Source organism: Stegastes partitus, unplaced genomic scaffold (genome assembly GCF_000690725.1).
Source record: "Stegastes partitus isolate 25-593 unplaced genomic scaffold, Stegastes_partitus-1.0.2 Scaffold445, whole genome shotgun sequence".
Classification (NCBI taxonomy): Eukaryota; Metazoa; Chordata; class Actinopteri; family Pomacentridae; genus Stegastes; species Stegastes partitus.
In genome coordinates, this window is record NW_007578176.1 from 1 (window position 1) to 59917 (window position 59917).

Consider the following 59917-nt stretch of genomic DNA (forward strand, 5'->3'; position numbering starts at 1 on the left):
AATAATAATAATCACAACGGTTACAATAGGGTCCTTGCACTGGAGTGCTCGGACCCTAATAAAAAATCTTACCATAATACCTTTAGAACATGGTTGGTTGTTGTACTCATTGTGTGATTTGTACTTTAATGACCTCATACTGGCAAAGACTTGTACTAGTCCTTGAATTCTGAAATGCCATTAGCGCATCCTATTGTTCCGATTCTTGCAGAACTCGAGTCGTTTATTTCGAGCGAGAGGAAAACACACTCGTAAACCTTCAGCTTCAGCTCCTTGAAGACACGTGGAAGCGTTGGCGTGTTGAAAAGAGAAAGACGTTCACTTCAAAGTCGAGCAGTGATTTTGGGCTGTGTCAAAGCGTCAGCAAGACTTCCAGGAAGAGACAAAAAAATAAATAAATAAAAAATGCAGCCAACAAGAATTGCACATACTTGTTCTTGACACTTTGTGGCAAGTCATCACTTGACACTTACAGAAAACGCAGATCGGGTTTATTTATTTATTTTAAAATCCACACAAGTGAAGGAGTAACATTACAAAAAAACATCTCAGCCTCAGTCTCAAGAAACTCCAGTGCAAAGCTCGGTAGCAGCTCTGTGTTTTTTTTTTTCTTTTTCTGTTTTTCTGAACAATATTTATTTACTGAGGAGTTCAGAAAGGTGCTCGTAAACTCTCTGCTGAGCACTGAACACGTCCTCCTGTGAATGATTACAGGCTGATCTCACTTCATCAGCTCCTCTTAACATGAAAACGGATCATTGTCCAAAGTGCACAGCCCTCGATAGAGACCGCAGCAAGCATGCTGTTGTGTTTTTTTTCTTAACTGACTTGCTTCCGCATTGTCAATCGACCGGTTTTAATAATTCAGCAGTCAAACAACTTTGATGCCGTAAGACACAAAGGCTGACAATTCTAGTGGAGCTCATTGTAAGTCCCAGTTATGTCACCAAACATTACTAATCCTCTTACATTTTGAGCCCATGTAGTGCAACTTGTCATGCATTTCAGATTGATTCTTTGTTGCCTGCATATAGCTATAAAACGTCTCTGCCAACCGCAAGCCATTAAGCTGTGCCCATTTCACAGGCTGAGAGAACAGATGAGCCTTGTTACGGCTTCTACCTTTTTTCTCCCAGATTTCCGGCGTTTGCGTGATGTCGTTCGGACTAAAATCACCGCACTTCTGCACAAACAGGAAATCTGATGCAAAATGGGTGATTTGCCTCTAATTTACCAAGCGCCGTGTTGTTGGAAATGTGCATTAACGCACCGTTTTCAGCTCTTTGCGCGCCATTTTAAAGTAAAATAAGACATAAATACAGATAGTTGTAGTTTTCTCACATGAAAATCATCCGACGTCACCGAATGGTTATCAAATCGATAGCTGTGTTGTGATCAGAAGTGCAGCACGGTGGAACATTCCGGCAAGTTATCAAGATGCATGAATTCATTCATTCAAAAAAAAAAAAAAACTGTTAAAACCAAACACTGAATAATTTATGTTCCATCTTTAGAAGCAGCTCAGTGGAACTATGTTGACGGCTCAGAAAATATCACTAATTTCACTTCACTCTTTAAGTTCTCTCTCTTGATAACATCGGGAGCACTGTAACACGCTCCACAGTGAACTTAAATGAGTGTTAACTTCCCAACTTCAACCGCTTCAAAAATCAAAATTAAAAGCTCTGTCCGTGCCGCGGATTGATTCATTTTCTTTACTGCGTTTATTAAATCTCAGACTGGAAGAAGGATGCTCAGACTGTACTATGACTTTTTTTTTTTTTTTTTTACGATTCCCTCGTCTGCACTACTTAAATTTAATTTCATACGTTATTTATTTATTTATCATCTCCGTGTCTGTGATGTTGATGCGTATTTGAGTCTATGAAGGATTCAGGGCTCCGTCATGTTTTAAAATTCCATTGATGTGAGCTTATCTTGTATAACTGTAACTTCCAGGGTTTGTCTTTTTTTTTTTGCGGTCTTGATTTGAGGTTAGTTTTTTTGGAAATGCACCCGTTCGTTTTCTTATAGACTGTTAAACGGGGAGATCGATACTGCTTTCATACCTGAGTGTTACAAACCTGCAAACAGATAATGTAGCTCTACCAAAAGAAAATAAATAAAAATAAAAACCTCACTAGAAGCTCTTCTGAAGCAAAACCGAAGACTAGTTCTTGTCTGAATCTCTACGATTGTTCGATCAAATGTGTGGCAATTCCCATATTTGCTGTTCAGTTTGTGCTTTTTAAATAAATTACATTCATATAATGCTGTGGCTGTCTGTCCACCTACTCCCAGTATTTATGCTAAGCTAAACTAAATGGCTGCCTGCTGTAGCATTTCCTTTAACAGAATGCATCTACCCCTCTGCCAGAAACTGAATAAGCATATTTCCCTACAAACTACAAACTACTAATAAACTTGTTATCGCTTGGATTTTATGACTGTAGTGGACTCACATTGCTGAAGTAAAGTGTGCAGCAGATGTCCGCTGCTTTCTCTCTTCTTTTTTTTTTTTCATTCTAAAAAGCAGTGCATGCATGCATACAGATGCTCCTTCTTCAAATGAAGAAATATACCCCAGACTCATACAATAAAACTCTATGAGGAAGAGTAATCAGAGCAGAGAGCTGGCTGGAGTTGGCGGCAAATATCTTAAAATATTTAATTTATGGGTTGGGGGGGGTTGAGAGTCGCTGAAAGGGGAGACAGTAAAAGATAAGAGAAGGTGTCGGACTGATACTGACTGAATGAGCCCATTTTCTCTGAAAGCATGGAAGTAATGACACAACGGAAATGCTTTAATAAGTCACATTAGACTAAAGCAGAGCCACTGTGATTGCAAAAAGCTTTGCTACGATCTATGATAATATCCCTCTGAGATTCCATCCCAGGCAGGCGGAGGCAATCTCAGTGGCTTTGCATTTGCTCTGATTATTGTCTCCTGTTCTCCAAAGTAAGGCCATTAGATTCACAATTACAGAGAGTTATATTCAAGAATGATTCGCCATTTTTTTCCAAAATGCCTACACATTAAGGGTCAATGAGGCATTATATCAACAGAGCACGTCCACCATCCATGTTTACGACGCCGACGGCGCTTTACTCACACCCTGGAAACAATGGTGACAGCTTTACGGTTCCATTTCATTAGAGATACCCTCATAAATCTCCACCTTACATTAATAATTACATCTAAACAAGCAACACAAATGCGCAGTATTGATCAACAAGTCAAATGGAAGCATAATTCTTGCGATACATAACGGCAACACAGAGATTAGAGCGGTTTAAATACTGTACAAGTGTGCAAACCTTTTCTTTATCGTACGTCCAGAGCACGGAACAGATGTGAGATCATTTTTAATGTTTCACAGATTTCAGAAGTATGACACGCAAAACAGGCAAAGAAAAACCAATAGATACACAAAGGAAAGCAAAAAAGCCTCTCATTGCACAGATATCAGTTTCATACATTAAATGCACGAAATAAACAGTAAATATATTCCACCTGTATCTGAAACCTGAACAAAAGGTGCCACTAACAGCATCTTACTTGCTTAAAGTTGCTTTTTTCAGATATTAATAGTCAAGTAAATGGTTTTAGGACTGAATTACTAATCATTTTCACCACCTGCTGGGTCTTTATACGTTTCAGGAGCTGTGTGCTGGAGCTACTCATATTTGAGGCTCTGGGATTTGGCAAGAAAGACAAAAGTGGTGAAAGTTTGGGTAAGTGGTGGTCATTTGGCAGAGCTCCCTATTGTGCTGAGCACTCCTGAACACGCTGCCAGGCACATTCGCTCAGCTGAATAAGGACTTAATTATCGAAGTTACAGACTCAGACTGACTGCATTTATCAGGCATCTTGGAGAGCATGTCTGTTATCATTGCGCACCCCTTCTTCTCCTTTGGGGGGTCCCTTGGGCGCAGTCCTTTACACTGAATTGACTTCCTCTGTGATCCCACATTTAAATGGAAGGCAGCGAGCGAAGCACAGTCCTCTGCCAACACTGAGCAGTTGTTTTACTTGCAAAGCTTGCAGCCTCCGTAACGCTTTGCATGTTATCATTTGTCTTCCAGATTGATTTTTGTCCAACAAAAGACCATTTAAATATAATGCTGTTTAGCAAATGACTTGGTAGTTTGGAATATTGCTGCAGGGGGGGAAGCTGTTGTGGTAACAAAAATCATCTACTGACATAAACCGCAAATCACCGCCAAAGGACCATTTACCACATCTGTTCATAATTCAGCACTCAAATACTTTAACATTATGGGAAGCATGTTTATTCGCTTTTTTGCCAAGAATTAGATGAAGAGAAGATGCCCTTCTTATAACTGTGTGTTAAAATTAAAGCTGTAGTCAGCAGATGGCTAACTAGCTTAGCACAAATACTGCTAACCTGACTCTATATGAAAGTGACATAAAGCAGCACTACCATAGCTCGTAAATGAACATGTTATGTCATATCTGATGAAATGAAAAACCTTTGTGTAAAAATGAACATTCACCTTTGTGCTGGGGGGTTACGCACCCAACTGTCTCATGGACCAGTGACATCGTGGAGTCTCCTCTAGTTGCTTGGCAACCGATCCTGGATAGGAAATACAGTATTTTGGCGCTTGACACAGTAACGTAAGTGGCATCAACAACCTGTGTTCTAGAAATGACAGTTTATATGTAACTAAATTGCTTTCCCGTGATGTGACGCTGCAATGTTGAAGTGGGCTTTGCCTTCCAAGCTAACCAAGTGTTAACATGTGACCAACCAAAACCATCAACCACCGATGAAAATGAAAAATGCTGTAGTCACTAAACTGGATATTGTGCTGCAAGACTGGATATTTTGGCAGAAGAAAAAAAAAAAACTCAAACTATATATGTATATATCAGTAATAATGCATCATAACTTGCATTCAGTGGCCACATATTGGTGACTAAGCAAATACAGTAATAAAACATGTAATACTGAATAATGCTTTGTGCAACGTTATTTGTCTGTTGCATTGTAGTTGCATAGAAATGCAATTTCTTGGAGACCGGGTTAATGACAGTCTTTGTCGAAAGCTTCTCCTTTAATGAGATCACAACTAACAGAGATATTTTAAGCCTTATGTGTATTCCAGATTTTGCAGTCCTATTCTCTACCTGTATTTCCTGATTACAGCACCACAATGCAAAGAAGCTTTTTTATGTTTTCATGAATAACAACGCTTTAAATGACTTGTTCTTGCAAACAGGAATAGCAAGTAGAAAGACTCAATGGTACATTGATACTTTTTTTTTTCTCTTCTTTTCCCACCATGTGGTTGCTTTATTTCCTGGCATAGAATAGTAGTCTTTTATATTTTGCCTGAGAACAATGCAATGCAAATCCCTACCTTGCTTGCATGTGAAACAATATATTCGTTACCCCTGAGGGTGGCTACCGACCGCAGCGGTATCCCAGGAGCTGGTACGCATCTTCCACCACCACTGCTTAATTAGTTGACTGTGTGCCTGGAGACCCGTTCTGCACTTGACCTTTCTGAAGGTAAGGCAAGCAGCACATGTTCAACAGACCAGAGGAAATGAGGTGAGGGGGAAAGGTTTTCACTTTGGTTACTGGTGTGTGTGTACATACAGCAGGCATGCTGCACGTGTGGCTCTGTTCTCCCTTTTTTTTTTTCTCCCCCTAAGAATGCATGGCTTCTTTAATGGGAAACTTTTCATTAGTGTGGCACGGAGCTTGCCAGTTGTGTTACATCAAGCATGAAGGAACTGCAGAGACGCCGATACATCCTGAGAAAACACCAACATGCATCTGCAGTGGAAATAGATCGATTTTTTTGTACATCTTTTAATTTCGAAGGAACAGCTCGAAGTACTTGAAGATGCACCGTGATAGAACATGTTCCCGGAAAAACCTTGGGGAATGATGACATATTCAAAAGGTGCATTGATGCAGGTAGAGGTTGGCTCGCATACCATTTTAGTATTTAATGAGATTTCCTCTGGAGGGGTTCCTGGCTGCCAAGTTTCAAATCATCTAAAAGGAAGTCTGCTCATCTCATTGTCCATTGGAGAAAAGGAACATCCTCATTATCCTTCATGGCTTTGGCTCATTAAAGGGGACGAGGAGTTGTCTCGATATAAATACTTCAACACCGTCCCCCCACCCCAAACAGAAGAAGTCTTCTTGGAGAAACTGCACATTCCAGCAAAAAAAAGCAAGGTGGAAATCAGCCTGCATTACATCTGGAAATGTCAAGTGGCTTCAGGAACATAATAGAAAACATGGTGCATTACACACAAGAATCCTATAAATATTCTAACATATTTTTAGCTTTTTTTTTTTTCTAAGATTGACTTTTTGTTACTGATGCTTTTTTTTTTTTTTTTGAGGCAGCCTATAGTTACTGTGCTTTCTGGGACACAGCACCATTGCAGATGTTTTTCTTTAGATGTCTTCCCCACAATGCAGATATTACACACACAAGCTTGTAAAGTGTGTGAAGTTTCAAGGTTGGAGTCTCGGTAGAACTTCAATAGGCTTTCAAAGCAGGCACTATAAAAGCCCTCCGACGCTTTGGAATCCACAACAGGTGACTGCAAAACACATATTTGAATACTGCTTCATTATTTCCATTTATTTATAAAAATGGAAAGCGCTCGGTTGTAATGGATTTCAGCACGCGCTGTTAGATATTTCTGATGAGCAGCAGAGGTGTGTTTTACCTCTGAGTCTCGCAAAGTTCATGACATTTACAACAGCTTCTTTGGTATTTACTTTGAAGGTTAGAATGGTCAGTCAGACAGCATTTAGTTACCCAGTGAACCTTTGTTTTTTCATAATGAGGAGTTAATACAATATATGCGATCGATGAACTGTGTGTTTGGATTGCCACGACTGCATCTGTGACTTTGCAGGCGGAGGTTGCCTTTGATACTGTCAGAAAGTATGAATAGTAAATGAGCACAAGTGCTGCCATTTTCCTGTGTGCAACGAGCTGTATTCTGCTAAGGAGGCATGGGTATTCCAAAAAAAAAAAAAAAGTTCCGCGAATATTTTCTTTTTTTTTTTCACTTGGAAACGCGCCATATGTTGAGCCGATAACGCATCAAAGTGTTCATCGGGCATCGTATGGTGGCAACGGTGTGGGAGTTTTCTCTCGGTGCCATGTCATCCAGCCCTAAGCATTCTTGGGGAAAAGTTATAATTAACTGAGCTGAGATAAAGTTGAGCTTATTGCTAAACTGGCGTGTCTGCTGATGGCTCAGTAAGTAGCAGGCAGCGGCAGACAGCATTGGCAGGTTAATCAAAAATTAATGGCGAATATCACAAATGACAGTTTAAATACTGCTGCTGGCCGACGGACATGTGCTGCAGGAGCACAGTCAGAATGCAAGTGAATATCTAATTTCCTTAATATGGAAGGTCACATTGTCACATTTGCACATTAGTCTAAGTGTGACTAGATAGGGCTGCTTTTCACAGCCCTGCAGCAGGGGGATTAAACAAAGAAAGAGAAACACCTATGAAAGAAGTCACAAAGATTTTTCAATCTCCAAATATACGCAGTCGGCGTGGCCACTAACACAGCAGCTTAACTTGTTTTTGTCTCTGTGCATTCTTTTATCAAATCGAATGTAAAGATATATATTGCAATACCATTTAATTGCTTTACATATACAGGATAGTCACTGTGAAACATGAAACATTTAAGAGAGCAATGCATATTTCTTTAATGGCAAGTTTGCAATGATTTTAAACAGAAACAGATGATACTTTTTTTTTTCTTTCGTTCTGTGTCTAATCTGTAATTGTGCTGTCATGTTTCCCTGGATAATATATTGTGCTGTAAATTTGCATACTAACTGTCTGGTTTGTATTTGTGTGGCGTCCATCATTCTTTTTTTTGCAAAGATTGATTCCTTGTTTTTCTTCCCATTCGGTGGAAATTATTAATGACAGCTCTGATTGGCTTTAGGGTGGAAATCCAGGAGGTTAATGTGGCTGCTTAGCATAAAGTCCTATTCAGAGCAAGAAGCACAATCAAGTATATCAAAAAAAGGAATCTTGAAATTAATGAGATTAATGACATGTGTGGCACCACTTGGGAAGAAATATCTTTCAAGAGGCACAACTTCTCAGTACAACTATCTTATATTTTAATGTGGTTAGTTAGGTGGATATACTGCTTAAATGTGCCCCTAAAGTGGTTTTGTGGGATCACAGCTTTTGAAAAACATCAACATGAGTCATCAAATAAGAAGCTAAAATGCCTGCATGTCCCTTTGACACCGGGTTTGATTAGAGTGTTCGTAATGGAATCCCTTATTTACTCTCATTTACATTTTTTCTGTAAATTTGTCGCTGTTTCCTATAAACTTTTGTCAACAATAAGGAGATAAATTTCATTGCGGAATAATTGACAGACTGGTTTTATTATTCATTTGACATTTCGCTGCGACTTCACGTTGAGTGCTCATTTTCACAGTAAAGACAGTGGATCATTTTCAGCGGAAATAGTGAATAAATAAGCAATCTAGGTGATGAATATTCAAGCAGTGTCATTATTCTATGTCTGGTGTGGCTAAATGACAGGAAAGCAATGTGATGGCTGCTTGTTAGTGAATTGGTTAATGAATTAGAACCGGTTGCCTGTTGATAAAGTTGTATATATTGCAAGGAAACTGGGTTTTTGTAGTTTTTTTTTTGTCACCAGAATGACCCAGCATGATGTGAAATCATTTCTATTATTAGATTTTTAAACTCTGAATGAAATATTATTTTATATTAATCTTGTCACTTTACAGTACACATAGCTCAATAAACTTATCTTTTAAACATTTTGTTAAAAATACCCTTATTTATATCTTAGCATGTTTCCAGAGGTAGCCATTTTTAAAAAAAAAACAGCACTATTTCTTTATGGTACATTCAATCCCACTTGAAGTCTTGTCCCACAGTTTCATAGAATTTGATATTAAATGGCCTATAAAACTCCACGAGCTGCTCTATGACCTCCTGGTCGATCTGTACGTGAGTCCTGCCCTTGGATTTGCCGAGGCATCGCGGCTGGCTGCTGCTCTCCGGCTTCTTCAGACAGGGGAAACCTTTGGTTCGATTAAAGTAGAAGTGCTTGTCCGTGATTATTCGTTTCAGTCCCAAGAAGTCCTGAACCCGGCCCATTTCCCCCGCTGGATCCGTTATCAGCCGCTCACCGCTCACAAAGTGCATCTGCGAGAGGCGAAAGTACTGCAGCCAGTTCTCCAGGTGCAGAATATACATCCCAATCCGAATGGCGTTCCAGGAAGTGTCAACAAGGCCTAAGCTTCTGTTCTTAAAGGCCAGCTCTTCAAACGTTGGGATGTCAGGCTTCTTGGAAAGAGTCTGTGTGTAGTCGGAGATGGCTCTTGTGACTGGGTTACGCACTACAACAATCAGCTTGGTCTCGGGGGACATGCCGGCGATGCGTCTGGGTGCCTCTCTGGTGACAAAGTAGCTGGGAGTCTTCTCTAATGTGATCTGGCTGTCTAGTGTTCGTGGCATTAGTCCCCTTGGGAGGGAAAAACAAAGAATAAAAGACATGAATGAGTCAGCATAGAGTTGTTGTTTTCCTGTCCAGGAACATTTCCACATGCTTTTTTTGTTGTGTGTGTGTGTGTATTTTATGGATGACAAATAAAAACACATCAGGTGGAAGTTGAACAGTACTGCCTGTCACTTGCATCACGGAAGATCTCAAAAACAGTGTTTGCAGAAAGATCTTAGCAGCACAATGGTGGAGAGAGACTAGTGAAACTTTTGAAACGCCAAAGTATACATCTTGTTATTCGATTGTAGTCACAGATGCATTAATGACTAGCAGATGGTAAAGACGGGACAAATTACTTATTTAGACTTGCATTGAAAATCTTAAGATTTATGCAAAAATCTATGACAGATGAACCCAAAACTACAAGCACATACAATTTTACACATTCAACAAGACACCAAAGAAAGTTGTAGGTGTGTCGAATAATTGTCAGGATTTTGTAACGGCTTTGATACGTTAAGACAAACACCCAAATAAACACAATGTGAATGTATTTGTTCGAGATTCAGCAGTGACAGGACAGCTTGTACAACCAAAAACATACATCATCATTATCATCATCAGGCTGCCAAGATAATTGCTTTGCAAACCACAGGCAAATGATTGTATTTGTCATATTTGTCATGAGAGTTTTCCTTCCCACTGTAATATGTCATTCTGCTTTGGCACTTTGGTTCAATAAAAGTTGATTAATAACCATCTGGTGTTGGCTGCTGAAACGATGAATACCTCGTTCACAATTCAGAGATCAGCTATGCTTCTTCATACACCCATAGCTCTCCGTGTCCTCTAGATAGAAAAGTGGGCTCTGCTGTAGTTTCAGCACAATATCGCTGCAGTTTGGGTGGAATAATACCGAGATAGTTCTTTTAAAATGGTCATTAAGGTTTATGATTGCAGAAGCAAGAGTGCCTGAATTTCTATAGCTATATTCACCCAGTGTGAATCAGCTTCTGGATTTCGGCTACGTTGCCACACAGTCCTGACGATAAATACCACACTATCCTTAGTATAACTGGAGGAAGGCTTCGATTAAAACCTAACCTTTCTCAAAGGTTTCTCTCTCTCAAGGTAGGGGTAGCCATAGGTTACCTCTAACGTCTTGGAAATATTGATCCATTTAGTTTTATTTATGAATCCTGAGTTGTTGTGCTTGGGTGCCTCAGGGCCACCAGGGAACTATTAATCTTTTATGAGAACAGCACCTTTTCGAACAAACAGCTTTGCTACACGCTAAAAAAAACTTGCAGGGACCTTCCAGGAGGTGCATAATCTAAAGAGAATCTTTGGTTTTCTGCAGAAGAAACTGTCCAATGTGTCAATTCTATACACTTTTTTTTTTCTTAAGCCATCCTCAAAGATTGTGTCAATGAGAAGTGCATCACGTATGTGCCGCTTCAAAACTGCTGCTTGGCATGTTGCAAAACTGAACCGACAGCGTTAGCACTTACAGTGAAAGGTCACAGATGCTTCTGCTTAAAATAGCACGTACTGTCCACAGCCACCTGGTGTCCATCACACAACTGTACGCCGCACTACCGTGTAGACATCATGTTCACACACACACACCACAGCAGGATGGACGCTGGGACGTTCACGGAAAAGATAAGGATGTTATGGTGGCAATATGTTTCACGTGGGAATTTTTCACTCAAACTGGTTGTTTTGTTTGGATACAGAGTATAAAACCCAAAGTGAGTCCTCGCATCAGATGAAGCTGCAACGTCTGCTAACTTACCTTGAGTTATTGATTTTTACAGCTGTTATGTTTGTTTACTCCCGGCGAGTCTTAGCACCAGAAAAATTACACAGAAGCTATAAAACACTGAAGGAACTCATACTTAAAAGATGGAATATATGTGTGAAAAAAAAAAGACCGGAAGCCCAGCAGCTCCGTTTAATTATCTGAAAAGTGTGAAAAGGGTCATTGGACCATTACTGGGCTATTTTTCCTTGGACAAACACTCGACATGTTTCTGTCAAGTTTCCTTCTGTCTCGCTGTTGTCTTTTAAGGCAAAAATGATTTTGACTGTAAATGTAGCTGTTTAGATACACAGACTAAAATCCTATTTACACTGGGTATCATTAACACTTGATCCGGAAAAAAAAAAACACGCGTTTGCAAGGCGTTAATGCATGCACGGTGTTTTTGCAATCGAAATGCATCTGTATCACATCTGGAGGTGGTCTGAGTCACTGTGACAAGACAGTGTAAGTACATTCTGTACAGGTTTGGTAAAGAAAAATAGACCGAGTATGTTGAAAGAAAGCTACAGATAAACTCAACAAAAACAAGGAGCACCCACACCACCAGGGAACAGCACTGGGCTCTAAAGCATGATTGCAACGTGTGGATTCTTTACTTTGACACACGCTGGACCAAAAAGCAGTTTTTACAGTCACTGGAGAAGGAGCAGCTGTCAAATAGTGAATATATTTTTTTGGGTATCACAAACTCCCCAAAAGGATTATTCATACTGTAAGATTTTGATCCAGCAACTTTAGGAAAATCTAGAGAAGCTGTATTATTAAATGTCTTTATCCTACTCATGTGTGCTGAAAGTCAACAAGAAGTCTCAGACGTGAACAGACACTCGGAGACTTCCGCTCTACTACACATGTTCTATGAACCCAAAACCGGAGAAATGTGAGGAAGCCAGTAAAAGCCCAGAGAGGTTCTGATACCACGACTGAATGGGGCTGAATTCACAGCTCATACAACAGTTCTCCAGAAGACACTTCGAGGAACCGTCATGATGAGCAAGACATGTGCCATGTGACTGACAGGAGAGGCAAAGCTCGCACTGGACAGCTGGCATCGGTTGCCTTTTTACAGTCAAACATTAGTCTAGTCAGCAAGGCTTCTACAGATACCTTCGTCCCTTTTCTTCCGTTCCCTTCAGAACAACAGGGAGGCATTTTCTGATCTGAAGCCCTCATCAGAATAATTTGTCTTTGCCTTTCCAAAACTGTCACGATTCAGGGATAAAAATACATCTGTCACAAGATTTGGCAACCCAGACTTCCAAAAATGACACAACTAAACTGCATTCTCAATTACCTTTCTAGGGAAATGTCATTTTGCCAGACTGTATCTTTGCAATTTCTTTTTTTGCTTTTACTTCTATGAACTTTTTTTTTTTTTGTCCCAGCATAACTAAGCAGTGAGTGAAAACCAAAAGTAAACAAAATTAAAAAAATAAAAAATTAAGAATAGTGCTCTCATATGTGAGGTGAATCCTTGCCTCCTGGGTAACAGTGACGGTGGCCGTACCTCCACATTTTTTTTATTCAAATTAGAGGAAAAACTGCAGTTTGGGTTAAACTAAGCATTTAGTTATGGTTAGTGAATGGTTGTGGTTATGGTTTAAAGATACCAGTATGGTCAGGCTGCAGGTAACAGAAAACAAACAGCAGTCTCCAGTGTTAAAGTCTGAACACAAACAAAACTCTGCTTCACTTGCAGTGGGTCATTCCACTACATATTTCCATATCTAGAACTAGGCCTAATGCAGCCTCAGTGTCCACACCTTGCCTGAACAGCGTTAGTCTTTTGAACCTGTTAGACTCATTGGACGACAATAAAAGCATTGATCATACAAGTCATCTTGTTCTGTAGGCCTAACTCTGGGCTAATGGCCTAAACTTTTTTTTTGCTGTGGTCAATGTGTCAGACCTTGTGTAGACTCCTGGGTGTCCTGTCCTGACCGTCTACCTTCATCTGGGACTATGATGTCGCTTCCCACCAGACTTTAACTGCCATGAAACTATAATTTAGCGTGTTACTATAAATAATTGTTTTCTTTACTTTCGTATGATCTCTCGTTACTAAATATCAAAATTGGATCCCAGATGTTCGGTTATTCAGGTCCATCCCTAGTGCATGTGTAGTAGAAACATAACCTGCAGGGAAGAACGCTTTTCAGAACTTATTTTGGAGCGAAGGCCAAACGTTTCAAGTAGGTGTTTTGAAATTTGACTGGTGATGGTATACGTGAAGTATATATTTAATGTCCCAGTACCGCTGGAACTGCACTTATGTCACTTTCCTCATTCATTTAGAGAGGGACCTCGTCTTATTAAACAACTGGCGCTACCAAGATAGCAGCTGAGTGACCCCACTTGCCTCGGAGTTCGATTTCAGAGCTGATTGATTTCAGAGTTTTACAGTGTCTACGGACTACGGCTGTGTACTGCATATTTATTATACATGGCTTGGTTTTGATGCTTGCTGCTGCGTAGGAAGCTGTTTGCATTGGCCCTACGTCTGATGTGGGATGCTTGTAGTGACTGAACACAGTGGATTGGTTTGATTTCTAAGGCTGCTGTGGGATGGCAGTATAATGACACAGCAGGCCATTGCAAACCGGAACACTTTTGTTGCTTGTAATGTACTGTAATGCTACTGAGCGACACTGAATCGTGTGGCCCATCCACTTTTGCTGCTGTTTCATCGCCATGATACGCACTTAAACCGTTGGAATTATTGTCACTGATGGATGAACAAATCCTGAACGACTGTGCGTTTTATTGTGTTTTTCTGAATGAAGTTTTCCAATGAGAGATTTCTAAACAGACTTGTTACCAATTAGACGATGAATTAACTGTGTATCCAGTATCTGTTCACACAACATTAGGTAAAAATGAAAATAATGACAGAAGCTTCCTCTGCTTCGCATCCTCGAAAACTGACTCTTAATTCTAACCCCCCTCCCCGGCTCATTAAACCAGTACCTACAGCAGCCGTGTCATCTGAGCTCGTATGCTTCACCTGTCAGCTGTCCATGCAAAGGATTGTTTAACTAGCTGTAGCTGCAGCCGCCGAGACAGAGATACAATGCAGTGATCAAAGAATGTTTTTTTTTTTTATTCTAATCAGAGCTATTTATGTGGGGTGCTTTCATGTCAGCGGGAGCAGCCCGGACCAATAATTTCCAAGTCGCCTGTCTTGGGGTGATGTTAATGAGAAACACTGCAGGAGGAGGGGTTTGAACTAACATTTTGGAGTTGGGGGCTCATGTTCAGCTCCATTTGTCTGGTTATCATGAAATTAGCATACACATGTGTGCTGGGCTGATTTTAATGACTGCACATGGAACCCTTAATGGCCATGTGTCTCTATTTAGGTGATAAAACAAACAGAATGCAAATATATTTTTTTTAATAAACCATCTACCTTATTTGAACACAGCAGCAGCAGCAGCCACATTTATGTGTTTCCGTTATTGAGATAGCAAGAATCAGGCCAGAAGGAGAACATGCGTTACCTGAGGCAGGTGTCTGAACCAACTATCAGAAATTTGCTTTACAGAGATTTTTTTTTTTCTCCCCTCACCATGCCCCCAAGAAAACTATCAGCACCGCACACAGCATCTGAAATGAAAAGATAAAAGTGAGGGTCTTTACTGCAGGAGGTTACGCCGTGCGTTTAAAGCTGTTCGGTCCCTGGTGGATAATAATTATTTGCAATTAGAAAATCTACACGATTGTAATTCCTCTGGGATCGCTTTAAGGGTAATCACTGTTTCTGGAACTTGGAAATAAACTTTAATGTGAACGCCTTGCTTTTTGGACACACACACACGCGCACACAGCCAGACACACACGTTGATTAAGTGACATTTGAGTGAAGTGCCTTGATTGATTACCACCGTCTCACTCAGAATCAACAGTAAATTCTTTGGGGTAATTTACAATCTTCTTCTCAATTCTTGGTCAAACTTGAAGTCAGGATGCATTACAGACTTGGCTGTGACATTTTAATCACACTGGGAAAATGAACTCAGGTGTGGAAGATCTGCTCAATACTGTAAATGAGGCCTGCTCGCGGAGAACATGGCTGAAAGCTAATTTGTTCTGGATGCTCCAGCGCTGCGTCTGAGGCTGAAACTGCACAGTTTTATCAATAGTTTCTGTAAATACAACTGCAAATGCAATACTATTTAATTTTTCTTTTTTAAATGTAATTATTTATCTACGTTTTAATTCAATACTGGCACTTTAACTTTAGTATTATTAGTTTGCATTATAATAAATGCTGCAACAAAAAGGAGATTATTTCTAATGCATCTTATGTGATCTGATGTGTTTCTTATGATTCTTTTTGTGTCATACATAAAGCAAAAAAAGGAAAAGAAAAGAAAAACACATGGTTAAATCGTAACCAAGGCAATCTAAAGGCTCAATCTGTTTAAATACAGAAGACAAGACACAAAGTTAGTGAAAATAAATATAAAGTCACTTATGGACATGCGGTTCCTTTTATTTGTGAAGTTCTACTTTATAGTACAATGTGTGTTGGCCAATTTAAATGTCATCTACAGTAAAGTCACGTCATCGTTGTAAAAGTTTCTATTAAAACAGATAAAGCTTGCTTTATACCAGCACCGTATGCATTAAACATATTTAAAAATACTACAATATGACATAAAACCCACTTCATCAATATTAAACACATGTTTTACTTCCCGAACAACTCTAGCCTATTTCATGTTAGCCTCATGCCTACATCATGAGATAAGACAAAGAAAAAAAAACAAAACAACCCCACAAAAAATGAACTTCCTCCTTCAACCCTTATCTACAGGGTTGTTAGGGTCAACTGTGGAAAAGCGGCAGCCATCGCCTCTCATTAATGAGCCGCAGTGCGCTGAAAGCTAGTCAACATATGACAGTGAACCTGAAAGAGGCTGCTGGCTATCCCGCTGAACGATTTATCTCTGCTGACGCTGGGGAAGCACAAGGTCCGGAGTTCACACTTATCTCCCTCTGGACCCTGCTATATCATTACAGAACGAACAAGACACAAACACGGATGTCTTTCTTTCGAGGTATTTGCCATTAAACCCAGATGCAGCATTCTCTAGTATGTAATTCCGCTGAGGGAGCATGCTACACTTTTTGCAGCCAAGTCAATGCAGGTCAACAATTAGATGGCTAAAGTTTGGCCAGTGATGGACAAAACAGATGTTTACCTGAAAATAAACACAGAAAATGAAGTGTTTATGTGGCGTTTTTATACCTGCAGGGTGGAACTGTTGTCGCCCCCTTCTGGCGGTGATAGTAATTACACAAACACTACCACAGTTTTTAAATACATATTGATAGTAATCCTTCCTCTAAATGGTTTCTTTTTATATCTGAAGTCCTACGTCAACCAGCTAATCATAGCCGGATACATGTGCCAGAACGGAAATGTCGCAGAAAATGTAATACTTCAACATACAGAGGCGACGTACCTGACAGCGATACGCTCAATCGTGTGAACTGCTTTGGCAAGGGCTTTAATATACCCCTCATTTATATTTAAAAAGTCCACACTCCAGCTTTAAGTGCATGCATGCCTACATCAAACTCTCTGCATATCATCCGTATATGAATCCATGTCGTACTCCTTTAACTTCTACAGACCAGTTAATATCTGTAAAACGCCCCGTTGTTCTATTACACACAAGATTTAACTTCTCATGGGGCACTAAAGGTACAGGATATATGAATGTTCAGGATCTACTCAGCCAGTCAGGATGAGCAATTTTAACCTAGCAGGGCTGAGCTCACACAGGTCTCGAAGAAATCTAATCAAAAAGCTGGATATTTTGTCCTGAGGCCTCGGCTTTTCATTTTGATGTGAGCTTGGAACCACCCATCTCCAGAACAGCATCTGCTAATTTCTGGCCGGCTGTATAAATTATCCATAGTGCAACATGCAATATTGTTTTGAAATGATATTAGCATATTGTGTAATTACCTTTTGTGCACACTATCATGCTTGAATTTGACTGTGATCTAACTGCAGTAGATACACAATGTGTAGAGGGGGGCACAGGTAGAAGCATTCATCCTCTGGGATGCATGCATATGATGAGTCTGTGAAGATTCTCAGTCATCCAAGTCATGGTTATTCTCGTAGTTTAATCATAGCAACTGGACTTTCTTGAAGACGTTTCACCTCTTATCCAAGAGGCTAAACCGAAACTCAAGTGTTAATGGCTTCTTAAAGAAAATAAGTATCTCCCAACTAGTCAGCCAGAACTGATGAAGCCTCTTGGATGAGAGGTGAAACGTCTTCAAGAAACTCAAACAAGTCCAGTTGCTACGATTAAACTACAAGAAAAATGCACATAATGAGTACTGTTAAATACTGGCAACATGTTGTTTGGATATATCCTACATAAATGCTGCAATTTTGGCCTGCTCATGTTGGAGAAAATATAAAAAATCAACAAATAAACACATTTGTTCATCCAGCGTTGTAATATATAAAACATACCGTGTATTCATCTGTTGATGCTGTGACAGATTGTACATTAGACTTCATAGTAGTCTCACTCTCACCTTCTCACCAGTGTAAAAACTCTTTCAAAAATAAGTAGTTCAGCCCAAACTGCTTTTCCCCAAGATTAGAAGGAATCCAGAGAAGAATAGCACAAAGTACCATCAAAACCTCTTTGACACTACAAGCTATTTGGTGCAGGGTTGTTGTAACACCCCGCAGTCCAACCCTGGATCACTACCAGCATAACTCAGCTGAGAAAATGCAGAGCTGGCTGCAGACAAGTGTGTCTTTTTTGAACAATTTAAACTTTCTCAAGAGCAATGCAGGTTCATCAGGGATGCAGACCATCAGAACAAGTAAAGGTCAGCTTTGAATCATCTCCTTGCGAACAATCAATGAACTCAGAATTTATTACTGTCATTTCACATTGGTTTGAACTTAAAACAGGCTGTTACATTGTGTCAGTCCAAGACAAATTCTCGACATTTTTGTCATGCGGTAAAGATGCACACGCCATACAGAGGTGGCATACAAAACACCACCGGAGAAACAAACGAAATGCACCAGTGGCTTTTAAAAACACGGGACTGGTTGTTTCACATAAATGTTTGGTACGCTGTCTTACACAAATAACTCCTTTTAACAATACGCCAAAATCACCTCTGTATTCTCCGTCAAGGCTACATCACCTGTCAACATTTTAAACGTCACATAAACAATAAATCCATCTAGTATCATTGTGCAACTTCACTTTCTGTAAAAAACTGATAACATTTATCCTGTCACAATACCTGCAACCATGACTGTGATTAGTGCTTTAAAAAAACGGATGAAAAATTCAAACACACTGTTCCCAGAGACTGAATCATAACCTGGAATTCACTCCTGACTGGGCCTGAAATATGTGTAACAACCACGTAATACAATTTGATATCTCAGTTTTAACAAATGTTCATAAATCATGTTGTTTTGTTTATTATTATTATTATTTTGCGTTCCAGGTAATATTAATCAAACTGCAGCTCTTTTTTTTTTTTTTTCCCATGTCTCCATTATTGACTACACCTGTGTTATCCTTTAGCGGGTCACGGGGGTCGGAGCCTGTGGATGAGCGACAGGCCACTTCTTGGACAGGTCGCTGGTCCATCACAGGGTAATATTTTTCTTTTTACACTTAGTAGTTTTTATTTTTATACTGCAGCTGCCTACAAAGCAGATAGCATGGTGTGTGCATACAATTGGGACATTGGGCACTACTTTGTCATACTATTACGGCTGAAGCATTTTACATCTTACTCATAAATGTTGCTGTCCAGTAGCACGATACTATACAGTACGATAAGCCTTTACTAACCCTACTGTGCAGAAATTTGCATTGTTGCAGCTGCACAGAGGATAGTGCAAACATTTTTTTAAAAATTAAATAAATAAACAAAACAAAACCAAAAATATACACAAGTATTGGTTCTTCAATATGTGGATACTCAGATTGTGCAACTGCGAAAATAACAACATTGCACATATCAATAATATTGCACAGATTCTTTTATGAGTAGACACATTGAGATAGAAGTACTAACATTGCACTGAGTTTATCTATAATATAACTATTACACATTTGTCCGTAAGTAGAACAATATTAATATTGCACACATTCATATGTGTAGTTTTTCAATACAAAAGTACTGCATATTTATAATGCACATGTTCGAGTGTGTTTAATTTGCACCACAAGGAAGTATGACAGTTTTCCAGTGTACCATCTACTGGGAATACTAATAGCGTACTTCACATTCCTTTGCAGGCTCCAGTCCCCCCACAACCCTAGTGAGGATTAAGCGGTGTATAGATAATGGATGGAAGGACATTCCTTTGCACTGGGACTTAGAGTATATTTTTCTGGCATACCATAGTATGGTAGTATGGACATGGGGATGCACCTAAAGAGAGAGACAACAATGCACGCTATTCACATTTATACTTACAACCAGTTTCCAGCCATTCAATCAAACATCTATTTTCTTCAGATTACTCGGGGCTGGCATTCTAGTTGTATCTCCCCGCAGCAACGTTTTCCAGCTCCTCCTGGGGGATCCCAAAGTGTTCCCCTGTCAGGTAAAATATACAATGCCTTGAGCAAGTTTTGGGTCTACCCCAGGGTCCCCTCCCAGTTGAACATGCTCGGAAAACCTCCAAAGGAAGGTGCCGAGGAAGTGTTCTAATCATCTCAGCTGGCTGCTCTGACACGAAGGAGGCGTGAGCGTTTTCTCTCTGTGTGAAAGAAACTCATATTGGCCGTCTGTATCTGTGATCTCATTCTTCCGTTCACTACCCAGAGCTCCTGACTACAGGTGAGGGTTGAAACGTAGACCAAATGGTAAATTGCTAGATTTGTCCACCACAATGGTCTGGTGCAACACCCATATTACTGTGGATGCTGCACCAATTGGCCTCTCAATGTCACACTCCATTTCCCCAATATTCTTGAACAAGATCTTGAGATATATAAAGTCCTTTGTTTGGGGCAGCAGCCCAGAGGAAGCACTTCCTGGCAGAGAACCATGTCCTCAGACCTGGAGGTGTTGACCCTCATCTAATGCTTCACACTCTCCTGCAAACCTCTCCAGTTTACACTAAGGATCAAAGCCTGATGAAGCCAACAGAACCACATCATCCGCAAAAAAGAAAGATGCAACTCTAAGGCCCTTCCTCACCCCGGGTGCACCCTGACATCCCACCCATGACTAGCACAAACAGGATCAAGACAAGGGGCATCCATCTAGCAGCCGGTTTAGAATCTCTAACTAACCTACAAGACATGTCTTTGGTCTGTTGGAGGAAGTCGGAGCACCTGGAGTAAACCCATGCAGGCACAAGGAGAAAATGCAAACTTCACACAGGAAGCACGACGCCGACCAGCAGGTTGGAACCCAGAAGCTTCTTCCTTTAAGGCAAGCAGCACAGCACCGCTATGCTGCTACGAGATTGTTCTGATTGAGTAAAAATAATGAAACACATCTTACTTACAAATTAAACTATATTGAATTTAAATTTAATTGTTTTTCATCAAAAGCAGATAACTCCACATTTTGTGTTTCAGAGTTAAACAAAACCAGGTACTGAGATAACAATTGCAATACACACTGTTGCCCATAAAGTTGGAATAAAATATTTTTTGTACCTTTTCTCATGAAATGATTTATTCTTGATAGATGAAGTGTATATCTTCTCAAAACTTTATTGATATCACAATATACATACAATACATAGCACAGTAAAATTAAACCACAGTTAACTTTTGCAAACTGTGTATTCAGGCTTAAAGTAAATTGGGAGTGTTGAACAATAGGATTAAGGGTTTTGTTTCAATTTTCAACCTCGGTCAAATAGCAGGAAACACATATCTGAGGGGATTTCATGCATTAAAATGTCCAATATTACTCTTTCAATGTCACTCAGTCACTAATATTGAGTATGGCCACCCCTGACATGCGTGAAAACATCATGGCATACTGTCCACAAGCCTGTTGATGGTGTCAATGGACAGGACGTCCCACTCTTCAGTCAGATGCCAAAGTCAGAAGTTGTCTCATCTGGTAACTGGGACTCAGTATGTGATCGTTGCACCTGGTCAAAAGTGATTACTGATGTGTATACACAGAAATAAAAAGAGGAATGTGTCTGAAAACAAAAATTATTCCAACTTTATGGGTGACGGGGTATTTCAGTCTTTAACATTAAACAAATAGGCAAAGTGCTGAACAGAAATAGCCCATTAATGGGAAACGTTAAACATTCATGAGATCATACCTTGGAAAAATCCCAGCAGTTAATTAGTGTTAAGTAATTAATTGTAACCATATTCCAAGTTACCTATTTATACTCAGTGTTTCCTGGTGTTCAGTATTACTCAGCATGTCACGGCCCTCAGCGTAACTCAGTGTTCGGTCTCAAATCAGTATTTACAGTCTAAAGCTTTAAAGATGACTACAAGCCACATTTACACCAAGATTCCCTTTCAGGCAGCACATTTCTCAGATTCTCACACTTAACAGTGTAACCAACAGTTTCTGTCACCTGATCTAAATGCTGAACGCTGATTGGCTGAACACATTTATCGGGTTCATTCAAAAGCAGCACTGGTGTTTGACATCTTCTGCACCACAATGTGAACTTGCGATGCTCTGACAATGGACAGCGCATATTTAGAGTGCAAAATTTGCTATGTGATAAGAATAATTCACAGTATTCGGTCTGTATTAAAACTGTATTACTACTTAGTTGTTATTCTCCAAAAGCTCAGAATTTGCTCTTGCACCCAGTTCCAGGACAACAAGACCCTTTGAAGTGCTTTGGTTTTGTTGCAGCTATTGTAAATCCTAGAGCGGACTTTCACGCTGTGCTTTTTAAAGACATACTGTTTATCAAATAGATATCAGACAGTTATCTTGCTGTGTAGACCAAACGCTAAATTATTGCTTTCTGTAAGTCAAAAAAAAAATAAAAAAAATATTGCGAGTGAGTAAATATCTGTTTTACTGCTGCATTGCTGTCATGTGTAGTTTTTGCTCTATTCCAATTATTTCCCCTCCATGTTTGTGTGGCTGCCAATTAATTAGTTCTGCATCACACCAGTTTCTGTAAGTGAAACATTGTTTAACTTCGCTAACTCTAATGTGCAAACATTGTAATATTTCACATCATTTTTTAACTGTAATATTCTATTTTCAACAATAACTCTGTGCTACCAGTGGTATTTTTATGTGATCTGCAAGAAACCATATTCAAACATGTGTCTCCATCTGGAAACTGACCAGTGTTTTATACACGTCATCCTTCTTATCACTTTTAATTAATCAAAGCATTGTGGTGACACGCTATTACTAATAAATCAGTTTAATGAGTTGGAGGGCTTGGAGGATTTCAGGCAAACACTGATCTGTTTGGGATTTAACTTGGAGACCATTAATCACAATGTGAAGTGTTTCTACGGGGGCAGGGGCAGAGAGATTTAGTGAATGGCCTTTACCTCCCGCCGGACAACAAATATTTGTCATTACAAGGACTAATAATGAACACTGCCCACTAAACAATATGCAGGCTCACAGACTGACCACGGAGAGGCCCAAATCAAAGTATCCATTACATGCTGTGTTTAGCCGGTCCCGGGAGTAATTTAAGAACAAAACGGTTAAACAATGAATTATAAGAAAAAGTCTCCTGGGTTCTCATTGCCAGTGTGTTATCAGAGTAAGCAGCATGCGGTGCAGCCATGGTCAGGCCTTGGCAAAAAAAATAAATAATGCAGTTTAAACTTTGCACTACCAAGAAAAAAAAAGAAACTATAAAAATGACATGGTTGGTTTGTTTGACTAATTTAATAAATGTTGCCGTCAGGTTTGTGAAAACGTATTTTATTAGTGTCTGAACTGTCCTGGGAGCCCGTCACGGAAGCTTCAGGGTAATTACTTTGTTTGGGACACAGGAGTATATTTTCAAACTGGAGCTGTCAAGTGCTTCATTTTTGTCCCACTTGAGTTATTTCTGCTCAATTTGCTTACATTATTGAATCACATTTTATATTATTTATGATGCTTTCACATGTTTTTTCAGTGTGCAAGCCCTCTCTCCATTCTGACTTGAGGAAATTGTACAAACTATTCGTCTTGGAAAAAGAAAAAAAAAAGCCAATGCCACGCGTAGACCTGCTTCCCGCCGTCCAAACCCATTAACAGTGTGTATTACACAGGTAGACCGCGAGGAGAAAATGTTCTTATGCTGCGTGATTCTCATAATGTCGGTGCCGCTGCACTTCCTAAAAATGGCATCTTCCTTCTTTTTTTTTTTCCCCTAAAATGAAAGCATGGATCCAGTCTCTGTGCCGGTGAGGTTGCTCCATTATTAAACTATCACTCACTTAGATTACAGCTGTGATGACACCTCGTCGTTAATCACCGCCAACCGAAGCCTGCCACCTCAAAAGTCTATTAAGAGTTAACAAAGAGCAGTCCGGGCGATTACAGCGATCCTGTGGCCAATTCAGCTCGGTGAGGAACAGAGGTGAATAACAATTCAGAGACCTGAGAATCAAGCATCTATTTCTCTAATTTAATTGGAGACACATGGGCTGAAAATAGCCGACTGACTGAGCCAGATGTGTTGCGGGAGAGGATCTTTTTGACATCAGGCGTGTCCTCAGCCCATATAATAGAATCAAAACACATTTGTAGCAGGACAATGCAGTCCTGCAGCACTGTAAAAAAAAAAAAAAAAAGCATAAAAAATTCGCCCTTGAACAAAATCCTATTTAACTGCTGTCATTTCAACTCAAGGCTCTTGTTTTCCTTGAAATAACAATTATTCATGGTTTGGCCTGCAGAGGGAAATGACTGACACTTGCTCTCCTTGAGCAATAACACGTTCAATTGAACTGAGCTACGAGCTGTCACATTAACATGTGGCAAGGCAAAGTATCCACGGTCACTGAAATGAAGACACTCAGCCTCTGAAATCCTAAACTGCACATTCTCAGATGAGGATTAGTGCTCATTCTGTGTATTTATTTTAATGAATTGATTCATTTTGTGCCTTTATTTTAATGAGTTCGGCTGCTGATGAAATTCCAGCTGATGAACACGTACGATCAAGACGGCGAAGGCGTTTTTTAGCGACGCTGTGGTATCGTCTGTGTGGCAACTGAAATGAAAATGTTGAACAATTTAATAATTCACAATAAATGTCATTATGACATTGAAAATGCCTGAATCAGTGATGGAAAGATCACATTCTGTGCCCGCACACTTTGCCTTAATTTCTAACCTATTGGTGCAGCTTTACAGCAGCATCTCAGCTGACATGAACGCTGGTTTCTTGCATTTACATCAACGTTGGAGCCCCAAGCTGTCTTTTCTGGGTTTTACAGTATCGCCTCTAGCAATGTGACAGTCAAGGATATTTATAAATGGAACGCGGACAGACTGCACACCTTTAGAAGTTTACACTCTGTGCTTAGATGGTGGGGAAGCATAAAAGGAGACAGAGAGGAGGGGGACAGAGGAGGGAAAGCTCAGACAGGATTTGATCCCCGGTCAGCGGGGACACGCTGGGTTCGCCAAAGGGGGGAAAGTTAACAAGGCGACAATCACTAAATGTGAGGAAAAGATCGCTGACTGCTGGATATTTTCACAATCACGATGTCTGTAAAATAATGGAGCTGCTTTGATCGAACCATTTGGTGGAGGGACGACTGAAGCACCATGTTTAATTACATTTTTACTACGTTCAAGACAAGTAGCACTGAGATCATCATTCATTGGTTTTATATATAGTCTGACCGATAGTAAACTCTGACTAAGCAAAAATACAAAATCACTAAAAACTTAATCGGTAACCTTGCTTCCTTCAAACTACTATATCCATATAGTGCTGATGGTTTTGTTACATATATAAATGTACAATACTTTCCATTTTTTTGCTGGAAATATGTTTGCAGTCGACTAAAGTGTTTTGTTTCCGTGCTGCACAGTGGGGAGGAGTGAATGATGGGTGCACAGGAGCTCACATCCTGAATCCTGGTGTGGTTCACATTACTTACACTGTACATTTTGGTCAAGGTTAAGAAAACTGAAGTGAATAACCTACATTTTTTCACATGGCTAGAAAATATCCCATACATTTCACCCACTCAATGTGCAAGTTTGGTCTTACGACACTTTAAAAATGTATTTTAAGGTACCTTGGAGTGTTAGGAATGAATGTGTTTAGTCATAATACACAAATGCACAACAAAACAAAATGAGGACAAAGTTATAAAGTAATTGCTCCATTACAGTGCTACTGCAGAGGTCAGAAACAAGGAAGCTGGAATGTTAGCAGCTGTTTTGGTGCGACACTAAACACAGTCATGCTTTGAGCTCAGAACACCAACTTACTAATATGCTCAAGATGACCGTCCTGTTGTAATGTTGACTGTGTTCACCATGTTAGTAAAACATGCATTTACCACTTTTACATAACACAAAATAAACCCTAAGTTGATTGGGAAATGTGTGTGTCTGTATATATATATATATTCCTCAGGGATTTTGTCATAAACTGCAGTATTTATTGGATAATATATTTTTGTGGCAATGGTGCCACAGAGAAGCCTAAGGGAACTTTTCACTATCTATCATGAGAATGATATGTGCCTAAAGGGCTAGCTTGGGCCCTTTTAGCGCCCTTAGCAAGTTTATCCGTTGTTATGTTTTGTTGGTTATTTTAACGATTAGGGAGTTAACATAAAAGCAAAAAGAAAATGAAAAAATCTTGACTTTAATGAACAGATTAGAGTTTTAGTGACAGTAAAATAAAAATGTCCTGACAGCTGTGACAGATCTCTGGACTCATCCTGAGGATGGACGCTGTGTAACAAACTGTGACTGTCTGAAGTGTCCATATGTAGAAATTGTTATTTACTGTTCAGGCCTGACTGATCGTGCCTCTGCATTGGGGATAATTATTAGTTATACATAATTAATGCAGGTACTGCTGTTGCACCACATGCAATAAATGCAACTCTGTAACTTTGGACACACTCCTACGGATTCTGATGCTGCAGGTGTTTAATCATCTTGGAGGGAAAACTCCTACAAGCAACTGTGAAAAACAAACCAAACTTTCATTTTTGTCAAGATTTTGTCAAAACCTGGATTACATTCGTTTGTACAGACAGATTTCTGTGTGTGGGCCTTCCTCTCTTAAGGGTGTCTTTTACTCTGACTGCACCTCAAACATCTGGATTTAGAGCTGATATGCTATCAATATTAAAAAGCCTGGAATTGCTATTATCTTATTTTCAGGCCAGGGTGTAGACTACCTCTCCTTATTACAGGCGTTCTGTTATTACTGACTCCTGTGACCCAGGTTGTGGACACACCTGTGCCCATACAATATAATATGATTTATCGCAGTGTGGATCGTGTTATAATGCTTGCAGGACACATCAGTAACCTGGTTATCCATATGTGATTCTTACTCAGCATTGTGAGCAAATGAATCTCAAGTTTGGAAAAGCTTAAAAAAGTCAAGCTATGTGAGTATCAGGACTTTGCAGAGTGCCCTCTTACAGTATTTCTGTAGTCTCCTCTCACTAACAGGTGCTTGCTGCATTTTCTTTTTTAACGATATATTGGATGCATTGAACAAAGTGGATCAGGAGGCATGACATGATATTTCTTCCTCCTCTTTGGTGTCCCTAAAGTTGATGATGCCCTAGATGACCACCTGGTTGGAAGACTCAAAATGACAAATGCTAACCTTATGCTGACACTGCAGGTAAATTCAGGGGCACCATGAATGTACAAAATTCTGCAATTCAAAATTCCAATTCATCTAACACATGTTGGGTTATTTACGTCTGGACCAAAGTGGCTGATTGGCCGAGTGATTACTGACTAATACAGGTAGAGCGAAATATGGCGGCTTGTTATCTTCTATATATCAAATTATCAGACTCTTCACACCACCAAAGTCGCCAGATTCAGTTGGCACTGTTGGCTGTTTAATTGCACATACAAGGGCTTTAGTATGATTAGGCTCCAATATATGCATAATTAGAACAGTTCCTGAACTGTTCTGCTGGAATAAAAGCACAATCTCCTTCTGTTTTTCTCACTGGGGAAATGTCTTAAAAAGAGTTGTTTTGTAATTAATGTTAACTACTACATGTCTCAGAGCTGCGCTACAATGAAGACAGCTCATTAATAATGCAGAGTTAGGCCTAACCATCCCTCACTCTATAATGTGTAGTTTTCTGTGTTAAATGAGAACCATCTAACTTTCTGTCCTCATCAACCTTTCTGATGATTCTGTTCCAGAGCTCCCTGCCTCCCCGAGCCAATTAATGTGGACCTGGAGAATATTCGTAGCTGCAGCCTCTCATACAATTTCTACACTTCTCAGAGAAGCAACTGGAAGTGCTTCTGACTCTTGTGAAATCAATAGAGTTGAGATGCCCTTTTAAGTCTTGATGGTGTATAGCAATGTGTTTTTGTTTGATCTTTATGATTCTTTAGAGAATGGAAAAAGTGGCGAGAAAAGTGTTTGGAAATTGGTGGCAGAGAAATGTCTGTTTCATCAGGTCCTGCATGGTTATGCGAATACCCTCACACAAAATAAATGAGGCCATGTGTGTGTTCTGTTCAGGAGGCACAGTAATGAACACTGCACCATTTTTCTTCTGAATCTAAATGGTCTGTCACACGCTTAATGTAACAAGACAGACTGTGCAGAACTGGCCAGTACGCTGAAACTTATGAGAGTTAATTTGGTGTCACGTGTTGTATGTTTTAGATAGTTCAAGAGATATAAGCTACGGAGAATTAGTTCAAATGCGGTCAAGGTGTTTTAAGACGTTTCTTTAAAAAAACATTTCTTATCCTCCTGGGAAAAGGGTTGTGTTTTGTATAAAGTGTTCTTTTTTTCTTTTTACAGACGGATTCGTGCTGAAAATAATAACTTAGTTAATTTGGTAGCGCTATCTTGTGTTGCAACCAGAGTCCCTTGCATGTTCTAATGAAAACTACAAAACAGCAGCTTGTGTTTTGAGTAAGTTAAATCTGCCAATCAAAGGAAAATGAATCTGTGGCTGTCTTAACTCTCTGCTCACCAGTTATCACCAAGCAGCAAACTCCATGATTTGCAGATGTAACCAGTGTGGAAGTGCCAAAATCTGCAGTACCTCAAATGGCCACTTGAGGCTGGATCAAAAAGTGAGTAAATCCTGATGGACACACATGGTAAAATGTCCAATTTTACAGCAGAAATAAACATGTTTACTGCCTAGTATAAAAAAATTAAAAATATTTTGATCTCTATAGCTACTTTCATTTTTCCTGACCTCTGAGCGTAAGGTGAATTTTAATTGTAACTCATTGCTCAAAAGTTATTAAAGCTTAAAGTTATGCCTAATTAAGGTGTGGTTGCTGTAAGTAGCAGGCAGGTGTCATTTTGAGACATTCAATGGCCCAGAGACGTTTACAAGACCTGCCTCAGATCCACTCCACCTATTTGCTCATTTTTGGATTGTCCAGGAATTATCCAGAGTCAGCAACTTCCAAGATTAAAGCCAGAGCCACCATATTGAGTTTCAACCCACTTTTTAGCAAACATATCGAAAGGATTTATATTAGGGATGTACGATATATCTGTGACCACATCAGTATCGGTCGATATTAGTGTTTTTCCCCCCATATATCGGTAACAATCTGATGAACAAATTTAGCCGATGTAAAAAAAACGCTGATTGTGCCTTCATCTCTAGATTTGATATTGCTGCCATTTCATCAATGTTTAAATGGTCCTGGACTTGAACGCTAAATATGTGACAACATGTTTAAATATGTTTTACTTTTGTTATGTAATAAAGAAGACTGTGTGGTCTAATTTGGTGTGGGCTTCTTTTGGATAGTTTGTGATTACTTACACTCATTTGTCAGTGTGAACAAGAATTGACATCGACATCGTTAATATCGATTATTGGCGATATCAGAAATCTTAATATGGGATATCGGTATCGGCCAGAAATATTAATATCATGCATCAATAATTTATGCATATTTACATACAGTCTATGATTATGACTCAAGACTGATGGGAATAATGTCAATAGTTTCAGAGATAATATCATGAAACAAAAGTGAAAAATTAGACCTGGTTTTAGTGCAACATGGAAAGTCAGGAGATCAACAAAGCCAGGATTCATCCACTGGGGACCATGAATATGTGTTACAAATTTTATGGCCACCAATAAGTTATTTTGCAAAAGAAAAGAAAAGAAAAACCCATCACATTACTGAAATGATCATAGATAATAGCCAGTGTCATTATTTACAGATATAAAACTTAGACATGTTATTTTGTCTAATGAATCTGAGCTTCTTTTGTGGATGTGTACACTAGATTATTTGTTTAGTGTACTTATTCCACTGTCTTCTTTGGAGCTTGAAATATATCTCATAGGTTTTAAATGAGCTGATTTATAGTAACAAAAGTCACTATACTGTAAACTTAAGAGTGTGTGGAAACTGAAGAGTTCTGAGTGACCATCCTCTTTTATATTTCAAGGCTAAAAAGTGATGATTAAAAGGATAAGTGATGGCTCATAAAAAACAGAACGAACTGTGATCTGGTAAAACATTGATAGACGGATAGATGGGAGAATTGGTAAAGTGCAACAAAGTAGGGCAACACATGTGGAGTGGACAAATACAGCCACTTGCCTACAGAGACAGATGTCACTGTTAAATTAAATGGAAAGATACTTTATGTGACGCGCTGCCAACAACCCAAACACTGTGACAGATAATCACTGAGGGCCAGTCTCACACAATGAACATCTCTCAGTGACTTGTCAGGTTGAGTAACTGTTGTTTCAGCCTCAATTAATTTAGTCTTTGTGTCCAAGGTATTGCTTAAGTATATATCTTGAATATGTGAACTGTCAGTCTGCGACGAGCGTGCGATATTCCACCTTTGTCCACAAGTGGCATCATATCAGCATGGGACTTCAATTTATCTTAGCTTGAATTTAAAGTGACACAGAAAAAGAAACAAAAAAGAAAATCAAAGCTATGTCAAACCCAAATCTGTGGTCTAGTAGTTTTCTTACTGATGAGGCTGTTGTTGTTGTGTGCCATCAAGCTGAATTAAAATGATAGATTTAGATGATGGAAGGCTGCAGAAGCAGTGAACGGACTAATGGATGAGGCAGGATGATGTGTTGATGTCTGATCTGGTCTCTTGGAGAGCCTGATAAATGCACCACAGCTGTTTACTTCGACTCAGTCTTCAGTCGTAATTCAGATGTTTAACTGATCTTTAGTTCCTCTGTCACTACAGAGAAAGGCCCATCAATACACCACATACTAAATCACAGTGTGTCTACATTTAGCCATATATTTAGATATGTTTTCACAAATTCATCAACCCTTTCAGCACTGACAATCCTCTTGGCCCATATTAAAAGTGTATGAGATGTTTGCTAAAGTATATGACTGGCTTTCCAACTCGTGCTGTGAACTGTTACTAAGACAGGCGGCATTGCTTCCGAATGTATTGTTTCTAAATCAATTTCATTTACGAAGCACACACACAACAATAAAGGGTAAATATCCATAAATAAGCCCCTCTGGGAGTTTTACTTGACTGTTAAAATGGAAAAATGCTCCTCACCATGCATGCAAATAAAATGAAATCACAGTATATGTTTGATAAGCAAGTATACTAAATGGGGAATTAAGATTAATATCAGACAGTGCAAAAAGCCTTTAATAACATGCAAATTAACGAATAACTGTTTGCTATTTTAACATCGCGCCGGGGGATTCTAGTGTACTTTTTATGTCTAATATTGGTGCGTTTTTTAAAAAATATTATAGCCTCTGGTTTATTAGTTTGAGTATGAAAAGGACAAATTCTCTTTACATCAGTAGGGAGCCGCTTACAATATGTGATAACTCAATTGAGGAACCAGTTTTCGTGGTTTCTATGTGTGGTAGATTGCCCTAAAACCATTCTTTCGTGCTGGCATTATCAAGAATGCATTATTGTTATAAAATATTGACATTTATTTTGATTCTAAAACTAGCTATCAGACAGAACAAGAGCGATGACAGAGTCGGACTTATTTTCTATGTGTAACTACCAACGACTGATTTTAGGACTGTGTGATTTTTCATATATGAGTTGACCTTTTACTTTAGAAAACCTTGTCAGATCTAAAACAAGGCCCTCAAAACAATCACAATGAATGCAATACAACGACTTTAGTTAAAGACTGTTATATGTGTGAGTATGTGTTTGTCACAATGTTGCTGAGCATAGTTAGTTTATTAAAAAGAGACACTTTTCCTCCACACATGTGAGGTACCAAAAAATAGATCATTTCCTTATTGTAAGCACACACATTTATTTTAGTTATTCCGACAACCAGCTCATTTTGGCAGCTAATCAGTCCAGTTTGAACAGTCCATTCAGTACAAACACAGAAATCAGACGCAAAGACATGTTTTGCCTGTCCAGAATTCCAACAAGACATCCTGCGATTAAGCGTTAGTATTTAAAAATGACGCTAACTCGGGCTGCTAAAGACCGAGGTGAATCAGAGAACACCTCACAGCGTGCACGTCTGACGAGATCTGAGCAAACTATCGGCTGAGCCGTGATGGACAGCTCCTCATATACATGATAATTTTGCTGCAGCCTCTGCTGTTCATTCCTGCACTGCAGCCTGAGAACACACTTCATCCCTTGTTCTAGGTTTTGTAAGTGATTCCATAGATGACGCTGCATGTGAGTGCAAAGCTCCAACAATCAAATGTCACGTAATACACTACCATCGAGCCTTTTTTTTTGAGAATATTTGCAGACTTGAGTGAAAATTTCTTAGTGACATTTTGTCAGTAGCCACTTGGGTTTTTCTTTTTTGCTGAGGAGCACCTTACTTACTTTTTTGCTTCATGGTCAGTTTGTGAATAGAAGTTTTACAGTTACTCAGAAGGTTGTAACCAGAAAAAAAAAAAAGTAGAAAAACATCTTGTCTATAGATTCAACAGGACCCCTCTATAAAAACCCAGTGCAGAGGCATGTGGATGAAGCTGAGGGCTTGTTGCACCCCGGGAGCCCTCCTTTACCTTCCGACAGCCAAGCCCAGAACATTTTGTGCCGGGGATGTAACCTGTTTGAAGGTAGCTGTTAACCTGGGGGCTGCAAGTGTCATTGGTGGTGCTGGCTGTGATTTTTTTTGTGTGAGAGCTGCATCACCCTACATCAGGCTCATGGTGCTGCCTGCTCAGCACCATGGAAAGTCTGACAGAACCAGCACTGTACACACTAAGAAAAAAAAAAAAAGTACATCAAAGCTGTGATCTGACATGAAACTTGGGTGTGTGTGTGTGAGTGTGTGTGTGGTAGCTGCTTTTGAATGCACAGTACAGCCAAGAGGAATTACGGGCCATTAGGAGATAATAAACGATTTTATGGCACAGAGAAGTGCCCTGGGTCCTGCATTTATCAGAAAACAAGTTAAACGAGCGTATGGACTTTAAAGTGTCTTCAACAGGACTTCTCATGTCAAAAGAGTCATCTATCACACAGATCAGAGAGGTGACAAGATAAATGCGCCTTTCTCAGTGAAAATACAAATGAATATTTCAGTGTTTGTTTCATATTTTCCCCTCACCTGTACCAGTCCAGCCCTCTGTCATAGTTTCTGTCGAAAAAGTGCGGCTCTGTTCCGAGTGCGCGCACATCTGGATGTATCCGGATGAACTCCAGCACCGCCCTGGTTCCTCCTTTCTTTACGCCGACTATTAACGCGTTAGGCAGCTTCTTGTTCCCATATTTCTGCGCAACACTCATGTTTCTCAACTTCGCCTCAGTCCAGTGACCACCAAACGAGCCAGGGGCTTTACTTTGGTCCCGGAGATCATTTGATCCTCGCTGGGCAGCAGACTCATCCAGAGCGGACCTGACTTCCAGCGAAGCGCAATTGTCTAATTTCCCAAGAAGTTTCTTCCCTCCCGCGTTCTTGCTCGGCGGACATCGTTTCCCCTCGTAGCCCTGGTTTGTCATGATTGTGCCGCGGCAGAAAATGATACTATAGCACAAGTAGGTGCAAGACAGTGACACGGTGAATATGAAGGCGAATCTGGCGCTGAATCTGTTCGCAGATGAGAGGAACCTATGTGCCATGTCTCCATGGGTTCAAAGTGCTGCATGATTTTCCATCGGAGTCCTACTCCTTCTGTTGGTGTGCGGTCGGAGTCTGGCAATAATATAGGTTCCAAAGTCAGACACACTGGCATATGAGGATAGGGGTGGCTTCTTGGAGGCATCAACTGCGCATAAGTCGCATCATTTCTTTTCATAGGCTGCTGAACTGTGAGGGGGGGAAGAAAAAAAAAAAAAAGAAAACTTGGAACTGAATATGATTACAGCTGAGAAAATTGGATCAGTCCTCCTCCAAACGAGTTCTTCTTAAGTAGTTTGAAGTGTCTCATTTGGATCAATTACTGATGCTACTGTCTCATAACCAGGGGAATCTGACGCCCATCGTTATCCAGCTTCTCTCTTTTTTTTTTGAGAGAGAGAAGAAAAAAAAGAGTCTAACACGTCCTCAGCATCACTAAAACTCTCACCAGCGCGAAGATTCCGTTCTCCTCCTCCTCCGAGGGGATTTCGATGCTCGGCCCACCTCTTCCTTTCATAATGAAGTTGTGAAGAAATATGCACTTAGGCTACCAGGTATCAATATTTAATCAACCCCCTGACGTCACGCACATGATCATAATTCTATATGCGTTTATCTTTTAAAGGAACATCCGGAATATTTTCTTTAGCATAATATTTGGAGAGTTGAAGATGGTAGGAGCAAACTTTTTCTGGCATGCCCACCTTCAGAAGTTAAAAAAATAAAAAATAAAAAGTTCCCAATCTTCACCACTCACACATCAACACAAAAGCATCTGAAAACTCTTGTTTGTTTTCCACATAAATCATATTTATCCAGCCTATTTCAGTCCTGCTCTCCTTCTTAATCTCACATCCCCTGCTCTCTTTTCCCTAAAAGTTGTGAAGGCATCCATAAATGACGAGGGTTGAAGTAAAGGTCAAAAACAGACATCCGGCTTAAAACTTCTCGAAAGAAGTTGTTCGGGGCCTCCTGCGCCTCCTTCCACATTTCCAGCTGCACAGCCCGATCCTGTCTCTCATTCTGTATTTTTTTTTTTTCTTCCAGTCTATGAACCCCGTCCTCATATTCCCTCTGCTGCTGGAGTCTCTGTCAGTGTCGGGTAAAAGTCTGTGCGGGTCCTCCGAAGTCTTTTTTTCTTTGTTTTTTTCGGAGTTCATAATTGGACCCTGTTGAAAATATAACAACACAAGAAAGACTTCTGATCAGCCATCCCAGCAGTGGGGCGTTATCCTCAACCCTTACTGCAATCAATCACACTGCTATTTATGTTTCCCGCCAATCAAGAGCTATTCAGACAAAAAAGGACTAAACATAAACTAACATTAAGCTCATCAAACTGTCCAAGTTTACTATTTGACGATGGCTGTGTACCAATAATCGAAATGCTGACAATAATGCTACCACAAAAATAACAGAACCTACTCGACTTCTTTTCTTCTGGGACCAACCGTTCTGAGGATCTCTTGTGTCTGTCTCTAAACTACTAAGCAATGCCACTGGATTTTCTTAAGTGGCTGCTTCCTCAAATCACTTCACACAACTCAGAGTGCAACCAATCCGGCCTTCCATCGCCCCTCTTTCTGTGTCGGTCCTTTATAAAGAAATATTTTGTCCAGAAACCTTTCAGTTTGCTAATGACCTGGGCCTTGCGTCTCTGCACAGTGCAAGATAGTGGTCATGTTGTTGTACACACTGTGTCATTAGTCTGACTCAAGAACTCATCCTCAGTGGGAAGAGAGAGCAGCTCTCTGATCTCAGTGTGACATCAATTTGCAGACGTTTTAGGTTTGCTTTTGCTCTACACTCCAACAAAATAGTACTTTTTTGTAGTCACAGAGGTAGCTTGTGATGGGACTAGGCCGCAGCTTTTACGGCATCACATCAGGCGTACCTCTCTGTTAAAGTGACTGGGTGCAGTCCAGACTTACTGAAAGGAAATAAATGGAACTGTGACTAAGTCTGACCTAGTAAGATTCCCGATGCGACTTCCACGGAAAAGTGATCAGAGTGCTCATTCATACGCCTTCCTTGGTTGTCAGGTTAATGAAAAGGAGCGCATGTTTGAGTTACTGTATTGGGTGTAGTAACATTTGCGTATCACTTACAACAAAGTATGAACTGCAGGCCACTTCATTAACAGACAGGCACACACAAGTGACTTATTTAGAGTTGCATAAGGCGATTTGGGGGCTGCAAGGTAGCAGTTGGTTAGCACTGTTTCCTCGCAGCAAGAATGTCGCCGGTTCGCGTCCCAGTGGAGTTTGCATGTTCTCCCCGTGCAGCGGGGGTTCTCTCTGGGTTCTCTGGCTTCCTCCCACACAGTCCAAAAACATGTTGAGGTTAATTGGTGATTCTAAATTGTCTGTAGGTGTGAATGTGAGTGTGCTTGGTTGTCTGTCTCTAAGTGTAGCCCTGTGATAGACTGGCGACCTGTCCAGGGTGTCCCCTGCCTTCACCCTAAGTCAGCTGGGATAGACTCCAGCTCCCCATGACCCTTGTGAGGATTAAGCGGTGTATAGATAATGGACGGATGGATAAGGCGATTTGGGGAAGACTTCCAGCACAAATAAAAATAAGTTGGACTTTGATTCAAAAACATCCCGTCCTAGCTGACTCAGGGTGAAGTTCAGACACCCTGGACAGTCTATCGCAGGACTACACTTAGAGACCGTCAACCACTCACTATCATACCTACAGACAATTTAGAATCACCAATTAGCATCAGCATGTTTTTGGACTGTGAGAACCCACACTGCACGGGGAGAACATGCAAACTCCACATAGAAAGATCCCAGGCGTCCTAACTGGGACGCGAACCGAGGATCTTCTATCTGCTAACCACTGAGTCACCACGCAGCCCCCAAACACATCCCATGCTTGCATACCTTTTTCATTCTCTTTGATCTATTATTTCCCATCTATTGTGAAATGTCCAAAAAATACAGAATAAACACCAACAATGAATTAAAATGTGGGCTTTGACCAAGTGTTAACAGGAGCACAGTTTGTCGCTTCCAGCTGTTTGTAGCAGCAGGATCCATGTGAGCCTCTCCAAAGTTATGTACATTGCAATTAGTAAGCTTGCAATCTATTTAGATGTAATCTTTCATATTAGTATTATTGCATTATGGGTAGCACTAAAGTAAGTCATGAGGAGATTAGCATAAAAGTGTCCTCTGAAACAGCTTTAGTTTTTCTCCATATTTTTTCCCTCTGGTCATCCACCTCCCCACCCAGGGACACTCAGCGCAGAGACACACGTTTAACGAATCATTTCTACTTACATTCTTTTCTTCATCTTTTCTCCTGCATGTCAAAGATGAAGTGCTCTTAGTCTTGTTGAACCTTGAGCCTATTATGACATGAGCTTTCATCTTGTCCAAGGTGACTCAGCATTCAGCATCACAAGAAGATGCTGTTGTCAACACATGTGCGACTTTTACCAAAAGAAACGCTACAAAGAAAGAAAAAAAACACAGTAAGAAACAACACAGACTATGATGAAAGTGATGAAGATAGCTGGGACACAGTTGTTGCTGCCATGGTGACTCATGAAGCGACTGATTTCCACCATCCAAGTGTGGTCTTGGAAAAAAAAACGAGCTGAAATGTGTGTTTGTTTTATCCTACTGACAGCGTGATTCAGATAGTGTTCCAGATATCCGCTGTTCGGCGTCTGTATTGGGTTGACTGTTCTGCATGTGTTGTCAAGTTCATGCGGCTCTTCTTCTTCGTTCGTTTGCGTTTAGCCTGTGACCACGAGAAGGCACTTGTAAATGGCCTTACATATGGAAGCAAGACTAAAGGAGACAACACACAAAGCTGATGTATTTTGTGTCTTGTGGTTGTTTTTACATCTCTTTGTGACTGTTTTTTGCTTTTGTTCTGGTTCTGTCTGTGCTTAAAATGTCTTTCTGGTCGTTTGGATTCTCTTTGTAGTTGTGTGCCTCTGTCACTGTTGTGTAGCTCTTGATTTGACAGTTTTTTTTCCCCCCATGTGTTTGGTGTTTATTTGATTGATTGGCCTGCGAGGAATGTTAACCATGACTTCAAACAGGCTTTGGACAAGCCTGACTGTATGGATACCTGAGCTCGTGCCTGGCAGGCTCACTCAGGGATCCATCCGCGATTTCCTTTTTTTTTAAAAGTCTCACTCTGTGTTGAACTCTCAGGGCCACCGTAATTAGATACTTGCCACTTCTCGTTTTCGACAGCACCTTGGTTTTGAAAGCAGCTACGAACAGTTTTGTAATCAAATTTCTGCTGTGTGTTACATGTTTGCCTTTCACTTGAAACAGAATGATTCATCAAGGCTGAGCGCCATTCTCTACATGTTGAGTACGCTCTGTACACACAGCTGGGCATTCGCAGCCACTGAAAGTCAAGATTGCACTTGATCCTCTGTGCCGCTATGATGCAAGCTGGATGCAGACTGGAATGCGAAATTTTCAGTGTCATTGCTTAAGTTTGTTTGATTATGGAGGAGTGAATGGCCTTTTCAGCATCTAGATAAACAGCAGCTGCGATATTTATGTTTGCCTACTTTTAAATGCAGAAATATCAATATGATATGTTGCTATTCTGTTTATGTCCCCGACCTTGTGCGGATACATGCCTGAGCCTTTCCCTCGTATTGGCTTTTTCATGAAGTTTGGGATCCATTTGCAGTGGCTGTGTGCTGCATGAATGTCCTTTGAAGCACTGTCTGAGCAACAACAATGATGTGAAGCAGCTAGGAGTGAAAGAATTCAGAGCAAAGTTATAAGTATATACTTACTGCTTCAAGGCAAACAGTTCATACAAAAGAGTAAAGCGCAGACGCGAAAGAAGTCAGTTTCATAAAGGATTATGGTGATAAAAGTGTACTGTATTAGCTAAAAGTGAAGAGGTGCAAAGAGGTGAAGGTGAAATCCCTCTTAAACAGAAAATGTAGATACTCAATAACAGCCTCTGCCTCCTTCTAACTCTTTATTATTTCGATATCCTGGCACTCAGAGCTCATAAAAGCCACATTCGACGTTAAAACAAAAGCAGGATCCTCACATTAACACAAAAAAACCTGTGAAACTGAGCCTGTTTCAATGTTATTATTGCCTGTCTTGGTCATTAATTTGTCTTCATTACACATTAAAGAGTAATGTAAAGCAGTGTCATGTTGCACAGATGAACTGCTTCCAAATAATGTTTTAGAAAAATACCCAGAGGGGGAAATATTGTTACATCATAAAAATAAAATACCAGAGATTCGGTGCTGCTTTAACATAAGATTCTTGGCTCCTTTGGGTTCACCACCATACTGCTGCGCTGCATCCTTGAAAATAAACAAGTGGCAGTTTTTTTTTTCGACTGCTAAAGCTACACACTTTTTAATGAAATCATCTGTTAGGCCCCTCGAGCTGCCTCACGGACAAACGTCACTTCACCTGCAGCTCATGTTGGATGATGTCCAGAAATGTAACCAGCTCCAAAAAATTTGAACCATTTGGGTCTGCTTCCCCCCTCTTTTAGTCTGCTTTGTAATAAACATTTAAATAACAATAGAAGATCACATGCCTCCATCCCATCAGGTATTGCTGCTGTTAGAAAACAAGCAGTGCAGTGAGACGGACTTGTTGCAAATCTGCGACTTTAACAGTAGCGATGAGCAAAGTGGTTACTTCAGTGTCCCGAATCACTAAACTGTGTTCATTAAAAGGATTCATTCATTGAATTGTTCAGTGCTTGAGTGGACTAACTCACTGAACTAAAACAGTGCGTATTCCTCATCGCTCCCAGCCTCCAGAACTCGATGTGCTGTTGCTTTGGCCAACACGCCAAACTCCTTTTATAAGGCTTGATGTTTTCAAAGTTTCTTTCCACTGATTTACAGTTCAGCGTTACTTTTAAACTTGCTGGGCCTGATTCTGGCACTTGGAATCACTTGCTATCTCTTAGGTTTCACTGTGTTATACATTCAGCAGTCTGCAGCACAGAATAATCTGCTTGCACCTCATTGTCATCATAGTGGAAAAAAAAAAGCTTGTTTGCATCGTTTTAAACCGATCACAATCACCCGTAGATGGTGGAAGGGGAGGAGGAAGTTGTTTATAATGTACAGCCAATGGCAGCTTTATGCCCACAGTCTACATCTTGTGAGTCAGACGATGCATTCAGTGAACTGAACGTACATCGTTCCTTCACTGTGAGAGTATCTGAAACAGTCTCGGGAGCCATTGACACAGGGGTCATGTTCATCATGTTGTATGTTCTGTGAGTGGATTCCTGAGTGCTTTAAACTCTTCTCATATGGTCTAACCTAACATTTTTATCTGGGACGTTAAATAGGGAACTTGAAGGCGTGCATTTGCATTCATGTGGCTTTTTAGGTGTGGCCATGTGAATTAGGAATTAGAAGATCTGGGGCAAGCAGCGACCAAGCTCCAACAGCTTCTCAAAGCAACTCAAGAGCAGCTGACCAAAGAGGGAGACACAGTGAGAACACTACAGGAGCATCTGGAGGGAAAGAGAGACTATGTGGAGCTGAAGGAAAGAACGTAAGTCTGAGATGAGGTTGGTTGCGGACACTATAAAACAAAAAAAGCCAGATATGCGTTATGAATTCCACAGTTATGCATCCCAAAATGATTTGCTTCTATCTAGCTATCTAAGTGTCTCTTTCACTCTGGGAAACAACGATAACCTCCTCGTGGCTAGCAACCTAAAACACTGAAACTTTTGCAGAGGTTTTGGATCATGCAGTAAGGCAGCCTTCTAGTTTCTTTTTTTTTGTTGTTGTTTCCAGTGAATTAGCCATCCTAATGACAGTGCCTTCCTCTCATGCGTTCAAATGTTCAACCAAGACAATTCCCCCCCAACACTATTTTGCAGGAACACTGTTGCTGCTTCCTCTTTTTTGTTCCGCCCAATTTGATTGTGATTGGTTTAAAGAAATACAAACAATCCAGACCCTTCTGTTTCCTTCTCTTTGGCTTTGCAGGACTAATCTTGAGCTAAATCCCAGCTACAAGGGCTATGTTCTTACTCATAGTACTGGAGTTACATCCAGTATCTAATACTTTGCTCACAGGAATAAAGCGTTTGATTGTATCCCTGCATACAAATGGATGACTTCAATCGCTCACCCAGTAAGTGAGTTTATTTCTGCACGTTCATTCACAACTGACTGAGAACTTAACTGAGAAATGAACGGATTAACATAATGTTGTTTCATTCTCGACTCCTGCCATGTAGCCGAAGCTGCTGCAAACATGTACACAACATGAGTCCGCTCAGTTAGCTCAAAATGAATGGAAAACAAAAATGACATCGAGGCATATAAAACTGAAAAGACTGCACTGAAGACGGTTCAAACGCTCGCTGTCACTCAATACTGTACATGAGAGAGGCCCTGGTCTGCAAGGACGCGCATGTTTGTGTCTCTTTTTGAAAAGTATGGGCTCAGAAATGAAATTCAAGGACACGTGGAGGCAGCTTTTTTAAATCTATATGTGTTCTTGCACTGCTGAAATTTTGAAAAGCTCTTGGTGGCATCTGCATTACATGCTCACATTTATGAACATGTATGCATCGGTCTCACATCGATCTCATTCAGCCGGGCAGTAGAATTGATTTGCAATTAATTAAAGCCCAGCGAACTGGTAATTTAGTTGAGTTGTTGAATTTGCAAAAAATATTTCACATACAGTGGTGACTTCACTAAATTACTCTTCAACTCCTTCCTCTGCATAGAAACACACCTTTTCTCTAGAACAAGTATTCCTTCACATACTTAAAGGCTGCTCACACAAACAGCAGGTGTTGAAAGGATCTTTCCAGAACACTTCTTAAAAGCGCGCACTTATGTCCAACAGTGCACTTCGCTCACATCCTTCACACGTTAAGTAATGATTGAACTCCTTCAGTGTCTAACTTTGGACTGGTACAGTACAGATTTTTTTTTTTCTAATAATGCCTTGAAATATGAGCATCACACTCACAATGTAAAAGGAAAAGAAATATGTAGGTGCGTTTTACTGGAAGTTCAGAGGCAATAAGGACAAAAAACCCCCCCCAAAAATCACTTCAAAATCTTCAGAATACTTTCTGTAAATATTGTATTCTTGCCTTCACTATTTGGGAACACTGTGATAAAGGTGACCTCGTTTTTTTTCTTCTTCTTTTTTTTCTTTTAGCATTCTGTGCAAATGTATGTAATTGCAGTCAGTAATGGAGCAGAATAATGTGCACCTTTTCGCTTGATGTGTGCAGGTGTCCCACAAATTGCTCCTAAATTACAAGTTTCTGCAGTTTGTCGTGCAGCAAGCATTCAGAATATCTGACATTTGTAGGGCAGCGTTCTCACTTGCACGCTGTGCCTTTTTTTTGTTCGTGCTGATCCTGCCTCACAGCAAAAAGCAAACATCACCCATAACATTGCACACTGCAAATACCAGCCCTATTCATGTTTTAATCAATATTGTATCAACATTGCAATTTCATGTGTTGACCACTTGCTGCTGTGTCCCAATTAGGAGCACATAGTATCTGTTTTGCTGCTGTGTTCATGTTGCTAAACTGCCAGCTGTGCCCTGGCTGAAGCTCATGTTTTCCAGCAGGGAATATTGTCCCCGGGGATTCAAGTAATCTTTCCCTTTTAAGTTGATATAAACCACTGAGAATAAGCAACCTTGCCAAGCTCCGCAAAGCAGCGCAGCAGAGCGCCCCGTGGTAATGAAACACCTTCCCTTTCTTCCTCCCATCGTCCTATAATGCCAAGGATATCAGGATATCTCACTTTTTCATTTAGTTTCGTGCTATTCAGAGATTATAGGATCACAGTATCAGTGTGATATCAGGACTTGACAGCATTAAGTTATTCCACCCACTCTATGTGCAGAATCTGACGTTATATGGGTAAATTATGTGGCATCCTGTAGGCTGCACTTCTGTAGATAAACTTGAAAAAGATGCCAGTGTCAGGACAATAACTAGTGTTGTGTTTTTTTGGGGGGGGAAAAAAGTTTGACAGTAATAATGAGTTTTAGAATTCAGGTTGTACAGTAAGAGTAAAATGTGTCATTTTTATTTGTGGTTAACACCCACTCATTGTTGGCGCCCAGTTTCTTATCCGTCTGGCAGCAAATCAGATCGAGAGTCAACTTGACTTGTGTATCTTCACAATCCAACTTCGACCTAAAAGATCTACCGCAGAGTTAGTTATTAAATCAAAAACACACCACATGCTTTGTAAGGACGACGCTGTAAAATACAAAACAAAAAGAAGAAAACACAAGTTGTGTAAGAAAAAAAAATGACTTTGTTGAGTTTATCATTCAGCAACTCACTTCGATGAACGACTCCTAGAAGACACACTTCAGACACACTTTTAGGAGTTAGGAAGAGCAAATGTGCAGAAGAGTCTTTGCTGATTGGACCAAAACGTGCAGGGAGAGGAGAACAAGTGGCCTAAAGAGAACCCTGGGAGTTACAGTAATGTTCTGCAGCTTTGAGGCCGCACTCGTGTTACTTTGAGAACAAACCGTAGACTGTATAAAAGATGGACGTAGCAACCGGCCCTGAAAAATGAAGCCAACCCGGAAGTGTAAAAAACCTGCGTCCGCCAGCTGCTGGCTCCAAAAAGCCCTGGCTCCCATAAACTTGAATTGGAAAAGAAGTGATCACAGATCATTCCTACAGCTCAGGATTTTTTTCTTATTAGTTTTCATGGTCAAATCCAGAGATCAGGTGGCCAATCTGAAAATAAATCAATACTGAATTTTTAAAAAATCGTCAAAATTTTGCGGGGCAGGGGGCGTGGCTGACTTGATTGACAGTCGGCAGCGACGATACAGATGAAGCGAGCAGAAGGCGGTAAATGTGGGCGGGCAGAGAGGGCCCGCCTCTCAATCGGTCTGACCAATTGCTGCTCCTATGGCTCCGCCCCCCTCTCCGATGATTCTTGCGTCAAAAATCCAAGATGTCAACCAGGAAGTAGCAAAACCCGGGCTTCATTTTGCAGAAACCAACGGGTGACGTCACGGTAGCTACGTCCATCTTTTATACAGTCTGTGGAACAAACGCACGCATTGAATCTGTAACGCTTTGTTACACAACTGCTGAACAACCCTCATCAGAATGTCCTGCTGTTGCTGCGATCAAAGTGTGGATGATCTGCTGCTCCTTCCAGTGAAGAAACGAGGCTACGAAACAATGTTTTCTTGCTATTTTAGCTCAAGCTTGTCTTTTATCCACCATCAAATATTCCTGCACATTTTTAATGAATTAAGCTGGACCCTGGACTGACAGAATGAGCACTTTGAGGACACTTTAAAATGCAGTTTTCACACCAATGATCCTCTTTTATTACCATTACACCGGGCCATCAAAATTAATTTCAGAACGACTAATAAAAGGAGTGATAGTGTGGGAGTGGTTTTGGTTTTCACAGAAATGCATATAGAGTTTAATCCCTTACGCGTTGATGTTTTAAGGTCAGAAAACGTCGCTTGAATTGTCACAACCTGGTGATTATTTTGCGTTTTATTGAATTTATTAACAGTTTTGTTTTCAACATTTACGACTTAATCAATAAATGTGCTGCAGCTTCCTCCGTGCTCGGGAGAAAAGAAGGTATGCGTGATTCACACGAAAGAAATTTCGCTGACTCGCTGGAACCACTGAAAGATATGTAATTAAATTGTGTCACTTCTACCACAGCGGCTGCCGTACGAGAGCAGACTGTGGATTTTGAGGGGGGATGAAGAGGGATATATACGAAAATGTGTGATATATTCTTAATGTATCCTGAGCTAATAAAGTCTAGGAGGTTTTTAAAATTATTAAAAATTAATGGATTTATCATTGAAAATAATGAGCTGCCACATGCACCTTCAACGAGGTTACAGCCCCAAACAATAGAGGACAGAGGAGTTAATCTATATGTGTGGTATTAATAAATGAGAGCAGCTGATCCACAGGGGGATACTTAAAAGCAATACCGAATGCCTGAGAGCTTAATTGCATTATATTTCATTATATTTCCAACTGTCATTGTTACAACACTAAGTGAAAAACAGCCAGGTAGTGTCATTTAAGCTGATATTGGTTTTTATATTAAAAAGGGGGGTAATTATCACAAATTAAACAACACAGATGATACAAAAGGAGGCCCTGCAGCCTGCTACTCAAACTAAAGTAATTAATATAACAAAAGAGGATTTCCGCTAGAAGTTACAAACACGCTTATCTATGCATTAACAAAATAAAAGCTCAAAATCAAATCACTGCAACAGCCCAGGGACCATAACGGTCACATGCTGCCTGGATTTGTGATTTTCTTTGTCTGTAAATAAAGCGATTTTCACCATAAACTGATATTATTTTAACAGTGTGATAAAATGGTGCAGCAGAAGCTCGATGTTTTTTTTCTTTTATTTACTTGTACCTGTCCTGTCCATGAACTTCAGGGAGCAAAATCATCCCAGTTTCCTTTTTATTCTCATAACTGAGTTTTACAGATTTGTTGTCAAACAAACTGCTAATTTGTATTCTTTTTTTTTTTTTCCCCTGCAATTCAAACCAGCTTCTACTCCCACTACATCCACTTCTTATCTTTTCTTTCCTTTTTTTTTTTTCTTGTTCACATTCTTCCTCCTCTTCTTGTATATTTGCGGCTGATCCACCAAGAAACAGACAACAAGAACAAAAGCCAAGCACCGACTAAAGGCCGTCGAACAGCAGGTTGCCTCTCTCCTTGTCAACCGCGGGGTTTAGCTAATTGCCGCTGACATTTTGCCTGTGTTGTCTAAATCGGAACTATTCTGATGCATTGCTTTCTTTTGTTTCTTCACAAAAAGGGGCCACGGTTTTAGAAATGCCATCTTCTCAGCTGTCTGCAGGGCATCTCGATATCTGGAAAAAAAAAAAAATCTCCTAATTACCACACAGTTTGCTTTGACAGTACTCAGCGGTTTCCTGAATGCAGCAAATATTTCTGATCCCCCTGTGCAGAGAGTAAAGTCAACACCCACAGATCCAGCTGCTAGCAGGTGAAAAAAAAAAAGAAGACTCTAAACTGCTGGGAGGAATTTTAAAATTCAAATTAGTTACAACTTTAGCAAAAAAAAATAAATAAAAAAATGTAATTAGAAAGACGGGAGCCTGGTTGCTGTGATCCCTCTGCTCTTGATTTCGTTTGTCACAGTGCAGGAATCTGATACACATTTATCTGAGATAATATGAAACACTGATTCTGAGCAAATGTGGCTCTTGTCGCTTGCATTAGTAAGTAATTTACAAGATTGAGCGATTAAAAAAGAAAAAAAACAGAAAAAATTAATTACACAATGTTGCAATTTTTCAAAAAATTTGGCACTTTTCTGAAGCGGTTGAAGTGATCCAGAGGCTGCTTGTTTTTTTTAAAATATATAATCAAGTCTCTCTGCATCATAAAAAATATTCAAACGCTGACTGATTTACATTCCCTCCATTTTGATGTAGCGGCTCTCTGATGATGGACAGCTGCCTTCACAGAAGGACATCAGTGCTGTTCAAAATGAAGCCATTTATTTGCTCCTCTCAACACAGCTGCTTATTGACTTAGACAAACCACACAGCTGATGGATTTTGTGTATGTTTTTCGTGGGGTGGGGGGGGTTGGATGACATAGACACGGGGGCTGCTTCGGCGAGTGATTGATCACTGTGTGCACAAGGCTGCACCTCTGTTTCTGTTGCCTAAATGTGACAGGGGTCTATTGATGACTGTGAAGTGGATTTCGATGTCCTTTGAGCGGGTCTTCAGATTTGTATTCCTTGATTGCATCGCAGCTACTTTATTCTGGGTGGCCAGCGCCCGGTGAGAAGCACATAAACAGAGGAAACCTAATCCCTGCTGTTATTCTGAGGCTCAGCAATCCTGAATCCAACCAAAATGAGAACTGTCCCTCGGTGGACTGATGGATCACAGACTCCAAGTGGGAAATAGCAAAAAACAACACAGATAATGGCAGAGGACACAATGAGTCTGTCTGTGCAAACACACCTGTTGCTATAGCTCGGTTGAGATAAAGGTTGTGGTATGAGCCAATATAAAATCAATCAGTCAGCATATTCATTTACTCCGATCAATAATCGCTGGCACCTCTCTGTTAATCGCCATGTTGTCACAAAAAACCAAAAACATCAAATCTGTGTCAGCGAAGTTAAGAACCAGTACTTTAGATGTCACCTTTTGCAAACGGCCTCACATTTTAATTTCAGTTGTCTCATTTATGACCCCAGGAGAGAATTAACAGTGACAAATATTGATTGGAATGTCCTGCGGCATCTTCCGTCCAGCAGAGACGAGAATATTTAATTTGGTGTTATTCTGCTTCAAGCAAAACTGTAGATTGTTTAATTTTCGCACAGGGCCAAAAGTGACCACATGCACAGAATATTATGTGAAGAATTTGTAAGTTCTTCGCTCCTTTCAATCAAAACTGTCTTCTCAACGAGCATACTGAGCAAGACGGATAAGAAGATTTCTGGAAATGTCGGACTTCGGGGTGGAAATGTGGTTGTCCGCTTCTACATATGGACAAGCTAATATAAAGATTCTACCAACATAACGGTGTTTCATGTTATTCTAAGGGGTGCACTTGTAACTCGTGACTAAATACACAGAGCAGATAGAATCAAAATATAATATTAGTGTGATTAAAGAGTCTTTTAAGTCATAAATGGCTGCTTATTTTTGGATAGTGTGTTTAAGGTGAAAACCACAGACTGTATAAAAGATGGACGTAGCTACCGTGACGTCACCCGTTGGTTTCTGCACTGAGAAAATGAAGCCAGGGTTTTGCTACTTCCTGGTTGACATCTTGGATTTTTGGAGCCAGTGACGCAAAAATCGTCAGAGGGGGGCGGAGCCATAGGAGCAGCAATTGGTCAGACAGATTGAGAGGCGGGCCCTCTCTGCCCGCCCACATTTACCGCCTTCTGCTCGCTTCATCTGTATGGTCGCTGCCGACTGTCAATCAAGCCAGCCACGCCCCTTGCCCCGCAAAATTTTGACGTTTTTTTAAAAATTCAGTATTGATTTATTTTCAGATTGGCCACCTGATCTCTGGATTTGACCATGAAAACTAATAAGAAAAAAATCCTGAGCTGCAGGAATGCAGTATTTCGTGATCTGTGATCACTTCTTTTCCAATTCAAGTCTATGGGAGCCAGGGCTTTTTGGAGTCAGCAGCTGGCGGACGTAGGTTTTTGACACTTCCAGGTTGGCTTCATTTTTCAGGGCCGGTTGCTACGTCCATCTTTTATACAGTCTATGGTAAAAACCAGTAAACTAATGATGACAGATGAGGTACCAGGTTTCCTTATTGCAATTTTTTTTTCTTTTTTTAGCAAGACAACTGACACAAATTAATGTAAATGTGCTTGTTTTTCTAAAACCTTGGTGCTTATTAGTCAGATTAAGCTATACATTAAGATGATGTTGCTTGTTTTCAATGCAAATTATTGGCTAAAAAGTGTTGAACTTTAACCGCTAGTTCTTGTGGTTAGTGCAGGATGCTTTTCAGCACCATTGTTCTGCTATTTTTTGTAGTTAAGGGAAGATGGACAGATGTGGCATCTTCAGCATTTTTTTTTTTTGTGGAAGTTTTTCAGCTGAAGCGGCCCTTTTTCTCCAACTCCAGACTTTTAAAGCATCCGTCAGCTTTTGGAAGTCGTGACCAAAGCACATCAATACCATGTTCTTTCGGAAAGCGTATATGTTGGGGGGATCTTCCGGCTCTACAAGTTGAAAATTCGTCACTCAGAAAGACAGGTAACAATATGAGATTTCCTTATCGGTCCAAATGTCTCTTGGAATTGATTATTGAAGCTCAAAATGGTGTTTATCATATTCCTGCTTTTAAATGATTAATGAATGGCACCGACATGAAGGGCTCATCATCAGGTACGTCTGTGGAGCTGTTGCCATCAAAACCCTCCACAATGAAAGAAACTGTTCCTCTGAACTAAACCTGTAATTAGCTTCAGTGCCATGTTACTGTGATGATAATCCAAATCCACACACAAGACAACAACAGCACTATTAGGTAAAATTGAAAATTACAAAATTTGTCTCTCTTGCTTTCAGTTTGCATTAAAAAAAGAAGAAAAACTGGCATAACTACATACTTTGGGTCTCTATTTATACACTTTCTAGACAAAACTATTAATTAAAAAATAGTGACCCTGTAGTAGTTAGCTAGTAATTAAAAGAAAACTGTGTATCACTACTGTTGTGCGATTACATAGACTTGGGCATCAATACAAACAGTTCATATCAGTGATTCTCCACAAGACCGCACAACAAGAAAATAGCAAAAAAGAGCAGTCAGATCTCAAATTGTGGCAAATCATATGAACAACAGTGCAGAACATGGCATCTGAGGAACGTCTCCTCCATTTGCCCACAACTATTTTTTTTGCCTTTTCAGAAGCTTCAGTGGATGATAAAGTCACATTTTTAACAGACGGCTAATTCTATTTATTGCATTTTGTCCGTGTAGCTTCTCAGTCATCCAGGTCACGGTCGTCCTCTGAATTTCGGAATAATATCTCTTTTAGTTTCTTGAGGTGATGTGAAAAAAGTCCTCTGAGATCCTTTCCTGAGCCTACTAGAATCATTGCATTTTGTTTTTATCAATACGGCACCTTTTCAAATAAAATATTTTATACCATTAAATATTGAAAAGCTGTCTGTCCAGGGTGTACCTGTGGACTGGTTAGGTTGTCCTGTACTTGTAGTAGGTTGATACTTGAATGAAATTGGGAACATCCAGGCCTAGAAGTCCTCTAGCCCCATAAAGCTTCCCTCAGATTTTTTTGTATTTTTCGTGTTTTTTCAATATTTCTATACTGCATCCATTATTGATTTCCTCCTCGCATCCCTTTTGACATGTTTATGTTTTGCTAATGAAATACTTTCCGATTCTGACGTGTTAAATGTTTCTTTTTTTGCTGTGGCCCTCAAGCCATTCATCAAAGAAAAAACAAAACACTACTTTTTTGGCAGCATTAAAGCAACTCATCTTTTGCGACTGGGTTTCGCTGCGTTGCACAGAAATTTGCTGGTCGTGCTGGTTGTCGAAGAGAAGGAAGGGGGTAACTAGCAATCAATCTGAACCCATTTTCGCACCTTTCTGTCGAGAAAATCAAAAACAAGTGCTCTTCTGTTGCCATTTGTTCTCGATCTGATTCATGAAATGATGCTGAACAAAGAAGTTGGATCATTGTTGGTTTTTCTCAGGATATGGTTCACATACATTTTTGTCTTTTTCTTCTCCTACCTGCTTTGTGTAACAATGTACAGACTTCTGGGCCATCAGCTCCTTCATTTTCTCCCAGCGGACCTTAAAAACACAGCAAAAAAAAGAGCATGTTTGTATCCTGCTGCTGCTGCCTCAAGTGAACTGGTAGTCTACAGAAGATTAAAAGGTTCCGTCCCAGTAAGAGATTTCAAGAAGGCAGCAGGTGGTGCAGACAGTATAGGTGGTATGGAACAGTCTTTTGCTTAAAAGAGACGAGTGATTTTATTCCTACACACATCCCTGCCCAGATTTACCAATAGCTTCCCATCCAAAATGTTGAGCATTTCATCTGTTATGACTGAGGTGACTGAGATGGGCAGAGTACCTATCTGCCTGTATCCATGCATTAATATTTAAAGATACCTGATACCGACTCCCCTACAGCACACTCTCCCTTGAACAGTTATTTTTTGATTTTCCTGAGGAGCCTTGCAGTTCATCAGACATCTCGGCATATGAGCGCTGTCAGTGCAGGAGGAAGCAGCTCTGCTCTCCCCGAGAATCCTTCTGTGAAAACAGAAGAGAGAACAAAAGGTGTTTGTGTAAAGTAACTTTTGTTTTGCTGGTGTATATTACAAAAGTAACATGTGGTGCCGTGAAAAGATTCAAGCGAGCTAATTTGTCTGAGGGATGACACCGTTATACTCTAACAATGCAACAGTTGCATAAAAAAAACAGGTGGCGAAACTTGAAGTGACTTACCTACAGTATCAGTGATAATATTGAGCTGTGTGGTGAGTTAAATTCTTATTTTAAGTCAACACAACACTGGAAATTTCCTCCATCTCATGTAAAACAGAACAAAGATTATATGGAATTATGCTGGCGAACCCCAGTGTATAAGCACAGATTCGGTATGGATCGGCAGAGCACTAAAACATATCTATTATTGAAGTGTGAGGGAGAATTTTTAGAGCACTCAGAATTCCTGCCATATTCATAATTTATATTTAAATCCTTCTTGGTCCCCACTACATATTCAGATCTCATTTACTGTCATCCGTGCAGACTCATCGCCTTCATCCTCCAGGAATCTACTCTCAATTAATGTTCTTACTGGGATTTGCAGGAGGGATTGAGAAAGAAAGGTGCTTGGCAGTGGCCATGGAAACAGGAAGAAGAAACAATCTTACACACACAGAAGGATAATTTTATTGTACGACATTGCTTTTGGTGCTTTTTTTTTGTTGTTGTTGTTATTATCATTGGGATCACATCGTGCTCCAGGAAAAGCCCTGTATGTTTATCAGAGCTTGGGCAAATACAGAACCACATACACGATCAGAAGAGGAAGCTTTGGGATCGCTGCATAAATGTTTCAGCAATTTTTAAATAAGTAGTTTTTCTTTTTTTTTTTTGCAAATACCGATGCTGGTGTTCAATTTTCTGCCTAGTTTGTCTTTTCACAGAGGGCTGACTCTGTATCCACAGCATTCCTGCGCTGCTCAGGGGAAGCTCCGCACACAACCAGCGTCTGTCAGAGGAGATAGTGTAGCCACCATATAGAAGAATAGGGGAAAAAAATGGGTTGACTTCAATCATTCATCACTTCTCTCTGCACCAATGTCACAGGGGTGGAGTTTCAGAATACAAAGAACGAGGCTGAAGGATGCCAAAACTGCAGAAACAGAAGAGGATGCTTTTGGTCATTTGTCATGTTTTGCATGTAGACAGAACTAAAGAGCCACAAATTTGGTTCCATGAAAGATCCTCCTCCGCGAGCAGGTAACGTTCCCCCAACATTGACTATAACATCCCCGTACAAGTTTGAACATTGTTTCAGAGGAACAAGCTCATATTTAAGGAGTGTTTAAGGGATATTTATCTTTGAAATAATGATGTAAATAATAATGAGGTTAATAGTGTAATAAGGATGTTTGGAGGATATTGTCAGGGCCCCAGATTATGTTGGACAAAGACAAAGGAAGAACACTCTCAAACTAATATTCTAAAAATGTTCTCCAGATGTTATTGAGGCCAGGAATGACAGAATGTTCTTTAAAAAAAACGTTCCCATAAGGTTCCACGATGTGACATGATGGCAAAGGAAGGACATTCTCAATGCAATGTTTGGATATTATTCTCATTAACCGTTTTTGGAATGTCTGCAGGTATTGCACCCTTAAGAAGAACATTCTGGGAACTAAAAGAGAACTTCCCGCTAAAAACATTACTAGAGCAACATTCTCAGAGCAATAACGGATACATTCTAGCTGGGTCAGATTTATTTACAGTTGGGTGTTTGTAACAAAAGTAAAAATAGTTAAAGAAAAACTAAAATGAACCTTTTGTTTATGATAGAAAGCTACAACAAATGGCATACCAGATGGCCTGCTAATGAAGCTACTATGATACGAGGTGTGTCAGAAAAGTTCCAGGACTGGTGTCACAAAAGATTTATTACAAACCCAAACTACAAACTACAAGTTTTCCCCTTCCGAGTAATCCCCCTGGAGTCTAACTTCCCCAGCCTTCTCTGCCACGCCGCCATGCACTCCTGGAAGGATTCTCCTCCACAGCTCCGTCGTCACAGCCATCTTGATGTCGTCCACGTCTTCAAAACGGGTCCCCTTGATGACCCCCTTGAGCTTGGGGAAGAGGAAGAAATCACAGGGAGCCAGGTGGGGTGAGGAGGGAGGTCGCTCCAGCACGGCGATGTTCTTCTCAGCCAGGAACTGTGGGATGCTCAGGACATTGAGTGCCTTAAAGGTAGAAAAGCGATATATAAGTGCAGATCATTTACCATTTACCATTGTGAGCAGGTGCGTTGTCATGGTGAAGCAGCCGCGACTTGTCCTGCCACAACTCTCGCCTCTTTTCATGCACTGAACAAAGCTAAACACCGCAGGAGCTCTTTGTAGACGTGCTGGTTGATCATCTGAAGGGGAAAACTGGTAGTTTGTCGTTTGGGTTTTAAAATATATCTTTTGTGACACCAGTCCTGGAACTTTTCTGACACACCTCGTATGTTGCCATCTTTAAATTTGATTCCAGTGAAAGAAATTCTATTAACATAATTAATGTTGGGCTGCAGGGTGGCGCAGTTGGTAGCACTGTTGCCTCGCAGCAAGAAGGTTGCCGGTTTGCGTCACCGGAATCTTTCTGCGTGGAGTTGGCATGTTCTCCCCGTGCAGCGTGGGTTCTCTCCGGGTTCTCCGGCTTCCTCCCACACAGTCCAAAAACATGTTGAGGCTAATTGGTGATTCTAAATTGTCCATAGGTGTGAATGTGAGTGTGCTTGGTTGTCTGTCTCTAAGTGTGGCCCTGTGATAGACTGGTGACCTGTCCAGGGTGTCCCCTGCCTTCGCCCTAAGTCAGCTGGGATAGAATCCAGCCCCCCCGCGACCCTAATGAGGATTAAGCGGTGTATAGATAATGGATGGATGGATAATTAATGTAACCTATATTAAGAGATCCATATGTTTACACTTTTGGCCTTTGCATCACACACAAAGCTTTCACTCTCATTTCCAAAGTGACCGGTGACATTACTGCCGACTTGTCACACAGCACCTGGTTGTGAAATGCATTCACTCAGCGAGCAGAACCTAAGGGCATACTACACTGTATTCTGCTGCAAGAGCCAGAGTTTACACTCCCTGAGCACAACAGCCTGGACACATCAACTTTTGAAGGTGAGACAACAACTCAAGTCGATGTGCACAAACTTGAGAGACGTGATACAGCTGCATGCAGTTACCAACATGCATTATAGAGTAAGTGGTATAATATCAATGGCTGACGAAGAAAAAGCAACAAAAACATTGTATTTAGCATTTATATTTCTTTTTTTTTTTTACCTGCCAATGGCGCAGCTTTAATATATAATTTATGCCTAAACAAACAAAAGGGTCCACACACATACGCAACTGTGACATTTCAAGGCTATCAGAAGCAAGGGAGATGAATCAGTCATCTCAAAGGCGCGCTGCCAATTTGTTTTCATTAACACACAATAAACTGGGGACTATTGGCAAGGTTGCGCGCCACATAACCAGCAATGCTCCCAACTTAGCAAAAGCCTGCAGGAATTATCCTCCCAGGAGATGTGAGAGAGAGCGCTGCACTGTACACTCCACTATGCAGAGGTTAACTTGAGGATATTTATCAGCCGCAAGCCTTTTGGGGATTTGTGCTTATTGGAATTAATATGTGTTCCGGAGGCAGGCAGGAAAATACAGTTTGCACTCGCATTTTAGGTCAAGATCCCAATTTTATAAAGAATTTTTTATGTTCCTGAAGAAATTACCGTATGTTATATGAAGAAAAAAAAAAAAAATCCAGCAAAGTAGAGATGAATGTTTATTCGAAGAGTTCATCGTTTCAGACTTTACTTCACATCTGCATAAAGACTGAATGAAAGTGTAGAAGTCCTACACATGTTCTTGCACACTGGCTTCATGACAGCAACAGACAGTTCTATCAAGTGATGATAAATGCCCTGCTGAGCCATAAAGCAGCTCTAATAAGGTTTTTTTTAATACTAACAAAATGAAAGAATGTTGCTAACGGTGACGACTGCCGTGTGCATCTGCAGCTCTCCTCAGCTTCATGGTGCTTTCATCTCATTGTTTAGCCATCCGGCCTGCAACTTTTTCTGTCCTGGTTGGCTCTCACCTCTCTAATAACGTTGTTTAGGGCTGCAGCAGACGAAAAAAAGCCCTTAAAACCCACCATACCTGCTCATTACCAGACAGACTCAGACAGAAAAAAAAAGCCAGATAATTCCCAGCATGTCTCCGAATGAATGATAATGTAGGGATGTCTAAATAAGCAAGTGTTTGCCAACAAATTGCCGTGTTAAAGGGCGATCTGTCTCAGAGTCCACTGCAGTTTGTTCTGTCGCCAAAATCATTACAACTATAGCAAAGCTGGCTGTCTGGAAAAAAGAAAACCTGTAAAGTGTCCTTCAAATGCATCAGCCGCTTAAAATGGGAGCTTTACCCTGAACAACACAAAGGTACGCATTATGTTTGCTCCCTACCAAGGAAAGAATCACTGTAATTGTGTTTGCAGCTGAAAAGAGGTCAATTTATGTAATCGGTGATTAATTCTGGAGAAACTTCTTTTACTCTGTTTGCAACGAACCACTAAACTGTATTAGTTTACTACAGCTGAATGTGATTTACCCGCCGACATTATAGAGCTGGAGCAGATAATGCAGCCCCTGATGCATGTTTGTCTGCGGATAATGTTTCGCGGGCCTACATGCAGTTGTTTTCTCTTGAATAAAAAAGGGAGGCGAGTGAAGTGCATGTGAATGAAGTTCTATACATGATCCTCAGGCTGAGCGCACTTGATGTCCCAACGCACTGAAATATACTTTCTCTATTCCCTATCTCAGCCGAGCCGAACACATCCTGTTTGAAGAAGATGGAAACTAAGAGGATCCACATGATGGAGTTGACACATCCAGAGAGTGCAGGCTGTGATGTGACCGTAATGAAGCTTGAATTTTTTTTTGCCACACTATCAGCGTAAGACTGCTTTTGAAGTGAGTTGAAAGAACTTAAATCCAATGACGACTGGGTGAACTTCCTCATCTGTGACTTAGAGTGTGGGTACATAGCAAACCTAATGAGGATGCTAATATTTCACTTTTCCTCCAAAACAACCCCTTCAGACAGATATTGATTATGTTTTCATCACACTTGTAGAATTTGAATATTATTAAATGACAAAAAAAGCAACCCTCTGTGATACAAAAAGGAAGAGAAAATATCCTGTAAAATATTCAAATAATGATCTAACAAATTATTTTCATTCATCACCCGGGATTAGTTTCTTTTTAGACAGTTTTGGGTCAAAAAAAAACGAGCACATCTTTCCATTTTTAGAATGTGTTCCCTTTTCTTCCCCACAGAGGGGTATTTGAACTTCCAATTCATCTTTAACATCAGGGGCAACTAAATATGATTTAACCACTCATGTTTATAGACAGCAGAGAGCAAACCAAGCAGTGGGGGACAAAGGGGCAAATGCTGGTAATTTACATTTTGAAATATTGCCAATGTTCAACCTGTTTGCTCATGAGTGAGCACGGATGAAACAAGGTGGGTCTGTCAAGTTCAGAGCGAACAAACGAGTAATAGCATTACTGTGGCCTGAGGAGACTGAAAAGCTAATCACACACTTATTAGGCATCTAATGAGGAAATGGAAGTTAGCCTAGTGCGCCTCAAATCACATCATCTTGCTACTTTTGTGTTGTTCAGCAAAAACTATATTTGTACATTATCATTCAAGGAGTTTTTTTTTATTTCTACATTCAGAGAAGAGTCTGTTCTTCTTTGCTTCACAAGTAACTTTCATCTCATACCCTTGCACCTCTCTCTGTAACCTCTGTCTTTTTTATGAGTTGTTCATTCCCACACATACTAACTGGACTGTCCATGACTCTGGGGAAGCCAAACAGTGTGTGTTCCATATTTAAACAGGCTGGTTTCAGCAAACAAATCTTGCTCTAGAGACCATCACTGAGGCAACTTGGAAAATTATTAAAGCCAAACAAGTAATTATTAATAATTACAGTTAAAGTTAAAGGTGTTTTGAATGATCAGACAAGATCCTGTTGGATTGGTGACAGTTTCTGTTGAGATTTTGCATCCGCTTTGAGCTTAAAACTGATATTTTGAAAAAGGCAAAATGTGAAAACGAATGCTCCTGAACTGCTCACAGTAACATAATGGAAAACACCCTCATGTTAAAGCTAACACATCCCCCATTGATTAGTAATTCCACATCTGATGTCCAAACTTCGAGGCGACTTGGACGCCTCAGAATATTTAATTTTACCCAAATAACATACCTCTCAGGTAAATGACATGCTGCTTTGTATTTCTGGGTGTAGAGGACAAGAGAAGATGGAGGGCAAAGGGAGCAACGGAGGAGTTTGGAAGGCAGAGTGCAGGAGCAGAACCACAGACAGCTGAGAGTCAGTGGTGCTAATGTGGGGTCTGAGTGTGTAACCTCACTCTCAGTGTGCTCTGATTAAAGAATGATTTATAGGCCTGCTGGAGAGCCCTCTCTGCAATCCGTCTCCTCAATGAGATTTTTTCCCTTTCGAGGGTTTGGTAAATCAAGCCATCTTTGAGAGGATCTCGGGTGGACAATGTCAATGTGTTACTGAGTGGGAGCCATTAAATGCTATGATCATGAAAGCATGGGGGGGTTCACAGGTACATACAGGCACTTATTTGTCACAGACAGTGTTGGTTTTGACTTCTTCGGCGGAATAAATCAACCTGTGGAGACACGTGTGGGCATTAATCATTTTCATGGATGGATCGTCGGTGTATTTCGGTCTCTCGGCTTTGGGGTTCATTTACATGTGAAGATGTGAGGTGTGTTTGGTAATGAGTGTGTTGGAAAATAGCATGATTCTCCCTCCTCTGTAGTCTTACTTTATTGGATTTTTATGTTCATTGGTTGTTCAGGTGTACATGTTTAACTAAATGTACAACCTGTGAGTGGATGCTGCATAGAATCCATTATGGGTATTATTTTTGTCTATTTTAAGTCCCCAGCTATGCAACCAAATAATTTCTAACACAACAGACATGGCTAACATGATGATGCCAAAGAGATCTTTTGATTCATCGTCTTAATTTATTGAACTGAGTACAGCTGATGGGAATGTCAACCAATGGACGGACCTACATGAAAAGTTAAGGGATTACCAAAGTGATAAATGTGTGTACCAAATACCATGGCAGTAGTTTATTTTAGTCACGTCAGTCAGGTTGATCAGGCATATTGGTTACCAACAGTGACTACTATCAGTAAACATGTAACACGGTACTACCTGTTCATGGTCGGGTGGTGGGCGACTAACCTGGCTCAGCCTACCTGTTTGTAGGGTGGGTAGACACCCTGTGGAGCCAAAAATAATATCTGCAAAGGGCGGATGAACTCCTAGTGAGTCAACGGCCATCTACCAAACTGCAACTCTCCAGTGCCTCCGTTCTCCTGACTTATGTCTTGCCACAGAATCAAGGTTCTGGAGCAGCCAAGTGGCCTCGAATCGTCCGTAACTCTTAAGCACACACTGTCCCATGAAATAATATTTGGTCATATGAACACGCCGCCCCCCTTGGCAGCGGCAAAAAGTATGCAAAGACCAGGAAAAGAAAATACGACGATTGTGGAGGACAGACATTCAGCTCATTCCAAACATACTCGCTCTATGAATTTTGCCGACTGGAATGTACGCACTCTGATGGATTCGGATACTTGGCCTGAAAGACGTACAGCACTGATTGGATATACACTGAAGAGACTCGATATGGACAACAAGACAAGTTTCATCAAAGGTATCTATGCACAATCATGAACATAAAAGGGTTTGCTCGCGTCACCAATGCTGAGGTCCTTGACCGGTGCTCTGTGGCAAGCACTGTGTCTACCTAAACAGCTTCTTTTTAGCCAGCTATCCTCAGGAACCAGACGCCTTGGTGCTCCTAAGAAGAGACTTAAGGATGCCCTCGAAAAGACATTCCAAGACTGGTAATTGGGATACAGCTCCACTGGACAGACTAGTGTGGAGGAGAACAGTTTATGATGGTGTGAGGTCCTTTGGAAGAAGCAGAAGGAAGGCTGAGGAAGACAGACAAGCCATACGAATGGCTGTTGGGACAACTTCCTGAGTAGATGCCTAAACAAAACTTATATGGACCGCCATGCTCGTGTTGATGAGTTGAGATACGTCACCCAACAACGAAAAGGTCAACCTCATGGTGGCACTAGGAAAAGTTAGGGTGTCACCATGAGGATTCAACATCTGAGGACCATGAAAGTATGTTCAAAACTTCCTAGTAGTTGATGAGATATTTTAGTGGACCAATGAGACCAACATACCTGTTTATATCCATTATTTTATGTATAAATCATATCCATATTTTTTGTTGTCTAGAAACTCTCTTATTGTACTATTTTCAGAAAACAAAAGAAACAAAGGATTCAATAACAGTCAACAAGTAGTAGTTAGGAGAAAATATTACTTTGAGTGTAAAGACTTCTGTACAACAGCAGAGCAGCAGCAGGGATCAGGATCTGAAGTCAGTGCAGCATCTTTGACGCGTCCATTAGTCATTAAGGAATCATCTGCAGACTGAGTCGTATCTATCACACGGTGTCACGACGCCGTTTGTCCAGCGTGATGCATGAAACGGGTCTGAATTCAAAATGCAACAGTTATTGCAACAATGAACAGCCTTTTTTCATTCCCACGTTGTCTCCGGAGAGTACAGTACAGTCTGAATTGGGGCGCAATATTAAATTTCAGGTACCTCGCTTATGAACATGCTGCAGTAAAGTTTGTACTCTGTAACCGTGACTCTTTTATTAACCAAAGCACGCAAGCGCTCAGCACGATGCCTCCCAATTATCTCTTCCTGTTTACCCAATTACATTAATTAGAATGCATAGTATTTACATAACCCAGAACAAATAAGCCATTGAGCTAAACCTATTATTAAGCTTGTGTGAAAATAATTACTCCGCCTACTGTTGCCATTGTTATACTGTAGCTACATGCAGGAACAAAGCGTTGCAGGCTGATATACAAAAGGGAAATGTTTTCATTGTTATAGATGTGAACTCATAATTTAAGCTCATTGTGACAAAACTAAAAAAAAAAAAAAAGCATTGCATTGAGTGATGAATAAAGATAAATGTACGAGTATAACAACATAACATAGCGAATATTTGCAGCAAAATATACTTAAAATGCAAATGTAGTCAAATTACTTGCTTAGTACAACAGAATGTTGCAATTAGTAGACATCTGGATAAGGGTTAGCTAGTTTAAGTTATCTTCTTTTACACATATCTGCATTTATTTTCTCCTTATTTATGTAAGGAAGTGTGAAAAACTCATTGACATCTAAAATTTATCAAGAGAGAATTTTTTTTTCTTTTACAACAAAACTCATTATAGGTTTATTTTATTTGTTTAAGAGAACATTTATCTTAATCAGTAAACAACTTGTAAAAAAAA

At 40.3% G+C, this 59917-nt stretch overlaps 1 protein-coding gene across 1 annotated transcript; it reads right to left on the reverse strand.

The window, feature by feature from the left end:
- Nucleotides 1–8699: 8699 nt before the first annotated feature.
- hs3st2 (heparan sulfate (glucosamine) 3-O-sulfotransferase 2) lies at nucleotides 8700–33596 on the reverse strand. The gene is made up of 2 exons (XM_008286274.1): nucleotides 33085–33596; nucleotides 8700–9549 (listed from the first exon to the last, which is right to left on the reverse strand). Exons 1-2 carry the CDS (start codon nucleotides 33594–33596, stop codon nucleotides 8931–8933), a joined length of 1131 nt encoding a protein of 376 aa, XP_008284496.1. The 3' UTR covers nucleotides 8700–8930.
- Nucleotides 33597–59917: the final 26321 nt, after the last annotated feature.

What these genes read in the sequence shown, in the direction of transcription:
- hs3st2 (XM_008286274.1), bottom strand. Translation starts at nt 33,596, where the DNA reads ATGGCACATAGGTTCCTCTCATCTGCGAACAGATTCAGCGCCAGATTC. An exon ending in AGAGGGCTGGACTGGTACAG is followed by an intron (nt 9,550 to 33,084) that starts GTGAGGGGAAAA and finishes TTCCCTCCCAAG; the next exon opens with GGGACTAATGCCACGAACAC.